The sequence below is a fragment of the Euleptes europaea genome, chromosome 2 (assembly GCF_029931775.1).
Source record: "Euleptes europaea isolate rEulEur1 chromosome 2, rEulEur1.hap1, whole genome shotgun sequence".
NCBI lineage: Eukaryota > Metazoa > Chordata > Lepidosauria > Squamata > Sphaerodactylidae > Euleptes > Euleptes europaea.
In genome coordinates, this window is record NC_079313.1 from 99,102,976 (window position 1) to 99,173,706 (window position 70,731).

At 43.7% G+C, this 70,731-nt stretch overlaps 4 protein-coding genes across 4 annotated transcripts; 2 read left to right on the plus strand and 2 right to left on the minus strand.

Moving 5' to 3' along the window:
• The first annotated feature begins 856 nt into the window (after nt 1–856).
• On the plus strand, nt 857–4,572 carry LOC130473324 (CMRF35-like molecule 5). The gene is made up of 3 exons (XM_056844847.1): nt 857–1,202; nt 3,497–3,671; nt 4,461–4,572. Exons 1-3 carry the CDS (start codon nt 857–859, stop codon nt 4,570–4,572), a joined length of 633 nt encoding a protein of 210 aa, XP_056700825.1.
• A 594-nt stretch (nt 4,573–5,166) lies between these two features.
• Nucleotides 5,167–22,322, minus strand: BCL2L15 (BCL2 like 15). The gene is made up of 4 exons (XM_056844848.1): nt 22,193–22,322; nt 11,587–11,717; nt 5,459–5,674; nt 5,167–5,184 (listed from the first exon to the last, which is right to left on the minus strand). Exons 1-4 carry the CDS (start codon nt 22,320–22,322, stop codon nt 5,167–5,169), a joined length of 495 nt encoding a protein of 164 aa, XP_056700826.1.
• A 2,427-nt stretch (nt 22,323–24,749) lies between these two features.
• AP4B1 (adaptor related protein complex 4 subunit beta 1) lies at nt 24,750–40,119 on the minus strand. The gene is made up of 10 exons (XM_056845345.1): nt 39,983–40,119; nt 38,674–38,898; nt 37,051–37,181; nt 36,184–36,331; nt 34,226–34,722; nt 33,138–33,221; nt 31,517–31,620; nt 29,025–29,232; nt 25,361–25,645; nt 24,750–25,177 (listed from the first exon to the last, which is right to left on the minus strand). The coding sequence occupies exons 1-10, from the start codon at nt 40,093–40,095 to the stop codon at nt 24,750–24,752; spliced, it is 2,223 nt and encodes a 740-aa protein (XP_056701323.1). The 5' UTR covers nt 40,096–40,119.
• Nucleotides 40,120–50,177: 10,058 nt separating this feature from the next.
• On the plus strand, nt 50,178–54,196 carry DCLRE1B (DNA cross-link repair 1B). Its single transcript, XM_056844849.1, has 4 exons — nt 50,178–50,383; nt 51,601–51,766; nt 52,372–52,554; nt 53,049–54,196. The coding sequence occupies exons 1-4, from the start codon at nt 50,195–50,197 to the stop codon at nt 54,194–54,196; spliced, it is 1,686 nt and encodes a 561-aa protein (XP_056700827.1). The 5' UTR covers nt 50,178–50,194.
• The last annotated feature ends 16,535 nt before the right edge of the window (nt 54,197–70,731 follow it).

Genomic DNA, 70,731 nt, shown 5'->3' on the forward strand with positions numbered 1-70,731 from the left:
GGGGGGGGAGAAAGTCACACTGTGCCGCTGGAAATCCTAGCGCCTACAGAAATGATAGCCTGGTTCTTACAAGTTATTATTTTTTTTCATACAAGATTTCTTTGCTGATAAGAGTTTTTAAATAAATTTGTGAGGATTCTAATTAAGCATCAAGGTTTGGAGAGTTTGGACAAAGCTCAGATTTAGTCAGTATGGATCATGGGTCTTAACCCCCAAATCTGGTTATAAAATTGGCTTACGAATTTTCTTCTCCAGCAGTCTTTTCCAGGCTTCCTGCCAAATTCTGATCTTTACTTTTTTTAGCTGTAACTTCCATTTTCCTACTTCCATTTCAAATATAGTATGCATGTTAATATGTAAGAATACCTATGACGGCGTTCTCTAAGGAGGCTATCTTTACCCCATTTATGGTGACATGTGGTAGCAAGTCCCTCCTCCACCTGAATTGCCAAACCTTACAGAACCAAACCCACTGAACAGCAAAACTGAACACAAACAGCTCAAAAAAATAAAAATGTAATGTGTTATTTCCCAAACGTTAAAAAAACCTGTTAAATGTCATAATTGTATTCTGAGTATAGAAAATTATACACATAGCATTACCAAATGTCTTTAAACCTGGCATCTGATAATAATCCTCCAGCTGTTAGAATTTCCTTACTGAACAAATTGGGGCAGCCTTCAGTTACTGAATAAAATCTGACATACGGTAGTACATAAATAGCAGTTCACGTTGAAAGGGGCATTTAATTTTTTGGGCTAACATGTAAACGGAACAGAAAGTGAAGGCTGATACTTAATATTTTAAAATGATACAAATAGCCACACATAAGAATGTATAGGTTTCTGATGTGTGATGGTTCTTCTTACAGATTGTTCTACATCATTTCTCCAGGCAGATAAAGAGAAGATAACCATGGAGGGGACAAGCATCGCAGTAACCTGTCTGTATGATGCAAAATACAGGTGGTACAAAAAATACTGGTGCCAGGGAAGTTCACGAACATATTGCGATATTTTAGGAGACACAGACAATGTAAAGGGAAATTATAAAGGAAGATTGTTACTCAGAGATAACAAAAGAGGAGTATTTACAGTGATCATGCAGCAGCTAGCAGAAGCTGATTCAGGAACATATTGGTGTGGAATAGATAGACCGTATGCTGATATAATGATTCAAGTGAAACTGGTGGTCAAGAAAGGTAAGGCATCTTATGAGAGTCATTGTCTTTATCAACATGAAATAAATGAAAAAGGATCTTGCTGTGGTCATCTCTGGTTACATACAATCTGAATTGTAATTACAACTGAACAGGTACCATAGTATAGCGGCAATACCAGTTTGAGATTATCTCTGGATCCATGAGGTGCTTGAACATGAGTAATTCCCAGGGGCTCTTAGCAAAGGTAATTCCTACTCTGTCTTTACAGTGGGTATTTGAAGCATGCATTAAGGACTATTCACAAAATGACACTACAGCCATCTCTGCACAGGTTATTTGTCCTGGGTTCAATGCTTTTGGGAAGTATTTTTGTTTGTTTCATTTCATTGGGTATATGTATTGATGGCAGCCCATAGAGTAATAGCAAAATGGTGGAAAACTGCAGAACTTTTGAGTGCTAAAGCATCTTGTTGCGATGCGGCGCTTGTGGGGGTAAACTCGGAAGTGATGTAATTGCATTGTGCGCAGCATGTGCAATCCTCGCTCAGACCCTGCCAATGGATTGGCAGGCAATTGCAAGCAACCTGGCAACCCTATCGCCACAAGACAGAGATCAGTTCCCCTGGAGAAAATGGCTGCTTTGGAGCATGGACTCTATGGCATTATACACTGCTTAGGTTGCTTCCCTCCCCAAATTTTGTCTTGTCAACGCTGCACCCCAAATCTCCAGGAATTCCCCAATCGGGAGCTGGCAACCCTAGGGAACTGATCGCTGTTGTTGGGAGATCTGATATGATTCCAGGAGATATCCAGGTCCCACCTAGAGGTTGGCAACACTAGAAAGAGAAAAGGAAGCAGGAGAAGGGGTGAGACTATGGGGACTTTCAGGAAAGGGAAAGAGGAAATTAGGGGGGGGAATGAGATGCCTCCAGAATGAAATAAGGTGACATGTCCTGAATGACTCGCTACACCAATAAAGATTTTGAATTGAATTGAATGAAGTAAGGTGCTTTGAGTCCCCATTGTGGAGAAAGGTGGGCTATATAGCTGAAGGTGGGTAGATGAAGGTGGTGGGTGGAAGGAGAGAAAAAAGCAGAGAAGGTTGAGAGCACGGGGGTTGTCAGGTGGAGGGAAAGAGGAAATAGTGTGGGGAAGCTGAGGCAGAGGAAAATGGGTGCCCTTTGCAAGTCCTTGCAGGTTCCCCACTGTGCAACTGGGCCTGCCCTGGCAACTGACACTGCACAACTGGGCCATAATTTTCTTGAGTAGAGGGTGCAAGGGATAGGATGGAGCAAAAAAAATGAAGATGGAGGGAAGATAAAGATAGGGTGGCTGGTGCATGGTTAGGAGAGGAGGCAGGACAGGGGGAGAAGCTATAAAGGCTTTCAAGGAAGGGAAAGAAAGAAATAGTGGGGGAGAGGGAAATTTTACCCTTAAGCCCTTGTGGGTTCCCACTTGTCTCTTTTAAGAGTCAAGGGCTCATGGCCTTTGGCTATTAGCCCATGGCCTTGCTGGACTAACCCAGCGGACACTAGCTCAGGCTGTTTTGCGTACCTTTTGTTTTTAGTTTGTTTAATTTAATCTCAATTGTTCCAGACCTCTGACCATCTTTATTGCCCTTCTCTGAACCTGTTCCAATTTGTCTCTATCATTTAAAAGTGTAGCACTTGGAACTGGAGTAGAGGTGAAACAATATTTCTCATGCCTTGGATTCTATTTTTTCCATTCATGAAGCTTAAAATAATATTAACCTTTTTTGCAGCCACTCACAAGGGTGGCTCGTTTTTGGTTTGCAATGGACTGCAATACTGAGATGCTTTCCCCCATCTAGCTAGGTATCCCCCATTCTATACCTGTGTATTTGATTAATTTTTGCATAAGGGACGAACTTTGCATTTGTCTCTGTTGAATTTTGTTCTGTTAGTTTCAGTCCAGCTTTCTGGCCTAACAAGGTCATTTTGAATGTTATCTTTTCTAATGTGTTATCTCCTCTATCAACCACAATTACCACATGGAACCTCCACATTCAGAGGCAATAACCCTCTGAATATCAGTGCTGGAGCAAACCACAGAAACTATGACTTTGATACTTGCTTGTAGGTCTTTTGGGGACATTCAGTTGGCCCCTATATGGACCATTAATCTTCATGGTTTAATGTTTTTAATGCAATCTTCATTGTTCTTAGTAATCTTCGTTGCTTGCAGTGCAAGTAATACAGATTAATTTCTGTAGCTCTTTTCAGTGTAAAATGTACTAAAATTACTCAATGCAATAATATGTTGATTGCTCAGGTCTGTAAATATAGCAAGTTATATTTAATTGTTGTCTGCAGATCCTGAAAGATGGGGCAGTGTAAGAACCACTTCTTCCTCCACCCCCTCCTCTACTTTTTCCACTACTACACCGTCTACAGTTGAGATGGCTACAGCTTTTCCAGGCAATTCCAAATTACATTTAAATGTATCATTCCCTTCCAACTCCTCTGGCCATCTTGGTGTCACAAAAGGGTACGTATTATCTATAGTAAAGGGTAAACACCAACTGCATCATCATATAAATGCAATCCAAATAATTTTGCTTTTAAATTTGCATTTTATTTATACTTTATAGTCTTGGGTATCCAGATCAGAAACAACATATAAAATGAGACACATGTATTGTTATCTTTTCATCTAATTTGAGGTTTACCCCAAACTTGAAAGACAGGCATAAATATGCCTGGCTAAAAGTCATACAGGTTGCTATAATACATCCCACTCTCCCAGCATCCTGGACTGCCCTCCCCATAGTAGCCATTTTGTGGTGGTACCCACTGCATATATAAAGCTCTGTCAAGTCACAGTCAACTTATGGCGACCCCTCATGGGGCTTTCAGTGAACACAGGTGGTCTGCCACGGTCTGCCTCTGTGTAGTGACCCTGGACTTGCTCGGTAGTCTCCCATCCAAGTACTAACTAGGGCCGACCCTGCTTAGCTTCTGAATTCAGGCCTGTCTAGGCCATCCAGGTCAGGGGTACCCATTACCATTGCTCAATATTCCATAAGTGTCCACAGCTTCAACAGATCTGGGTACTCCTTCTCTATTATGAAAGTTATGGTGATACATACACACATGTGCATCTTCTAAAAACAAAGTATGCTAGGTTTCTTCAGAACATTTGTTTTTCATATGCAGATTTTTTTTCAAAATTGAGTTGTTTCTTAAAGCTTGTATGAACTATTAACAGTTGAACAATGACCTTAGTTTGTAACATTTTCCTACAAAGCAATTTGTATGCATTTTATTCTTCCTTTAGTTTTAGAAATTGGAACTGTAGTCCATGGGGTATTCTGCGTTGGATGATCTTGCTTATTCTCTTAGCTGCTTTGATGGTTATTCATTGGAATAGGGTGCATTATAATTGGTGAGTTTCCTTAAGGAATAAGGTATTTCTTTAAATCCAGATACTTAGTCCTTTACAATGGTTATGAGAAAGTTGATTATTTCCATTTTTACAGATTGGGGAATTTCAATCTATTGATGCAAGGCAATCCATCTCTTGAATGGAACTGGTATTTGTGGTCCCTGTTTTCCAGATCTTCAGTTTCAGGGACATCACATTTCCCCAACATTAAATATATGCCTCTGTCAGGTTGTACCCAAACCTTGTGTCTTGCCAAAAGAAGCATTCTGCTTTGGAACCAACACATAGCAACTAGGAAAATGCAATGATAGTAATTCTCCAGTAAGCCAGGCAATTGGAATTGGGAGTATTTGGGTGAATGTGTTCAAATGAATGGCCTGTTGGGTTGTGACTGATGGCTAGAACCTAATTCTTCTTCCCACCCACCCCCACAGCCTCCCACCATTGCCTTTTGCTTAGTTCTCATTTTAATTCTTTACATATTTAACACGCCATTGCTGTGCAGCTCCACCGCACTCTTTTCAGCCCTAAGCAGCAAAATGTAGCAAAGCTTCTTTTATCGGAAGTAAGGAACTAGGAGCTTTAAAAAAATTCCTCTTCAGTTTTCAAGATTCTCCTAAAATTAAAACAAAAAAGCATGTCAGTAGGAAAATGCAAAATAAAAAACCAAATTACTCACCTCACAAACTTTTTGTGAGGACCAGACAGCACTGAGACAAGGTATGTAATACAGTAGAATTATAGAGACACAAAAACCAACACGGTGGGGCAGGGTGTAGGTACCAGGAAGTGCTGGAGTTTACCTATCATCAGGGACATACTGTGAGAGGTGATAATGGCAGTAAACTCCAGTCAACAAAAATGAAAAACAATACTGAACATTAACTCACCCAGCCACCGTGTTCTTCAATATAGCTTCTCACGTGGGCATTTCCGTTGATGAGCCCTATGAGTAAAGTTGCACTAGCCACAGAAGGAATTTTTTCTACAAGGCCCTTAAATAACCTCACAGAGACAGCCAGGAAAGCTCTTTCATACTCCAGACCAGGAACATGGCTACTCCATTCCTTGCTGATAGACTCCACCATTTCTCCAAATTTGACCACCTGTAAACACAGAGTAGAGTTTCTAAAATGTGTAGTCTACTAGACCGAAGCATATAGATGACAGCCATAGATAAGATACATAAACACATGAGTGCTTGCTGTGAAGCGAGCAGCTTTCATTCAGAAGAATAATGGGGCTTGCTGTGCAAGCCAGAGACTAAGACCACAAATGGGAGATTAGATTGGGCAGACCTTGGGCGCAGGGGCTGATACTCTCTGGCCATTATAACTTTTTTTTAAAATCAAAACAACAACAAAAGAGAATTTTTTTTAAAGTGGAGCTTGCGAGGGGGGCAGGACAGAGCTAGAGAGCTTGTCCTTGTACATCTGGCTTGAAAATTTTAAATGCCGGCTGGAAGCAGTCCAATCTTTAGAGCACAGAGACAAATGACACTTTTATGAATGCTGCATTTATATCTGGTGGGAAACTATTTCTGTGGTTGCACTGACTTCAGTTGTCCTTCTAATTCATAACTGCTACTCTGTGACCATCATAATTTCATACCATTTCACCTTTTCACTGTCCTTCTGTTAAGACAAGACCCATCCATGGCTATCTGTTGTGGGCTGCTCCCACACATGAGCCAAACATTTAATTTTCACTTGCTAAAACTTTTCCTCCTCACAACATATCTATATACTTGAACCTCCATGCATTTCCCACCAGAATAAAGGCAAGGGAGGGGAGAGGGGAGCTTACTGGGCTCTTCTCCATCCCGTTTAAATTGCACAAGGGAGAAAAGATAGCAGGTTGACAAATATATTACCAGTTACTAAAGAGAAGATTTTCATTTTGCAATGAAAGTAACCTTCATATCTAACTTATAATATGAGGAAACTGAAAAAGTGTTCTCGTCTTCCCAGGTACTGTGGGAGGGCATTAATACACATTAGCATGCAGGGGCGGGGGAGCATGCTCCCCGCAACGTTTCAACTTTACTTTCTATTTTGCCAATTGTGTGAAAACCGTGTTTCATTTTTAAGAGAGAGGAAGTAGGGAGAGCAAGGGAGGAATCAGCCGATTTCCTCACAAAGCAAGCACCCTAAATAACAATTCATTAAAGGTACCAGTTAAAACATACACACAATCCTATTTCCTATGAGAGCAAAACACGTTACATAGCTATGTCCTCCCTGTGCCAGATAGACGTCTCTGGGCCAGGGAGGTTCCACTGCAATTGCAAATCATGACTAAAAGCTACACATTTTCAATTTTAGAGTTAAAAAGAAAAAAAGAACAAGCTTCCATACTATCCTCTTGGGTGGCATTCATTCAAAACTGTGCTAAAAACTTAGCATTAACCTTTTCCATCATTAATCAGAACAAACCTTTATTTTCCCCCATATTTCTCTTGTACACACTCACTCACACACAATAAAAGAAGTGGAACAGACACAATGGGACCCCTTTGGGAAAGGCAAAAACTTGCCAGCCCTGGTCAAAGGAGCTTATGAAAAGGAGAGGGGTGGGTGCCTGAATACCGGGGTACAGAGCGCAGAGTTGTGTACAGCTAAGCCCTGTCCCTCAGTAGACTTATAAAATTAAAGTGGTTTACGGGAGGGGAAGGAGACTGCCCATCTTTATGCCACGGTGGATGGGCTTATTAATTTTAACAGGAAACTGCCTGCCTTGACACGAGGTTCTCCTGGTCAGCCCCAATATGAGGCTATCACAGAATAGTCTCCGTCAGAGGGAAGGCACGCTCATAAATCTAGGGAGAGGTAAAATGTGCGCGCTTATGAAACTAATTGGTTGGGCAGCATACATACACACTGTCACCACACATTCAAAATACAATAGTATAACAACAGTTCATACAATACAAAAAAAAACCCACCTCAACAGTCACAATTATATAATTCTAAAAACACTTATTCAAAATACTCCAATATCTGGTTTTGTCACATCTCAATTTACTATCTTCCACAATACAGGTTCCAGCCAGCTCGTAAAACCTCTAATTCTACCACAAAGTTTTCACCAAAAAAAAAAAAAAGACATCATACAATATACCCCAAACCCCAGACCTAGCTCGTAAGGTTATTGGAAAACACACTATTTGGCTCTTCCTAGCCCTAAAACGCACCATACAATAGACCAATCTCCCCAGAACCAGCTCGTAAGGGTATTGGGAAGCACACTACTCAAATACTCACTGTCTCAAATACTTACTAAATAATCAATGCTTCAGACAACAAAATTTTTCACATCAGTCTTAACTAGCACATTTACTAAAGCACTCTGTCTGTAAATCTATTTCGCTGCCACCTTCACCATCTAGTGGCACAAACAGCTACTTAACTTACACTAACTTAAACAAATTTTCAATCACTTTGATATTCATCCACTATATACCTTTAAGCACTATTTTCACAAATCCTAGCAATAAGTTTCCCTTGAAGCTAACCCTTTACTGAACTAAGCCTTACAATAAAACTGAACTTTACAATAAAATATTACAAGCTTTGAAATAAAACTAATCCTTACAATGCTCACAATAAAAAAGAAAAAGAAACATACTTACCTTAGTCCAGATGCAAGCAGAAAAGAATGCTAATGCACGGCCAGTCACGGCACCATTTTGGTTTAAGTATTAGCTATAAGTCAATTCCAGGACAACTGAAGTCAGTTGCCACGTTAAAACAACAACTGAAGTCAGTGCCACAGAAATAGTTTCCCACCAGATATAAATGCAGCATTCATAAAAGTGTCATTTGCCTCTGTGTTCTAAAGATTGGACTGCTTCCAGCCGGCATTTAAAATCCTCAAGCCGGACGTGCAAGGACAAGCTCTCTAGCTCTGCCCTGCCCCCCCCCCGCAAGCTCCACTTTTAAAAGATTTTTTTTTGCTTTAATTTAGAAACGTTATAATGGCCAGAGAGTAACAGCCCGTGCACTCAAGGTCTGCCCAATCTAATCTCCCATTTGTGGTCTTAGTCTCTGGCTTGCACAGCAAGCCCCATTATTCTTCTGAATTAAAGCTGCTCGCTTCACAGCAAGCACTCTGTGTCTGCACAGAGGTACCATTGCTTTCTGTCCTTTTTGGGCCCCTCCCCTTGCAGAAACCTTGTGGTTTGCTTAAATTTAGCAAATTCACACCAGGACCTCAATAACCAGGAAGCACAGGAGCCCTATTTCTTTCTGATTATTGGTTTTTAATTATTTCAACGTATTTTTGCCTTAATTTAAAGAACAGTTTTGAACCTTGATTTGCAAACATTAAAAGCCTTGTTGCTCTCCCAATCTGGAACCCACCCCCAGCTTCCAAAGTGCACTCCGCACATGCACTAAAAATATATGGGCCAATTTTTATGTTTGGCGTTTTGAATTTGGAAGTTTTTGCAGTTCTATTCTGAAATTAACAGTTTTATAGGGGGAATATCCACTTTTTTTTCTTTTGCTTGGTCCCTTTTTTTTCCTTTTAAAATACTTATAACAATTTATTTCATGTTGTCATTTTGGTCTTTTTTCATTTTTTTATTTTATTTTATGTTTGACATTTTTGAAACTTTTCAAAAGCCCCAACTCTTTAATAGAAGTGCTAATCAGCTGTTCCCCCCCCCCCCGCAGCTCCTTCATTTCCTTATATGCCTGCCACAAGGCGACACGGAATATGAAGGAGAGGGAAAGTAAATGCAACCTTCCAAGAATTCCGGTTGCTATTAGAAAACTAATCACCTTTGACAGCTGCCCTTTGGCAACACGAGAAGCCCTGGTTTTACAAATGGGGGTACATGATAGCCCAGGAGCCTCACTTCATGAGCCACCTGGGAATGGGGGGGGGGTTGTTGGGTTGGCTACGTTAAAGCTCCAAGAATGGAACGTGAAACCCAGGCATGCTCCACCTGTAAGCTACCACCATACATGGGTTTCAGGTATTGTCTGACAGTGGTTACTAACGAAATTAGTTAGCAATTAGTACTTAGTAAAATTAAAAATTAGTTAAGTAATAACTTAGAAATTAGTTATCTGCTAACACTGGATTGTCATGGGTGAACGCACTTCCCATGGCCATGATACATTCCTGTTTTTATTTTTTTATTATTTTTATACTCCTCCTCACTGCATCAGCCTGACAGAGGACCGTGACACGATTACTAAATATGTTTTGTCTTTTCCAATACTTTTGAGGGTCACCCACGGAGAGGTGCAGCACTTACAATCCGTACCGGCTGACGTGGCATAACATCCAGCCAGGGGACCTGGTGTGGACACTGACATTCCGCAGGCGCAACAAGTTCCAGCCAAAGTGGGAAGGGCCATCCTGGTAAACCAGCTACTGCTACCAAAGTCCAGGAAAGAGACCAGTGGATCCACGCTTCACACACAAAGAAGGTGGTGAACCCTGAGACGACAGCAGAACGTGCCAGCCAAGAGCCAGGCCAACCAGGAAATGACAACCCTATCCCGACTCTACCGCCTCTCTTTACGCTACAAGAGGCGGAGCTGCCTGCGACCACCAGCCCAGTGCCCCAGTGAGAACCATATTTTTCTACGACCACGCCACCAGCAGCCAGAGACACCTCATGATTGAAGCCTTTTTGTTTTAAACTTTGCTTTGAACTTTGTTTTAAACGTTTGCCCTCGTTTTGTTTTGAACTTTGAGTCGCTGATCTACTACAACGAACACTTGCTGACAATAAAATGTACAAAGTATTGCTTTCCCATCTAGATTAGTAAGAGAATTTTTTTGGATAGATAGTCAGGCGTATCCCACTGGACAGGACTCTGGGAGATATCCCTCACCAATCCACAGGACGCTTTAATAAAGAGAAAGGGAATCCCAACACCCCACGACAATCCAGAACTATTTAGGGAATTTTGTAAGTGCTTGTGTGTGCAGTGCTTTTCGGATTTGTATTATGAAGGACATGCACGTTGAATGATGATGGAAGGTATGTGGTTTTGTTTCTGTGTGGAAGTGTATGAGGTTGCCGGATTACAGGTTTGTTAAAATTATCAAACTATTGTGGTTTCCAGCCTCACTGCTGCTCTGAGTGTGTTCACCGAGTTATGGTCATCAGTCTTCTACTTTAAAGTGCAGTAGAGGACTGGTAAGAATCTAAAGTACATCAGGGTTTTTCTGTGCACCTCCTGGGTTTTCTCTGTCTTTCCTGCAATTATTCCCAAATTAGCTTTGCTGTGATGTTTTGGAAAAGATAGCAGCAAAGTCGGGGTGACACCTATGCAGACAGGAAAGTCTGGATCTTCCAGGTTCCAACTGCATCAGTGTCACTTTCCCTGCCATAATCTGCTGCAGAGGCCATCTCTCCTACTCCACCACAAAAGGGATTTAAAAAAAAAAAAACCAGCAATTGTTATGTTAGAATGCTATGGAAATACTAAGTCTGTCTATCAGGCTGCCTAGATTCCCAGCTTTAATTTTAAAAAAGACAGACACTAGCTTCTTTTGTTGCAGAGATATGCCTTATCCCTTATATCTCTGCAATAAAATGGGCTACAGACTAACGTTAGAAAAAGAAAGCTGGCAACTCAAAGAACAATACTCAACTTCAGCTGGAAAAAAAACCCCTTGAACTCCCCCCAACTGTGGTGGTGGCAGCAGCAACAGTGAGAATGGCAACTGTTAGGGGGCCCAGGGTAGAGAAAATTTAGGGAACTCTTCCATGTAGAAGCTAAATGCTAATTTGAGGAACACGTTTTATAGCCTTTGTTCTTCCTGAGAGGGCTGTTTTTATACTAACCTCTGAGCATCAGCAAAGAATAAAAAATGAAATCCTTCTTTTCCAGACCTGTCCATCTTATATATGGGGTGTTTTACTTGAGCTGAATTGTGTTTGTTTCAGCTGTTACTGGAAGATAGGCGTGGGTGATTGTTTTCCTTAGCTTATAAAACTTTACTCTGACAAATTGAAAACTGTTTAGATAAATAGGCTAGAAGAGTACATTACCTTTCCTTCCACCATCTCTGCAGCAAGCACATGAACATGCGGATTCAGGTCCCTGTTAATATGATCTCCTATGTGCTCCAGTCGGCTGGCAATAGTAACTGGGTCAAAAGTACTTGTAGCACCCCCTGCAGCTTAAAAGAAACAAGCATACAATCACAGCTACCATCTCTACCCCCAGTTCCAGCAGTATTATCTACATCCAGCATAGCCCAGATGGCATTAAATGAGGGGTCCCAATCTTGTTGAGCCTGTGGGCATTGTTGGAATTTTGAGAAAGTTGGGTATAACCACAAAATGACTGCTATGGGGCTGGGGCCAACCACAAAATGTCAGGATGTTCCACGTTTCAGTGGAGGCAACTGCTTAAAATTGCCAGAGATAGACAAGAAGCAAAAGTAGAAGGTGACAGAAATAGAATCAAAAGTCTAAGAGCAACGTTCCAGCGACTCGCACGTAGAGACAAAGAGACCGATTATAATAACCAGTGTAAAGAAATAGAAGAGAACAACAAAAAAGGAAGAACAAGAGATCTGTTCCACAAGATCCAAGAAAAAGAAATTTAAAGCACGGTTAGGCATGCTGAAAGATCAGCATGGAAATACATTAACTGAACAGGACAAAATAAAGAAAAGGTGGGAACAATACACTGAAGAACTATACAGAAGAGATGAACGGATAAAAGGTTCTTTCCAAGAAGAATCTTTTGAAGAAGAACCTACAGTTTTAGAAAGTGAAGTGAAAGCTGCATTGAGAGCAATCGGGAGAAACAAATCACCAGGAGCAGATGGGATATCAATAGAGCTATTCCAAGCCACAGAAATGGAGTCCATCAAAATCTTGACAATATGCCAACAGATGTCAGGCTGCTATCTCGGTTTCGTTATTGCCTCTGTCTCTGCGCTGTACTGTCTGGCCCTCAAGGTCGCATACCTAGGCCTGGGAACTCAGCTCCTGGGAAACTGTATTCAGCCTATGCTTGTAATCTCCCGCCTTTTCTGCCTTATATTATCTCCCAGCTAGTGAGTCTCTCATAGCTGTCATTTTATTCGTTTGCACTGTATGCCTATTTGACCAGTAAAAGCCATCTGTTTGGACTCTATATGACTTTGTGGTGATTTCTGGTTCTGTGGGCCAAGGGCTGACATTATGACATTATGACATAATGTCAGCCCTTGGCCCACAGAACCAGAAATCACCACAAAGTCATATAGAGTCCAAACAGATGGCTTTTACTGGTCAAATAGGCATACAGTGCAAACGAATAAAATGACAGCTATGAGAGACTCACTAGCTGGGAGATAATATAAGGCAGAAAAGGCGGGAGATTACAAGCATAGGCTGAATACAGTTTCCCAGGAGCTGAGTTCCCAGGCCTAGGTATGCGACCTTGAGGGCCAGACAGTACAACGCAGAGACAGAGGCAATAACGAAACCGAGATAGCAGCCTGACATTCTGCTCCCCTCAAGGCCCCCTCCCAGTTCGCAAGGGGGCTGGCTTATCCGGGTAAGCAATGTGAAAGGCGTTGACGAGGTCGGGGGCGGAGACATCCCGTGCGCGCACCCATTCGTCATAGGCAGGGGGGAAATGTTTCCAACGGACTAAATACTGCAGGTTGCCATGGTGAACACGGGAGTCAAGGATCTTGGAGACTTCGAAGTGTTCCTCCCCCCCCACCATGATGGGTTGCGCAGGAGGTGGATCCGGATGCCACTGTGGAGAAGCAACATGGGGTTTGAGGAGGCTAATGTGGAAAACAGGATGCACACGCCTCAAGGATTTGGGGAGAGCCAGTTCCACCGTGACAGGGTTTATGACCCGGGTGATGGGGAAAGGGCCAATGAATTTAGCACTGAGCTTATGGCACGGACGGGTGGAACGGAGATTTTTGGTGGAAAGGTAAACCAAAGCACCCACTTGCAGATCACCCCCGGGGGAGCGATGTTTGTCAGCTTGCGCTTTGTATTTACGCTTGGCCCGGTCGAGGTTGCTAACGAGCCAGGGCCAAGTGGTACGGAGGGCGTGTGCCCAGGAGGCAATGTCGGGGTTCCCCTCCCCCTCTACATCATCTGCAGGAGCAATAGGACTGAAATCTTGTCCATACACAGCAAAAAATGGGCTAAAACCTGTGGATTGATGCATGGCATTATTGTAGGCATATTCTGCTAAAGGTAACAGTTCCACCCAGTCATCCTGGTGGTAGTTAACATAACAGCGTAAATAACATTCAAGTACAGCATTGACACGTTCAGTTTGACCATCAGTTTGAGGATGGTATGCACTAGACAACCCTTGTTCCACTCCCACCAACTTGAGGAAAGCTTTCCAAAACTTAGAAACGAAACCACTTCCGCGGTCACAAATTATCTTACGCGGAAACGAATGTAAACGAAAGATATGCGTCACGAAGAGGCGGGCCAGTTTCTGAGCAGAGGGGATCCCTGCGCATGGAATCAAATGTATTTGTTTAGAAAACAAATCAGTAACAACCCACAACACAGTTTTACCCCCACTGAGAGGGAGATCAGTCATAAAGTCCATAGCAATCACTTCCCAAGGTTTGCTGGGCGTTTCAAGAGGTTGTAGCAGTCCCGGGGGTTTGCACTGCGATCGTTTCGCAGCGGCACAAACGGGACAGCTGCGGATGAAGGAGTCAATGTCGGAACGCATTCCCCCCCACCAGAACTGTCTGCGCAATAAGTGAAGGGTTTTCAGAAACCCAAAGTGCCCAGCTGTTTTGGCTCCATGAGCTAAATGTAAAACGTCCTTCCGGAGAGCTTTGGGTACATACAATTTCGAGTCCTTGTACCAGGACCCTCCCTGTTCCAAAACACCAGGAGGTAGGGTATGAGCGGAGCGTTCTAAAAGGCACTGGTCCCGAAGGACATTTAAAAAGGACTCGGAGATGGGGATTTTGGAGGGGGCCCCCCCGTCGGCCATGGAGATCTTAGAAACAGTTATGGGGCTAGTGCTTACGTGCGGCGGCGCGCAGACTGCAGGCGGCTGGGCGGCCGGAGGGGTAGGAAGGGCGGGAACGCCGGTCTGTTGCGGTGGCGGCTGGGCAGCCGGTTGGGCTGGCGGAGCTTGTAAGTTGGGTAAGGCGTGCTGATGCTGGGATCGAGTTTGCACAGCCAGCATAGGTAGGGCCCCACGTTGCATAGGGGTGAACAGAGAGTTGGTGGGTCTCTCGAGTTTTACCGGATATTGTGGTAAACGGGAGAGGGCATCCGCGAGAACGTTCTGCTTCCCAGGGACGTGCTTCAGGGTGAAACGGAACTGAGCAAAGAACTCCGCCCACCGTTGTTGTTTCGCCGATAGCTTATGAGACCCCGTGAGGGCAGCTAGATTTTTGTGATCGGTCCAAACCTCAAAGGGGACTTTAGACCCTTCCAAGAATTGCCGCCATAGAGTCAGTGCATGATGAACTGCTGAGGCCTCTTTCTCCCAGATGGGCCAGTTTAATTGAGCGTGCGCAAATTTTTTTGAAAAGTAAGCGCAAGGGTGAAGAAGACCATCCGGTCCTTGCTGGAGGAGAGCTCCTCCCATGGCTACATCGGAAGCATCGACTTGCACAATGAACATTTGATTTGGGTCTGGGTGCCGTAGCACCGGCTCCGAAGTGAAGAGGCGTTTGAGGGCCAGAAAAGCGGCTTGGCATTGCTCAGTCCATAGGATTTTTGCGGAGGGCAAGGCAGCCGAGCTTACTTTTCCCTTAGTTTTCAGTAGGTCCGTAATGGGTAGAGCCACCTGGGCGAAGTTAGGGATGAATCCCCGATAGAAGTTTGCAAATCCCAGAAATTGTTGTACTTGCTTACGGTTGGTGGGGGGAGTCCAATCGAGGACGGCTTGGACTTTGGCGGGGTCCATGCGAAGACCTTGGTGGGAGATGATGTATCCCAAAAACGTGAGCTTGCTTTGATGAAATTCGCACTTAGCTAGTTTTGCGAAAAGTTGATGGTCACGCAGGCGTTGCAGAACTTCCCGGACCAGAGCCACATGCTCGTTTATAGTTTTCGAATAAATGAGAATGTCATCTAAATAGACCACCACCCCACGATATAGAAGGTCATGTAGGATTTCATTGATGAGTTGCATGAAGACCCCCGGGGCCCCTTTTAATCCGAACGGCATCACAAGGAATTCATACATTCCGAAACAGCTAGAGAAGGCAGTGAGGTGCTCATCCCCTTCGCGGATACGGACTCGGTAGTAAGCTTCCACCAAGTCTAATTTAGAGAACACACGGCCTTCCTGTAATTGTCCCAAAATATCCGATATTAATGGGATAGGATAGGCGTTGGTCTGGGTAACCGCATTGAGCTTTCTGAAGTCAATGCACAGGCGAAGGTCGCCCTCTTTTTTCCGGACGAAAAACGCAGGGGCCGAGTTTGGGGCATTCGAAGGGCGAATGAACCCTCTGGCGAGGTTTTTGTCCAAAAAGTCCCGGAGGACAGTGCGCTCGGAAGCGCTCATAGGGTAAATCTTACTCTTGGTTAATGTGCAGTCCTTTACCACTTCAATCGCACAGTCTGAGGCCCGGTGGGGGGGGTACGGCATCACATTCCCTAAGGTCGAAGACATCTTCAAAGTCCCGGTATACAGCAGGTAGAACCGGTGGTGCTGGGGCAGTAGAGGTTAATGCTGGAACGGGCGGATATAGCAGAGCAAAGTTCTGCCGATGCTGGTCGCAGGTGGGACTAGCGAAGGAGATAGTGTTTGTTTCCCAATCAATATGTCCTTTAATCCAGTTAATTCCCAAGACCACTTCAAATCGGATAGGGGCTATAGTGAAGTCTATTTGTTCCCAGTGGGAACCAATTCCCATTGCCACCCCTATGGTGCGGTGATCAACTGGACCCCCCTGGAAATGGCTTCCGTCCATTTGGGCAAATTGGACGGGGGCGGGTAAAGCCTCAGAGTCGGCTCTGAGTGTAGCAAAAGTGGCTTCGCTTATGAGAGTGCGACAGCAACCGGAGTCAATTAGTGCTTTGACGGGGAGTTGTGGGCCACCGTTAAGGTGTTGTAAAACTGCATCCACGTAGACGGTGGAGTCCACTTCTTTGATTTTGGTAGGAGCATTCGGTTTGATAGGAAGATCCTGAGAGGTCTGTGGAGACGCTCCATTCACCACAGACCGGAGCCGTTTTTTGACAAGTCGAGGGGAGATTCCAGGTTTAAGGCTGGAGAAATCCAAGGATTTTCCTCATCCGAAGAGGGAAAGTTGTCCCCCAATGGGGCACTTGTAATCCGAGACCCGGCGGGGTCGTTGGTAGTAGGCAGGGAGGCTGGGTCCCCGGCATGGAGTGCAGAGGGTGTGGGTCTTCCCGGAGCTGCGCTGCGGGTGGCCGCGGTGCCTCTGCGTGGTGGACGACCTCGGGCGCGGGTTGTCGTGCTGGGACGAAATAATTCCTGGCGGCGCGGGCAAACGGCTGCAAAGTGGCCCATTTCTCCGCAAGTAAGACAGGCACCCCTCTGAAACCGGGCTTCACGTTCCTGGGGCGGACGTGGGGGATTTCGTGGGACGAGCAGTGGTGCCTTGGGTTGAGGCTTTTGGGTGCCTTTTTCCTTGTGCTTTTGACGGACGAGAGAAATAAAGCGTCGGCGGCTTTCCACTTCCTCGGCTAATAGGATCCAGTCTTCGAGGGTATCGGGATCGCCCCGCATGTAAGACCAGTTCAGAATGTCAGGATGCAAGGCTTCCCTGAAATGATGGATCAGGGTGGTCTCGGGCCAACCTACAATTTTACTTGCCAGTCGTTGAAATTCATCGGCAAATTCTCGAACTGTAGCAGAGCCTTGTTTTAATTGTAAGAGTTCCGTTTTGGCTCTTTCCCCCAGGAAGGGGTCCTCAAACCTCCTTCTCAGGGCAGTCATGAAGTTGTTGAGGGAACGAATAGCACGAGAGCGGGTGTCAAACTGGAGGACCATCCAGTCAGCCGCTTTACCTGTCAGAAGGGAAGCTACGTAACGCACCCGGCTATCTTCCGTGGGGAAAAGTTGTCCTTGTTCTCGCATATAACTGTCCACTTGATGCAAGAAACAAGGCAAAGTCTCGAGAGATCCGTCGTACGTAGTCCTCAATTTGAGTTGCTTCCAAGGGCCGGGCGCAGGTTGGCCCGGTTGCACGGGTGGTCCAGGCGGAGGAATAACAGGAGCTCCAGGAGGCAAGGGTGGAGCAGGCACATTAGCGGGTGGTTGGGGTGGCTGTACGGGTACCCCCTGACCCGGTATCGGAACGGGCTGTCTCTGAGCTATCAGGGTTTGTTGTAATTGCCTGTTCTCCTGAAGCATACGTTCCATTAGTTCCTGGAGTTGATCAACACGGTCGGAGAGCTCCCGATTCTGGGCTCGTAAGAGATGAACCTCCTCACTTGGGCCACCAGTAAGATGAGGTTTACTGGTCCGGAAGCTTGTGGCCCATTGAGAGCTATCCCCATATAGATCCTCGTCTTCAGACTCTCCTGAGTCTCGACGTCGGTCAGCCAAACGGCGTGCGCGTTGGGTCGCGCGCGACGGGACAAACGCCGGGGAAAAAGACAGACCTGATAGCCCTTGTACATTGTCCTTGGGGCGCGTGTCCACGTTCGCCCGATCCCTAATCCTTGCTGCAGCCGCCCTGGCTGCTTCCGCAGCTTCTCTCTCTCTTGCGACCTTAGCCGCTTCGGCGGCTTGCTGATCCGCAAGAACTTTGGCGTTCTCAAGTCTTAGGGCAGCCTCTGCCGTAATGCGCGGCAAAAGTTCTGTCTCCAGGAGTGAGAGTATGGGGTCGGGTTCCCCGCCCAGCAGAGGTTGTACTCGAACCGCCAGTGCGGGTGCCTCGGCTCCAAAAGTCGAGGTCAAAACTTGAGCCAAGGTGGCTACCGGGGTGTCCTTTGTACATTCCACAAGGAGAAGAGCGGTGCTAATAGCGACTCGCTTGGCCTCAGCCTGACAGCTGGCTGCATCCGGGATCAGGGAAAAACCCTCCGGCGGGGCTCCCGCCATGGTAGAAAGAGTTTCTCGAGAAATAAGATTATCCAAAAGTCCAGTTAATATTTGTAAATCCTCAGTTGCCAACCGGGCATCGTCCAGTAATTGATCCAAGTCTTGAAGATCTAAACGAGTATCAGTATCCTCCGACGTCAACATCCAGAGAGTTCCTTTACGAGATTGCCACTGTTCCTGTACCAGTCCCCTCAAGCGGCAAACCTCTCGGGTAGTCCGGAAAAGTTCAGCGATTAAGTCTTGTAACAGAGTAGGATCCTCAGAGAAGGGCTCCAGGGTAGTAGATCACCTGGAGAGCTGCACAGCTCCCATCCAAGTGGCAGGCGAACCCCCCTGGGCTCCAGCCTGGCTAGTAGAATGGTGAAGAGATAGCTGTCATAATGTCAGCCCTTGGCCCACAGAACCAGAAATCACCACAAAGTCATATAGAGTCCAAACAGATGGCTTTTACTGGTCAAATAGGCATACAGTGCAAACGAATAAAATGACAGCTATGAGAGACTCACTAGCTGGGAGATAATATAAGGCAGAAAAGGCGGGAGATTACAAGCATAGGCTGAATACAGTTTCCCAGGAGCTGAGTTCCCAGGCCTAGGTATGCGACCTTGAGGGCCAGACAGTACAGCGCAGAGACAGAGGCAATAACGAAACCGAGATAGCAGCCTGACAACAGATATGGAAAACAAAACAATGGCCCACAGACTGGAAACGATCCATTTACATTCCAATTCCCAAGAAAGGAGACATCAAAGATTCCAGCAACTATCGGACCATCGCATTAATTTCTCATGCAAGTAAAGTGATGCTCAAAATCTTACAGCAAAGGATGTTACCATATATTGGACGAGAAATGCCTGATGTTCAAGCTGGTTTCAGAAAAGCAAGAGGCACTAGAGATCATATTACAAATATACACTGGTTACTGGAGCATAATAGAGAATTTCAGAAGAAAATCAGCTTGTGTTTCATAGATTACAGCAAAGCTTTTGACTGTGTGGATCATGAAAAGCTATGGCTAGTTTTAAAGGAAATGGGTGTGCCGCTACATCTGATTGTTTTGATGCTCAACCTGTGCACCTGGACAAGAGGCCACAGTTAGAACAGAATATGGAGAAACAGAATGGTTTCCAATTGGCAAAGGTGTCAGACAAGGATGTATTTTATCTATCTCTTCAATCTATATGCAGAACATATAATTAGGAAAGCTGGGTTAGATTTAGATGAAGGTGGAGTGAAAATTGGAGGGAGGAACATTAATAATTTGAGATATGCTGATGACACTACATTATTGGCAGAAAATAGTGAAGATTTGAAACGACTACTGCTGAAAGTTAAAAGAGAAAGTGCCAAAGCAGGACTACAGCTGAACATCAAGAAAATGAAAGTAATGACTACAGGAGATTTACACAACTTTAAGGTTGACAATGAGGAAATTGAAATTGTTCAAGACTTTCTATTTCTTGGCTCCACCATCAACCAAAAGGGAGACTGCAGCCAAGAAATCAGGAGATTGGAGATAGGAAGGGCAGCCATGAAGGAGCTAGAAAAGATTTTGAAGTGTAAGAATGTGTCACTGGCCACCAAGACTAGATTAATTCATGCCATCGTATTCCCTATTACTATATATGGGTGTGAAAGCTGGACAGTGAAGAAAGCTGATAGCAAGAAAATAAGATTCCTTTGAAATGTGGTGTCGGAGGAGGGTGTTACGGATTCCGTGGACTGCCAAAAAAAAACAAATCAGTGGGTTATAGATCAAATTAAGCCTGAACTGACCCTAGAAGCTAAAATGACTAAACTGAGGCTATCGTATTTTGGTCACGTCATGAGTCGACAAGAGTCACTGGAGAAGACAGTCATGCTAGGAAAAGTTAAGGGCAGCAGGAAAAGAGGAAGACCCAACAAGAGATGGATTGACTCAAGAAAGGAAGCCACAGCCTTCAATTTGCAGGATCTGAGCAAGGCTGTCAAAGATATGACATTTTGGAGGACTTTCATTCATAGGGTGGCCATGAGTCGGAAGCGACATGATGGCACTTAACACACACACACAACTGCTTCCAAATGGGCATTTCCAAAAGGTAGCACCTTATAGGCTCTTCTGAATCACATCCAAGGTGGTAGAAGGAACCAAACTGGCTCTTTGCTTGGGGAAACACATACTGTTTGGTTTCAATATCCAAAGAAAGGAGAGGGCTTGCTCCCTTTGTGGCCACAGAGAGAGGTTGCTAAGCTTAGACACATAAGAAAAGCCAGCTAGAAATGAATGCCCATCCAAGAGAATCCAGTCTATTCGGTGGGTGAGGCCCCACCCAATTGGTACAGGGAAATGAGCAGAGCACAGTTATGGTAAAGAAAGGGGAAGTGGGGGGCAGGAGAAAATGCATTGCCCTCAGTCCCAAGTTCATCCCAATTCTCCAGTTTTTAGGAAATTCCTGTTCAAGCTGCAGTCATCTATCTTCATTAACCAGATCTTGGCTTGATTCTGGGCCAGAGATACAAGCTGACAGGAACATTTTTCATATATGCCACAACTCTCTCTTCTGACTTCAATCTCAACTGCTAAATTGGACTTAATATCAAACTTCTGTGGCAAAAGAGCAACCCCTCATTAATAGAGGCGGTTGCAACAGAAAAACCAGCACTAAACTACTAGCATCTATTATGGCTACAAGCATTGATTTGTCAACTAATATTTTAGTTGTTAATCAGTAGGCTGGAGTAAAGGCACAATTGTTTATTTCCCCCCCAAGTTGTTTTGCTTCTGATGTTAATAGGAACATAATTTTAAAAAAATTGAATTTTCTAGTCTCCCTATCAACATAATTTTCCAAACCCACCTCTCGAAGCTACCTAATATTTGTACACAAGGACTGTCAGACCTGGATCTTCCAAAGGGCTGCTTCTACAGCAACTCATTGTTCTGAAGTCTTCCATCAACGCCTTATCATCAATATAGCATGGCTTATAAGGAAAGTTCCTAATAAACTCTTGGTCTTTAACAAAGCAACTCTGAACTAATACCAATGTTCTTTACTTATAGATGTTGAAGCAGCTGTTCCTGACCCTACAGAAACCCCAACACATTTTTCTGCATGCTTCCATACATCGCAAGTACCGTATTTTTCGCTGCATAGGACGCACCTGACCATAAGACGCACCTAGTTTTTAGAGAACAAGAAAAAATCTTGTTTTCCTCCTCTAAAAACTTGTCTTCTGGAGTGAATGCCAGCTGGGTGCGTGCGCGTCAGGACGGCGAGAGCCGGCGTTCCCCGCCCCGACAGCCAGCTAGGAGGCGGGCGGGGCCACACAGAACCGGCTGGGCGAGTGTGCGTTGGGACGGCGCGAGCCAGCGCACGCACCCAGCTGGCTCTGTGCGGCCCTGCCCGCCTCCCAGCTGGCCGTCGGGGTTAGGTAACGGGGAACGCCGGCTTGCGCTGTCCCGACGCACCCCGCCCGCCTCCCAGCTGGTTGTCGGGGCGGGGAATGCCGGCTCACGCCATCCCGACGTGAACGCGCCCAGTTGGCATTCACTTTATAAGACGCACAGACATTTCCCCTCGCTTTTGAGGAGGAAAAAAGTGCGTCTTATGGAGCGGAAAATACAGTAATAATTGATCTTACCTTCTTCAGGCACATTTGCAGGCTGACTAATTAGAGGTAAACATATTGGTGGCTTTTCCTCTAAGAAATCGCTCAGCAAGGCTTTCACAATTTTTTCCGTCTGTTCCTCAAAGGTCATTGAGTTCTTCATGTTGCCGTTTCTCTGTATTCAACGTATAAGTAGCTGTCACTCTCTCAATAGTTCTGCAGACAAGATGGGTTGTATCTAACGAGTCTCCGGCAGCATCTCCCCTTCTTGCTCAGAATGCAACTAGGTTTTGTAGACCAGGCTAAATATATCTTGCAAGAGGAAGTTACTTCTCATTTGTGTTCCAGCCACACCCCCTCAATATCAGCAACAACAATAAAACACAATTAGTACCAGGAAGATTTGGTATGTGATGTCTGTTGGTACAGTGAGAAGGGGAAAAAATGTGCTTTTCCTTGTTGGAAAACTCACTTAGACCAAAGGTTCCTAGAAAGTACTTTGGTATCCAGCTGCCACCACACGTTACCTCCTGAGAAAATCTAGACTGACCTGCTGAGAAAGTAGTCTTCTAGCGCAGTACTAGAGCAACAACAAAATAACTTATAACTAACCTGGTAGCACCCATGCAGTCTACCACATAGGGAAGAGATTAAGAGAAATATCCTAGAGAAATAGATTGCATTAAGTGAAGCAAAAAGAAATGTCTTTATTGTAATAGATGGGGGGGGAGGGAAGGGTGTTGGATTCAAAAGTGGTTGGAAAAGGGCAAAACAAAATACAGGGAAAAGCACACAGCAACAATAACAGATATTCAAATGAAAAGCAGAACAGTTGCACTAATTCAACTTAAACATGTTATCTATGCTATAGCAGGTTCCTCAGAGCCTGTGCAGAGTTCCTTGTGGTAAGGAGAAGTCGAAGGAGTCCTTAACCCCGTGTTGGCGAACCTATGGCATGCGTGCCGACCGAGCCCTCTCTGTGGGCATGCGCGGACCCGTCGCGTCTGCCTAGGGCTGTGCCATGTTGCCCTAGTGAGGGCGCTGAGGGAGGTGCTCCTTCTCCCCAAGCCCATGCTCCCCAAGCCTGCGCTGGCACTCTCCCTCTCCTTGCACCCGTGGCAAGTCCCTCCCTCTCTCTCAGCTGAGCTGCGACTGCAGCTCAGCTGTTTGTCGGGCACCCCGCCCGTCTTCAGTTTGGACCGGGGAGGCTGTGGCTGAGCACCTTGCCACGCCCCCCCCTCAGCTGAGCTGTGGGGCAGCTCAGCTGTTTGTTGGGGCCCCGCCCGTCTTCAGTTTGTCTGGGGCCCCACCCATCTAAAAAAGCATTTAGAAAATTCTACAACATTTGCAGACAATCCTACAAGCCATCAGGAAATCTACAAGGAATTTTTGAGCATTGTAGCAGCTGCAAAGGTGAATTTTAGTAACAGATTTTTACAGTTCCGTAAGATGGAGACAACCCTGTGTTTTCTTACTTCTCCAGATAAAGCCAAATTTAAAGAACTTGATCTTTCCTGCCTACACTGGTTAGATTTAGAAAATCTGGAAATTGAGCTAATAGAATTTCAAGAAAGCTCTATCTGGAAAAATAAATTCTATGACCTGCTTAAAACACTTGAGAAGATAGAAGGGACGCCAAAGGACAGCACAGTTAGTTCTGAAAATGAAATCCTTAAAAGTGTGGAATTCTCTGCCAAATAATTTTAAGTCAATGAAAGAACTTGGGATTGCTTTCCTTACTTTGTTTGGATCATCATATGCTTGTGAGCAGCTGTTTTCGGCTTTGAATTATATCAAATCTGACACCAGAAACAGGCTAACAGATGACCTGAGTGCTGCATGTGTTGCTCTCAAGTTACAAAGTATGAGCCAAGGGTAGACAAATTATCAGCATGCACACAACAGCAAAAATCACATTAATTGTTCAAAAAATTTGACGATGTCCTCAAAGATATCACAAAAATGGTGAATTACATCATGGCTCGTGCTCTGAATTGTCAACAGTTTCAAGCACTTCTTGAGGAGGTTCAGGCACAGTATAATTGTTTACCTATGTACAATAATGACCGGTGGCTGAGCAGAGGACGAGTCCTGGAGAGATGCCAAATGCAAACTTTTACCTTTCAATAAAAAGTTGTTTGTATCATTGAAAGCTCTGTTATTGTGTTTTTCCTTTAACGCAAAATATGTGAATGTATGAGTTGTTTTTTCTAAAGTAAAACCTCACTATTCAGGTTAAATTGCCGTATTGGCACTTGGCGATAAATAAGTGGGTTTTGGGTTGCAGTTTGGGCACTCTGTCTCTAAAAGGTTCGCCATCACTGACCTAGACTCTTGATTCTCTCCAGCATGAGGAACTTTTCATCACTCCAGTCACAGTTTATTTTCCATTACAGTATCAGGCTTAGTTAATCCAGAGTTTTTATGCCCTTTCCAAGTACCCTAAATTCCTTCCTCCTTCCAGTAGATTACTGATTTTTCCCATACACTGTACGTTCTTGTGGCTCTGCATTATGGCTCTGTGGCTCTGCATTATGGCTCTGCATCAAAGGCTGTGCATGGTCATGATTGTATCAAAGACTGGAAAGAATCAAGCTGTCACTCCTGCCACTGTCCCCAACACAGTTCTCAAGATGGAGATGAAAGCCTGCAATGCTTCAGGTTTGTCTTCACTCTGCTTCACTAACACCTGCATCTCTGCATTCTCTGCCTCAAGCAGCAGCTCAGTCAGGAAGAGGCAGCCCGCATCATCCTGGGCACCAAGGTAGGCTTTCCAGACCTGGGAATTAGCCTTACTCATAGCAATAGTCTGGATATGGACAACCTGGAGTGCAGCCTGAATGGTGTCAGGTTGAACATTTTCTTGCCAGGGAGCGGTTTGCTGGCAACCCACAGCCAAGTTCAGCCACACTCTCTCGAACTGCTCGGCAGTCAAACAAGTGCTGGGGATCAGAGTAAGGCCACTTGAGCTGGTGGCAACGGGAGGAACGTCCTCTTTCTTTTCTGTAACTAGAGGCTCTGAAAAGAGGAAACAAGCCGTAATAGGCAATACAAATCACTGTCTGTTTAGCACAGAAAGCGGTGGGATTAATGCAGGAGACTCATATCCATAAAGCAGCATTTTAATGCAAAATCCTGATTTTCATTAAGAAAAACTGTATATAGGCAAGGGGGAGGTTAAACAGCCAAATGAAGTGTTACCTGCTCCCATCGCTGAAGAGGCTTCACAGACAGAGTCTGTATGGCGAAGCTCAACAACCTGTTTAGCAATCATGGCTGCCCACTGCTCTTTGCCGCATATGGGCACCAAAGTGTTAAAATCCGAGGCCCAAGCATTCACAGAGCATTCAGCCCGATCTTCCAAAAGCCGCAGGGAGTGATCGGATGTGGGGCTGCACAGAACCCTCTTTGTCTCTTCTGTACCAGCTTGCAAAAGACGATAGTAGAACAACGCACGGTCCCGTACGGTCATGTCTGCCTCTTCCTCTGGAAGTAAGAAAGATGGATTTGCTCACAACAATGAGCACAACAGTACTTACTCAGCTCAAATCTTAGCAATCCTGTGCAAAAGAACCAGGTATGCCTTAGCTCTCTTAGAGATATGGCACCTACCAGCAGAAGCAAATCATAAAGCTATTCAAGGTATTTCAGTTTGGCCTTGAAGTCTCTGGATTCGTTTAAGCTGAAGCAATTCTCAGTCCATCTGAAACTTCTTTGAGTATAAAACCCCCCAGATGAGATATATAACCCATTTAAAACAGGCACCTTAAAAGAGATGTACCTTTCCTTTCCAAAAAGATCAATGGCCGATTATTTTTTCAACTTAACCCACCCCTCCCAGCGCAGAGCCTTTATGTTAGCCAGATTAAACATATTCCCATCAGCTATCATTTCTGGCAGATACAGGGGAATCCCCTGGAACAAAAGAATTTGAAGCTGTCAGATGACAGAACCAGAATCAGTTGAGCATATCCTTTTGTACTGTCCCTTGTATCATAAACAAAGTCTAGAATCAATCAATCCTCACATTACACCCTTAAAAAACTTAACACATGATGGCATCAAATTTTTATTAGAGGACAAGATACCTGCTGTCACCGAACATGTGCAGGAATCTTAGGCTATAATAAATGCAATACAATTGGGTGAAACATCAAAGTGTAATCAGTGCATATAAAAGTGGAGAAGGACAAAGATACAGCTATATACAAAATTATTTCAATATTCCACAAAGGTATGTATAAATATATTTCAAAAGTCCACAAAGGTACACTGATCCAAGATGACTCTAATAGCTGGTCACAAGAACTCAGCAATTGTGTAGAAGGTTGTTACAAAAAGGAAGACGATTGTTTCATTCTTCATCAGTTCCATTCCTATGTCAAAAATTATTACATTAAAATATTGCAGCTATGCATAATGGATCAATAAATATCAATATCAAAAATGTCCACATACTTACAATTCATGAAGTTCAATAAGCACAAAACAAATCCAAGAAATTCATTCCTTCCCCTTCGGGATAGATTTTACAACTATATCCATTAGCAATTGGAATAGTCCATGACTTAAAATCTATAAAGGATATAGCTGGAGTGAACAGAATTACACAAGTAATCGTTCCACAAGGGATAAAAAAAATTGAATGATCAGCCGCTGGTTGCAAGAGCTTAAATCAGTTGCAGGTGGCGCATGTACTATGTAGTTTCTTAAAGGAGCAGTATCAAATAAAGCAAGAAAGATCATTTTCAACGTTTAATCCTTGGGGTTCTAGAGAATGAAATAAATTGATAAAATAAGCCTCCTTCTGCCTTAAAAGTCGTTCGTTGTTTCTTTTGTCAAAAAGTTTGTCTTTGAGTCGCCAGACTACAAAAAAGCGAAGTTCATTTTCATTATGGCGAGCTCTGAGGAAGTGATCTACAATGGGCGCAGAGCAGATCCCTGCCCTGATTCTGGATTTGTGTTCTAAAATCCTGGTTTTTATGGGTCGAATACTGGAACCAACATAAATCAATTGGCAAAGGCAGAGTAAACAATAAACACAGAATTTAGTGTTACAATTAGAAAAGCTGTTAAGTTTGAAAGTAAAATTGCTGTCTGTACTTTTAAACTCTTGGACTTCCAAGGCCAAGTTACATGCGAGACATTTATTACAGCGAAAATGGCCCTTAATATTAGTTTTCTCATTGTAATCACAAATTAGGTCGGCATGAACCAATTTATCTCGAATGGACATGGTTCTGCTGTAGCCAATTTTGGGGATCTGTTGGCACCTGGGTATATTGGAAAGAAGGTGCCAGTGTTTGCGAATGATTGCAGTGATATGGCTGGAGAGATGATTGAAACGGAAAGCAAAGGTGAGTGGTTTGTTTGTAACATGTTGTTTTTGATCGTTACAATAAAGAATTTCTTCCGTTTTTCATATTAGCTCTGATTCTAGCTTGTTGTACTGTACGGGTTGGATAACCACGGTCCCTTAAAGATGACGTCCGTGCCTGAGCTGCTATGGAATAGTCCTTGTCTGTAGTATTATTTCTTTTTAATCTAATGAATTGACTATATGGCAGGTTGTCTCAAAGATGTTTCGGATGATATGAATTATAGTGTAACAAAGCACTATGGTCAGAAGGTTTTTTATACGATTTGACTCTCAGTTTGTTAAAGGAGTCACAATACACTGTGGTATCTAAAAAAGACAGTTGGAAAGGATCACAGGATCCTGTGAATCGCATAGGGGTTCGTGTGTTTAACCATTCAATGAACCCATCCATATTAAAGTCAAAGGTTACAATATAAATCATGTTGTCGATGTAACGTCTGTACCCGAGTATCTGGTCAGAGTATGGATTGTTGTGATAAATATATGATCTTTCAAATTCAGCCATATAAATATTGGCTATGGTCGGTGCGACAGCAGAACCCATCGCAATACCGTATTTCTGCAAGTAAATGTTACCTTCAAACCTAAAAAAATTATTGAAGAAAATCAAGTCAATGAGTTGTAAAAGAAAATTGGTGGGGGGATTTTGATCCAGTCTGGAATTGAGTAGAGACTGAATAATGTTGAAAGTTTCTTTTAATGGCACATTGGTGTAAAGGGACGTAACGTCTATTGAACTTCATGAATTGTAAGTATGTGGACATTTTTGATATTGATATTTATTGATCCATTATGCACAGCTGCAATATTTTAATGTAATAATTTTTGACATAGGAATGGAACTGATGAAGAATGAAACGAACATCTTCCTTTTTGTAACAACCTTCTACACAATTGCTGAGTTCTTGTGACCAGCTATTAGAGTCATCTTGGATCAGTGTACCTTTGTGGACTTTTGAAATATATTTATACATACCTTTGTGGAATATTGAAATACTTTTGTATATAGCTGTATCTTTGTTTGTCCTTCTCCACTTTTATATGCACTGATTACACTTTGATGTTTCACCCAATTGTATTGTATTTATTATAGCCTAAGATTCCTGCACTACTTTTCTTTACCTTGATATTAGTGCAGAGGTGTTGTTTTTGGCTTGGTCACCGAACATGTGGCAGAGTTTCTGATGATTGTCAGCAAAAATAAAAATAAGAGGGTAAAGAATAAACAAACAGTTTAAAACCAACCAAGGTAATTTGTAGGCACTGGGCAACATCAACTGGAAGGGTGCCGGTGTTTGCTGCAATTCATATCTGCTGGCTGGATGAATGTATTGTTATGGTTTTTAGATTGAAGTATTTCAACTCGATGGCTGAGTTTTGGTCAGTTGTTGTTTGTGAATCCTTGTGGGTGCCTGTATTTATGCTCCCTTGTTGCTATTTTATTATGCCAATAAAGGTGTCTGAATCTGAATCTGATGTACCTACCAATGCAGTAATATAGCAATCGACCCAGCATATCCTGACACTCAGCTGGACGTGCCAAGAAGAGCCGCACCAAAGCAGTCAGCAGTTCAACCTTCACGACTGAGGATGCCTCTGATTTCACATTCTCCACAAAATCTTCTAACACGTATGGAGCATTGGGAACTCTCTCCCCATGTATCCCCAGTAGCCAGATTAGAGCTTGCTTACCCTGAAGAATTAAAGCAGAGCACATCACATTCAAGGCTGATTTATGCCAATCACAGAACTTTACCTCTCTGGCAAAGCTACCATGCTGAGAATGAAGGCTGAACAGAATGTGTAAAGTACAGAACATGGTATGGCAGGTATTGATACTAGTGGCTTCCATGCCAGGATGGGGTTTTGTGGTTTCCCCATTGCTGATGCAACTGCAAATTAAAGCACAGCAGCAACAGGACTTCCACATGGTAGGTTCCCCCCGTTTCCCTGCCCCACTCCCCTAAAAGTGGCTACCCCCTGTACCACCAAGTTTTGGAATTAAAAAATATATATATTATTATATCAATATACCTTTGTAACTGAGGTGCAGGCGCTCTAAATTCCCAGCTTTTTTTAAAAAAAATTAATCTCTATCCCCCTCCTTGCAAAAATATGCCTTTCCCCTTAAATCTCTGCAAGGGAAGAAGCTAGAGACTTACACACACACACACAAAAGCTGAGAATTCAGAGAACCTGCTATACCTATTGTTACAATGGTATATTGATATGGTAGTCTAGTACTGATTTTTTAACAATAAAAAGGCCCCCAAGTAGTGGGGGAGGAAATCGCATGGATAGAGACAGGGAAAATGGCTGCCACGTGGGCTAGAAAATCTGAGTTTTCCCAACCACACAGCAGCCATCCAGGTTTTATCATGCTCGTTCCCAAAACTTCAGAGCGAAGAATGTTTGAGAAAGATCAGAGAAAAGCTGGAGAAACCCCCAGAAGTGCACAAATGCATCACAATGCTATGGGGAAGTGGGCGGGGGGGGGGGGAACATTTCCCAAAGCACTGAACTTTGGGGCAGATGACCAGTGCAGAAATGGCCACTTCCTCAACATGTGTACGTCACAATTCAGTTCTTTCTGCAGCAATTCAACATGGAGAGCCTCAAACTGCTTCTACATCTTCATCCAAACAAGACAGAGGCACTGTTGACTGGGAAACAGCCGATCTATGACTAGAGGTGGCACTCCCACTAAAGACCTGCAGTTTGGGTGTGCTTCTGGACCCAGAACTGTTTTCATAGTTGACAGTGATGACCAAGAATGGTTTTCATCAGCTATGGTCTGTCTGTCAACTGCATCCTTTCTTTAACATGTAAGACTTGGCCACAGTCACACAGTCCAGATTTGCTTATATGAGGCTGTCTTTGAAAAACGTTCAGAAACCTACATTTATTCAAAAACATGGCTGCCAGCTTGTGCTTAGGAGCAGGCCATTTGGAATGTATTACTCCATATTAAGTGCCACCATCTTTTAATTTCATAGTGGAGTACATGACCACTTAATATTGTAAGACTACCCACACACCCAGGGTTGCAGACATGTCTCTTTCCTTGGGGATCTATTAAGTTTGGAAATATTTTAAATAAATACAATGTTAAAACGTACTGCTGTTTTAAGTCATATTGTTATTATTTCATCTGATTCATAAGGGATCACTGAAGTAGTAGTCATGGCTGCCCTTAGCAACAAAACTGTTTAGTTTCTTTTCCACTTTGAAACATGTTAATATTACTATAGAAAGACCTGAAGTAATCAACAGAGTAGTTCTCTAGTTGGAAAAACATTATTTACTGCTGGTGTAAATCTGGGGATAGAAGCATTCCCGAGAAGAGGCAGATACAGCCACACTCCAGCTTTCATCTCAGCAGAGCTGTGCTACTGAAATACCTCTGATTTTTCCAAATGGTTCTCCTATATGCAATTAGATGGCGTAACAAAAAATTTGGTGTGGTATTCACCCACATCTTCCCAACAGAGCCCTAATAGGCTACCCAGAAATGAACTCAAACACCCTGGAGGACAGCTTCATGAAGTTACAAAATGTATTCTTAAATAATTCTGGTTTTATGGGACCATAGCGGTTTGTTTCCATACAGAACTCTATATTCCCATTTGTACCTCTGGTGTCTGATGAAGGAACTAACTGAGCCATCCAATCAACCCGAGCTCCCCAATTAAAAAGGTAAAGGTCCCCTGTGCAAGCACCAGGTCATTCCTGACCCATGGGGTGACGTCACATCCCGACGTTTACTAGGCAGACTTTGTTTGCAGGGGGGTTTGCCAGTGCCTTCCCCAGTCATCTTCCCTTTACCCCCAGCAAGCTGGGTACTCATTTTACTGACCTCGGGAGGATGGAAGGCTGAGTCAACCTTGAGCCGGCTACCTGAAACCAACTTCCGTCGGGATCAAACTCAGGTCGTGAGCTCCCCAATTACCACCCCTCCAAACCCAACACTCTCTTACCTCACTGTCCTGGATAGCCTCTTCACAACCATGCAAAGCCTGAGACACATTCTCTGTACACTGTGGACACAACCACACCAGGTCCCGGAACACTTGCACCACTGCTACAATGAAACACAACACTCAGTGTGACAAACACAGATGCTGAGCTAGCGAGGAATAGATATGCTTCATTCAGATAGTTTGGGATACTTGCTTGAAGCAAAAGAGTGCGGGTTTCCCAAACCACCTGCTGGAATTGCTTATAATATATATGCATGCAAGTGGGGGCTGAAATCTAATTTATTCAGCATCTGTAAACCCACAAAATTTTGAACATGAAGAACAATTACATGAAAAATGCACAAACTAAAGAATGACTGAAATAGTCTTATATAGAAAGACAATACACTGTGAAAGATTCACAATTCATGATCAGTTAGTATGCAATGGCAATGATGTATTATATACAATACTTTTTTATAAACTGTTGTTTACCGCGACAAAGATGTAATGTATACAATAGGAATCCGGATGTTTTCCTGTTTCGGCAGCCTCCTTCAGCATGAGCCAATTAACGATATATTGCATGACACTGTAATAAATTATATAAACCCAATGAGTTATGGCACAGCTGGATGGAATAAAATCTTCTTTATTTTATATTTATGTACTGTGGAACATCTCCATTTCTCTAATTGCAACACTAAAATGGTGACCTATGTTATCAAATGTCCCTGTAAATTATTATATGTGGGTCTGAGTTTGCATACTATTAGGACTCCATTAATTGAACAACGGTCCCACGTACGCAATAAAAATATGGAAGCACAGCTTGAGGCCCATTTTGTGGAAAGGGGGCATACATATGATGATTTACTTTTTTGTCATTTACAAATATGTATCACATGCTTTTAATCGTGCTGATACGTAGAAGTCTTTACAATATCAGGAGACAGCATGGATATATAGATGAAATACATGTCACCCAGCAGGCTTCATGTGGAATAGTGGGGAAACAAACCCGGTTCTCCAGATTAGAGTCTGCCACTCATGTGGAGGAATGGGGAATACAAATTTGTGGTGTTGCACTGTAATGCTATAATTAGCACATGTTACACATGTTACACTGTATAACATTAGTGGTTTTAGGAATATCTCTTTAAATTGTATGTGCAGTAATATCTCACACATTTTTAGGTGTTCCTGCCTGCATTTAAAAATTAAAAAAACTGAAGTCTGGTAGAGCTCCCGTTTTACAATAGACAAGTTATAAGTGTTGGCTTGGGGAGACGAGCTTTTATTCTACCCAACTATGCTGTCACTCACTGGGTTTATATAATTTATTAGTGTAATGCAATGAATTGTTAATTGGCTCAAGCTGAAGAAGGCTGCCAAAACAGGAAAACATCTGGATCCCTGTCCTATCTATTGTATACATGATGCTTTTGTCACTGTAAACAGTTTATAAAAAATATTGTACATATTACACCATTGTCGTTGCATACTAATTGACCACAAATTGTGAATTTTTTTTACACTTTATTGTCTTTCTGTATTTGTCTTGTACACTGTGATTTCTTGGATCATCTAAGGTGAAACTTTGGCTCACTGTTTAAATAAGAATGGTTAGGATAGTTACCTGAAGTTATATGCTCCTGTTTCAGCTCAAGGAGCTCTGTTAGTATCCTGATACATTGCTCTGTGTATGTCCTAGCAATGTTGCCTGGAAAAAGCGACAAGATGACTCAAATTTTAGTTTGACACACAAAATGTATACTTACCGTATATACCCGTGTATAAGCCGAGGTGCCTAATTTCTCCCCCAAAATGGGGAAAAATTAGGCACCGGCGTATAAGCCGAGGGTCGGCTTATAACCCCCCCCCCCCCCCGCAGGCTTACCTGACCGGGCTCCTGGCGGCGGGAAGTGGCAGATCCGGCGGGGGCGGTCTTCCTGCAGCTGCAGGAGGCCCCCCCAGGCCGCTCCTGGCGGCGGGAAGTGGCGCGAGCCCGGCGGCGCGGCCTCCCTGCGGCCACAGGGGGCCTCTAGAGGCCGCTCCCAGCCGGGAAAAGGCTCCCGGCCAGGAAAAGGGCTTTTTCAGCCCTTTTTTTGGGCTGAAAAACTCGGCTGATACGTGAGTATATACGGTAAGTACCATAACAATCACATTCTCCCCAATGACGTGATGGAAAGTGCCATCAAGTCACATCCGACTTATGGTGACCCCACAGGGTTTTCAAGGCAAAAGACAAAGAGGTAGCTTGCCATTTCCTGCCTCTGTGGAGCCACCTGGGATGTCCTTGGTGATCTGCCCTCTAAATACTAACCAGGGCCAACCCAGCTTAGCTTCCAAGATCTATGAGATGGGGCTAACCTAGACCAACCAGGGTGGTCAAGAACTGTATATGGTGGCTTCAATGGAAGTGCTAACACTACTAGAAAAGGTTAATAAACCATTCTGGACACAAAAATTCTGAGGTATGATCAAACTTCATGCTTTAAGACTAAAACCAATTGGTACTGTTGAGGAGACTCACCCACCCACACCTTCTAGGAGGGAGTCCTATTCTCTTTCTGTCCCTGAGAAACAAAGAATCAGTCCTCAGAATCCTTGGGGGGGGGGCACTGCTGTCACCCTGCTTTAGAGAAAAAATTACATTTTCCACGCAGGCATACGTTTGTTTGCATAGAGAAGGATCTTTCACACCAATACTGCTGGTTCATTTACCTATAGCAAAAATTGCTCCTTGTGCAAGCTCTGCTGACACATCAGTGCAGTAGCCTCTCAACTCCTCCAGTATTTGCTGCATGTTTTCATCATTCACCAGTTTGCACAGCACCTCCATCTTCTGGCATTTGATGTAATGTGGTTCTGAGTATGAGCAGAAGAACTTCTTGTAATGGCTGCTGAAATGGTCAGGAAGGCTTTCTAAGATCTGACGCACGTGGCACAGGGCAGTGAAACAGAGTTCCCTACTCTCAGAGGTGCAAGCAGCCAGGAGTGGACCCTTAATTCTCACCAGCACATCTGTTTGCACATGTGGAAAATCTCTGGCCAACACTAAGAAGAGTTTTGTGGCGGCCATCACCACACTAGGGCTGCTGCTCTTGAGATACCCATCCAGTAAATTCAAGATGTCAAAGAGTTCTTCTTCACAGCGGGGTGTGTAGCGCAACAGAAAAGTCAACACCTCACTCTGGCCCCACTGATCTAGGTCAGGCATCCTGCCAAAAAGAGGAAACCAAAATCACTGCAGTGGCTACAACCGCCACATGTTTTACTTAAAATAAACTCACAAGGCCTCAGTACAGCGTCTCTGAGCTGAAGGCCAATCATTGCATTAGACCCAATCATTGCATCAGACCCAAACACATACAACAAGAACTGAATAGAGACATGCAGTGCGATCCAAATGAAAAGTTACACCCTTCTAAGCCAATCAAATGGATTTAGAAGGGTGTAACTCTGTTTAGGACTGGCCAATCAACCAGTGTCTGAAAGAAAGCTAATTCTTCACGGCATTGGTATTACCCCTGCAGCCACAGCAGGCCAGATGTTTCTTAAGTCCTGAAATCAAGGTTTTTTTTCTGAACTAGACATATATTAATTCTAACAAGGTCTTCTTGAACATAGGAGTGATATGTGAAAATTCTCTTGTATTTAAACTTTTATTCAAGAAGTGATCTCTGGCATCTAGGAATCACAAGAAGCATAGCCTGAGCTGGGATAGGAAGCATAAGACACATTCTGCTAGACTACTTTAAATATCATTTAATCAATTTTTAATTGTCCCAGGAGACCTTGAAATATCTTGACAAATATCCACAACAATAATATATGTACCAAACTCTGCCTCATTACTGCAGAAAGAATGAGATTTGATTAATTTGGAAGGAGCAAAACCGTGTAACTGAAAAATGAAAATGCTTATCTACATGCCTTCAAATTTGTAGATGAAATGGGAGAGGCTGAAAACCTCTGCTCAGTAGATTTGTATTATATATTTAAGGGTAGGAAACTCTGCAAAGGGCAGTATCCAAACTAAACTAAATCTCTGACTGCTATCCTCTGAAGCATCCTAGCAACAATAAGCAAAACTACTCCAAAGATGCCCAACAATTGCATGAGCATCACATAGTTAATGGCAACACCTAGTAGATTCAAAAGCATGCCTTTTCCCCATCTGATCTCCAAATATGCATTTTTATTTGGACTGGAACTTGTTCAGCATTAGCCATGGGCACTTGACTCTGCAAGCTGTATTTATAATAAATACTTGTTATATCCAGCCTTTCTCCCCACTGAGGGCCCAAAGTGGATTACATCGTTCTCCGCTATTTTATCCTCAAAACAACCTTGTAAGGCAGGTTGACAGTGTGTGGCTGGTCCCAGGTAACCAGCAAACTTCCATGGTATCTGTTTTATTTACCTTAAAAATATACTTGCTGTCTTTTGATCCCCAAAGTGGCTTATAACAAATAACCTGTTCTGATCAGCGCACAACCACAGTAATACTACAAAACTTCCCAAAAACAGAGGGTCCAAAATAGAATGAGAGTTGATTAATTATCAGCGAGGATACCAATATCAAGAGTTTAATTAGCTGAGCAGTTGGTTTCTGCAAACCCACAAAATGAACACAAAGGATGATTCCAATTCAAATTTTTGTCTTACGGAGAACATACCTGTTAAGAAGATGGTGTGCTATGGGTTTGTTGATAACAACTCCGCCCTCACATGCCAAGATCTCCTCGAGTGCCCTCAGACAATTCACTACCACAATAGGATCTTGATCACGAAGCAAACTATACAGCTCATTAACTAGGGCACCATCTATAAAAAGCATGGGAGTTAATGGCTGCCTGAATTTCAACTCAATAAACATTTGCCCAGGAAAGGTACTCCTGCAGGTAGCAATCAAATTATATTTGTATGTGAGAGTATGTGGATGTAGAAAAAATCATCAACACCATTCAATCACAATAACATGTGGGCTGACTGCAAAGTATAACTGTGGAATGACTGGGAGGAGAGGTAGAGAAGATTTTTCGCTTGGTAGACCAGATCCAGGAAAGTCTTTTTACTAAAAGACTGCCCCTTTTCAAGAGACTTCAACAGAACAACCAGCTCTGAAAAACTATGCCACAGCATCTAAGTGAAATGCAAATAACTTCCTTTTCTATACTTACTGTAACAATAGGAAGTGTGGAAGAGCCCCATGGCACTGAGTGGTAAACTGCAGTACTGCAGTCAAAGCTCTGCTCATGACCCGAGTTCCATCCCGACAGAAGTCGGTTTCAGGTAGCCGGCTCAAGGTTGGCCCATCCTTCCAAAGATGATAAAATGAGTATCCAGCTTGCTGGCAGTAAAGTGTAGACGACTGGGGAGGGCAATGGCAAACCACCCCATAAACATAGTCTGCCTAGTAAACATTGCGATGTGATGTCACCCCATAGGTCAGTAATGACCTCGTGCTTGCACAGGGAACTACCTTTACTTAGGAACAGTGTGTTTGGAAAATGACTAGAAAGGTCAAAAAAATGCTTATTTACCCACTTCACTGTCCCCGTGGAGCTTCTGCATCTTTGCACATCCAAGGACAGCTACTCTCCTTACATAGGAGGCTGTGTCTCGCAGACCATTCAGGATTGGCTGTTGGAGATACTCCTGTATGCCAGGCATCCTAGGAATATTGTAGGCTGTCATGTTTGGAGTCCTTCTAAATTCCCCTTCATATGTTCTGTGCAGCCCCTCAGCCTGCCACATAGTACACTGACCAACCCAGACCTCCTTAACTCCACTACTTTGAATGAAACTCCCAGCATGCAAACAGGGAATCACCTTCCAATTCATGCAAACTTCACTGAAAAGCAGGGGTGGGGAACATCAGGCCCAGGGGCCGTTTAAGGTGTGCTATGTTTAAGGCCCACAAAATCATTTGGTCTGGCCCTTTGTGGGTCCTGGCAGATCTCTAGCTCAGAAGGATCTAAGACTGGTGATCCTCCCGCTCCAGCGGACAGAAATAGCCTCCATTCAAGGCAGATCTGAAATTGTTTTGCCGAGAAAAGGAATCTTTTTTCCCCCTTGCAGAAGAGTTGTTAGCTATGGAGCTGCTAGGACTGCCCAAGAAACTGTGTTAACCCTTTCCCACCTGGGCCATGGAGAAATGTATTCCCTCTGTACTACAAGAGGGCTGGGGGCGGAAGTGGCAACAATGGAGGGGTTAAAGGGGGCAGGGCCAGAATGTGTGTGTGTGTGTGGGGGGGGGTTCTTAGCCAGTGTGTCCTCATTTCATCCCTGCAGGCAGAGGTAGCAGGAGCCGGCTGTAGAATCTGGCCCCGACCGTGAGGAGCAGGAGCAACTCCGGCATGCGGCTGGACGGCTATGCCCAGCTGGTTCAACAGACCATTCTGTGCCACCAGGTGGGCGAGTGCGCCACCGGTTGGATGCCTGCCTGCTTGCCACGTGGGGGGGTCATCTGGGGCAGCTGCCTGCTTGGGGCATGGTCGGCTAATTTTTAAGTTAATAATTTTGTATGGCCCGTGAATGATGTTATAAATATCCAAATGGCCCTTGCGGCGGAAAAAAGGTTCCCCACCCCTGCTGTAAAGTATCGTCAAGCCATTTTTTAAAAAAAAGGGGTATCCCAAACACTTCTCTAATCTTCACTCTGTTCCTTCCCCCATGCTTTCTTTACAGTGCTTTAAACATTTACACTTGTGGTGGCCCTTGTCACCTTATAGGGTGGTGCTAGATTATTGGCAGTACAGTTCCATGTGTCTGGTTTTAGCTGCAAAGACAACTTACACTGTTATAGTTTAAGTGATACTCAATTCAAGGAACACAGGGCAACTAGGTCTTGAAGTGAAACTAGAAACTCAGAATCATTGCTATGCAGAGAACAGTACAAAGCATGCACGTGCTTTACGTTGATTCTGAGTTGGGTCTAGGACCCTGAACCAGCATAAAGGGACAGCTTCCACTCTTGTACTGTTCTTAACTGCTGACACTTGAATCCAGTTCTATGAACTGCCATGCCAGTGCAGTAACTCATGGATCAGGTCATCAGGTGTTAACCAATAAAATCTGTACGGGGCTAATGAAACAAGATCTTTGCTCACAGGGATCCATAAAAAGCAGAACCACTTTATTCCCAAATCAAACCGTCACCTTACCTGAGACTGCACATGCTGCGTAGGGCCAGGCCTCTAACCATGGGGTTGGGGTCTGAACAGTCTTTGCACAGAGTGTTGACAGCTAAAAGAGCTAGATCTGGCTTCAGCGGAGCATATGTACACATGTACAAGTATACTAGCTTCTTTTGAACAATATCAGTTGTAGCACTAGCTTTAACCATTTCCATAAAGACACTGGATACGTCTACGCCTTGTGTCATATGCCTGCAAACAAGATGTAACTTATTTAAAAGATGCATTACAAATTAAATTTACTTTAAAATCATTAAAAAGCCTAAAAGGAAGCATTGCCTGCATTAGGATAAAAATTACGTTATTCTTGTTCACACTAGAAGGGGGTGACAAATTCACTATCTATCCACAACATTCAAGAAGAGAAGGTTCACCTGCATTTCGCCTCAGTGCAACAAGTCTATTTATAATCCATACTCTAGTATCTGCATTAATCTAAATTCTATTTTAAGGAATAAGTTACACATGCTGCCTCGCCTCTTGCCCTTTTAAATTATACAAAAGGAAGCATATATACCAACATAATCTATATCTATATCTCAAAGCTCAGCTTTTTGCAGTTTTCTTTCTTCAAGCATGGGCTACAACTTTTTCAGTGTGAATAAGGGAACCAACACAGGGAACCAAAACCACGAGAAGACTGACAGGAAGCTACACATTGTATTGTTTCTACTCTCTGAGTTAAGGTTTCTGAAGATGACCCAGGAAATCACAGACAGCACTTCTGAATTTTCCATTTTTTAGAAGTCATATTTTTACGAGAACTAAGAAACTGCTTTCCATAAAGGCCAACCCCTTGCATGATCCAATACTTGTGTTGAACTTTTAGATCCCTAGCGTCTGAGGAGATATGGCGGATTATAAATCCTCTAAACAAATAAAATTTATTCCAGCAAAAGTTTACATGAGTCAAATCTTGCTTCATCAGGTAAGAATTTTCCTACTTCAAATTATCCCCTCAGTTATGGCAGTTCCATAACAGGGTATTTCTTTTATTTGACCCTTTCTCCAAGAAGCTTCCCAATCTCACCTTCACAACAACCTGATGATACCGGTTGTGAGTATAAGACTGGCCGAAGATCAACCCAAAGCCTTCATGGTTAACTAAGGATTTAAAACTAAGTATCTCTAACCACTACAAAACACTGCCTCTCTACAAGAAAATCAGCACATACGTCACTCATTGATCAAGAACCTCTAGCACTTCATAAGCCCAATTACAACCCTCCAAAAATGATGACACTGTACTGAGGAATAAGTAGTCCAGGCCATGCACCTGATCACTCGCTGGATAACATTCCTGTAGCGCAGTGGGTCGGCTTGGATGTGAGGGTTACACAACACTTTCTTCAGTTCCTTCACTGTATCCTCTGAGCCTAGGTATGGCATCCTGCAGACACCAGACTGGGTCTGAACACTGTAGGTAGCAACAATGGAAGAATACATTAGTATTCACAGGGAGTGAAAGGGATTATACTAGCACTGGGTTTCTTCAGAACAGATTCAAAGACGAGGGGCCACAAAAACTGTGGAAAGAAATATGTAGCTTCAGACCCCATCCAGAATCCTGCAAGTTCTTAGAGGCTTAAGTGGGTCTCTTCCACCTCCACCCCTTATCAGACACTCAACGGGAGTGCCTTCGGGAAGACAATGCCAATGTTTAATCTTTATCCAGCCTTTGGGGAAAAGCATATGTCTTTTGAAACATACAAAGTTATATTTTTCTGCATAACTGGAGACAGGGAATTCTAGAGGTATGAAAGTTATCAGTATTACCTCACAAGTATGAAAGTTATCAGTATTACCTCACAACCCTACTGATAGGCTGGTGGCCTGCAAAGAAAAAGAGAAAACAATTTGCAGACTTCCCCCTTACACACACCACCATCACCACAATCCTCCCCTCCAGATTCTATAAATTCCCAAGGGAATTAAGCAGGCTCCTCCCCATCAGTCACTCCCTATATTCATACCTCATGAAGTACACTCAGACCTCAACAGGCCATTTTATAGAGTCTTTCCCTGTTGGCTAATTTGCAGTGTCACCTTTTTCAGCATACCTTAGGTGTCGCAGCACGTAGGCAGAAAACCCCTATTTTGCTGCTTTAATAACTGGCATAAGCCACCCACTTCACTACTGAACATGATCAAAATACACCCAGGATTGAAACTTCTAAGGGTTTTACAGGTTCGGGCTTAATCTTGGAATATCATCCAACAGAAAAATGATTAATGCACCATTAAACTTCTACTACTCACCCAAAGCCTAGGACCAAAACAGCAGCTTCGCCCATACACATGAACACATGAAGCTGCCTAATACTGAATCAGACCATCAAAGTCCATCAAAGTCAGTACTGTCTACTCAGACCGGCAGCGGCTCTCCAGGGACCGAGGCAGGGAGCTTTCACATCACCTACCTGCCTAGTCCCTTGAACTGGAGATGCCGGGGGTTGAACCTGGGGCCTTCTTGCATGCCAAGCAGATGCTCTATCATTGAGCCACGGCCCCTCCCCATAATTAGGCCTCCCTGTACCCTGCCCAATCCCTGCCATGTAGAGCCCCAATGCCAGGAAAGGCAGGAGCGTGCAGTGAGGGGGGGAAAAAACCCCTAGCTTCAGACCCCTTTAAAAGCTTAAGGACAGGAAATACGGCGATTAGCTACAGACCCCCATAACAAGCAACCTTAGCTAGAAAAACCCCGTAAGCCTCCGGAAAAGTGGGGAAAGGCCATTGGCACAGAAACCCCTAAGCGGGAGAGTGGGGGGGGGGGGCGTTATCAAAACCTTGCTTCTCTTCCACACACTCACACACACCCCTGCGAGACCTTCGCTCGTTCCACCCACGCATCTGACCCCAACCGGAAGTGTTCCGGTTCAACTTCCGGCGCCTTTGGTCGAATCCTCCGCTCGCGGGGTAAGAGTGGTAGAAATGTTATCGGAACGGGCGTCAAAACGCAGGCGCCGTCCGCGAGGCTAGAAAACATGTCACTTCGGTATACGTGGTTCTCGAACCACCCGCCCCTCCATAGCATCGCATTTCTCCGCCCCCCCCCCTCCCTCCGGTGCTTTTTGAGGGCCCCACCACATGAATGGCAACCGCAGTTGGCAAGCACGATGTATTCTAGCCTCCCCAAAAGTAGAAGACGGGCCATAGAGTCAAAAACACAAAAAGAACGGAAGAGGCTTTTGTTATTTAAAGCAAAAAAAAAAAATCCAGTGGCACCTTAAGGGTTAACATTGATTTCGATATGAGCTGTCGAAGGCCACAACTCACTTCGTCAGATTGGCATGCATCGTGTTAAAAAAGGTAAAGGTCCCCTGTGCAAGCACCGGGTCATTCCTGACCCATGGGGTGATGTCACATCCCGACGTTTCCAAGGCAGACTTTGTTTGCGGGGTGGTTTGCCAGTGCCTCCCCCAGTCGTCTTCCCTTTACCCCCAGCAAGCTGGGTACTCATTTCACCGACCTCGGAAGGATGGAAAGCTGAGTCAACCTTGAGCCGAGCTTTATGACTGCAGTACTGCAGCTCACCACTCTGCGCCACGGGGCTCTTTATGCCTCGTGTCGTGTGCCTTTAAAAACTGAGCTCTGGAAACCTCCGCTCATGTCAAATGCTGCGGCTTGTTCGTTTATTTTCTGGGTTAGCCACCACAACTGGCACTTTACGCCCCAGAACTCACATACCTTCAGGACTGTTTTCATTAACAATCTCTTTTATTTTTGTCTGCCCGATAAAGAATATTATTGAATACGGAATGAGATACTGTCAATGCATTTCCCTGGGCTGAATAAAGACCTTGCATTCATGGCTCATTACCAATGCTGATTTCTCCACACCCATCTCTCCCCTGGACATCGCAGACTCTTCTGCCTGCCACACCTAATCCCATCACGCCTGCTATTCACATTTACATACTGTTAACATTTACATACTAACGCTTGTCTGGATTCACTCTCCTCTACTTAAAGACAGATGGATTCAAATTCTAGCTGTATCTGAAGAAGTGAGCTGTGGCTCACGAAAGCTCCTACCCTGCCAGAAAATATTTTTGTTAGTCAGGTGCTACTGGACTCTTGCCCTTTTCTACTACTGTTTTGAGAACTGAGCCACAGCTCACTTCTTCAAAAAGCTCCTACCCTGCCAGAAAATATTTTTGTTAGTCTTGAAGGTGCTACTGGACTCTTGCCCTTTTCTACTACTGTTTTCAGTGGGTCGCCGTGTTAGTCTGTCTGCAGTAGTAGAAAGAGCAAGAGTACAGTAGCACCTTAAAGACTAACAAAAATATTTTCTGGCAGGGTAGGAGTGGCTCACGAAAGCTCCTACGCTGCCAGAAAATATTTTTGTTAGTCTTGAAAGTGCTCCTGGACTCTTGCTCTTTTCTACTACTACTGTTTTGAACGTTGTCAGTCTGGTGTGACTTGAAAAGATACTGACAGGAGCAGCAAACATGTTTCTCACTCGCACTGATGAGCACTCCCTCTCCGACACAGTCAAACCAGAAACTCAGAACGAATCTGAAACCACTGCGACGAAAAAGAATCTTGCGTACTGCAAACACGCTTAGTCCGCACAACGAGGACTGTTATCGGAACCGGAAATGAGAACCTGCATGCCCCGCCCCCTTTCGTTTAGCCCAAGCCCAGCGAATGTCGAGCCGGCTTCCGCTAGTCCGTCTCAAGTGGTGCACGCCCCCCCCCATCGCTGGAAGAATAGCGCATGCGCAAGTAACAGTTTTGTGCGCGAGTGAACTTTTCTTCCTGTCCTTTGGCGGGAAGCGCGCTTTAATTTATAGTCCCCTAGTAGTGCGCGAGATTTGCACCGGAGGGAGGGAGGGAGGCTCGAGGGGCTGGCCACTGGACAGCCGCGACTCCTGCTCTCCCTTAGGCTCGAGCATTGGCGTCCCCCTTCACAGCGTTTCCCCACCTTCACAAACCAAGCACCCGTTTGTTTCGTTTGCTGCCCCTGTGACCCTGCTGTGAACCGCGGTAAGCGACTCTGTTCCTCGCCGCCTCCTGGTTTGGGGAGAGCAGAGGGGATCGAGCCGGCCCCTCTGCAAACCTTTTGGGACCGGACTCTGGCTGCAAAGCGGGGTGCTCTGCTGGCCTCCCGACTGCTCCCGGCACCGTGCCGCCCGAGGCGATGCATCTTGGCTCGGAAGGAGCACCCGTTTCGGTGATGTGACTTGACTGCAATCTGTAAGTCCTCTTATAACGTAAGTCCTCTTGACTGCAATCTGTAAGTCCTCTTATAATCGGTTCTGTTTACTTCAGAGTAAGCTTGCACCCGGCACCCTCCTCGATATGAAGGGTTGTCACATAGAGGAGGGTGCCGAGTTGTTTTCTGTTGCCCCAGAGGGCCGGACCAGAACCAACAGGTTGAAATTAAATCAAAAGAGTTTCCGTCCAGGCATTAGGAAGAATTTTCTAACAGTTAGAGCGGTTCCTCGGTGGAACAGGCTTCCTCAGAAGATGGTAAGCGCTCCTTTCCTGGAGGTTTTTAAGAAGAGGCTAGATGGCCATGTTACAGGCTTTGACATATTAGAGCACATGAACATGGAATTAGTGTGTACATATGCAGAATTATTCAATATGAAACCTTATTCTTCATAAAGGACATTTAAAATGAGCATGCCTGGCTAAGACCACTTTTAGAAAACTCCTCTACTGCTTAAAAACCTTGAAAGATTTTGCAGGACAGCGATTCAGCTCAAACCCACCCCTTTCTGACTATATATTACTCTTCCTACACACTTGACACTGAGAGACACTGTCCTTCAGTGTTACCACTCTGAAGATGCCGGCCACAGCTGCTGGCGAAAAGTCAGGAAAGAAAATACCAAGACCACGGTCACACAGCCCGGATAACCTACAAGAACCGATGAACTCTGACCGTGAAAGCCTTCGGCAATATCTTGAAAGATAAGCTTTTGGAATTTAACTGAATTTTCCGGAATCCAGCAAAGCTTGTAAAACTCAGTATGCCATGAACAATGACTGTTAATGACATAGTATTGTATAATATTGTGTTTTAAGGTTTAAATATGAAAGTATTACTATAGAATAGATTCATTTTTACCGTATTCTTTAAGAGATGTATTTGCTGGTAATATTGGGTGTCATGAAGGTATATTAAAGCTAAAAAGTGACTGTGTAAGACATAGGCAAATGGCCAGTTAGAGGAGGAAAGCCCGTATATGGTAATCTGTCGGAACACGAAGAGGAATCTGACGGAATACAAGGAGGAAATCATTATAAAGTAGCCTATGGAAACAAAAGGAGGAACTTCCAAGTCGGCAGAAATACAGAGAAAATGTCCATATATGGTCTAAAACTAGCCCTGGAATACGATGACAGTATTTAATGGTGAAATTACGGCTTGAAACAGTATAAATAGGGCAGAGAAAGGGCTAGAACTTCAGACCTCTCTCAGAGGGTCTCAGAAGAAGGTGTTGGTATTGGTGTGTATGGCTCTACAAATATATTATTCTAGATATTGTGAATTAGATACTTTGAACTAAATCAGACTTCTTTAACATATATTTTAAGTGTTGGATTTTAAAACTGAATAGTATGTAGAACTTGCTTGCTTTACTGTATACATTGTTACTATACTTTGTTAGTATACATTGTTACTGAATGTTAAGACTTTGTAATACTTGCATATACACATATATATGCATAATTACATTTGAGTACATCAATAAAAAGACTTACTTTTTAAAGTGGGTAAAGTAGTTGAATCCTGCTTAGTAGGTGACTATCTGAATAAGATAACATACCACTTCTCAGGAAGGGGTCATTTCTAAGAGTATAGTCACACGAAAGGCACTGACAGCAATCTGTCAGCAGTGCTGATTCTATGAACTTAGGCATCTTGGCTATCTTCTGGGCATGGAGTATGGGTCACTGGGGTGTGTGGGGGAAGGTTGTTGTGAATTTCCTGCATTGTGCAGGGGGTTGGACTAGATGATCCTGGTGGTCCCTTCCAACTCTATGATTCTATGCATAAAACCACGGTGTCTGGCCGCAGTGTTAAGTACACGAGGTATACAAAGAGGTTTTGTGCAAGGAGTCGAATCTAATTTTGTATAAGATCCTTGCCGGTCCTTCCAATCTGCTGTTCTCTGCCTGCTTCTTCCAGTCACTTCAGTTGATTCTTGCATCAGTCAGGACCTCCTCAGAGCCGTTCTGCCCATTCTCTACAGATCTACTGGTAATTCTCAGCCCTAATTGTTTGAAATGAGCTCGGTTTGGTTGGATGACGTTTTCGGAAGAAGAATTGGTTTTTATATGCCGATTTTCTCTACCTTTTTAGGAGAATCAAACTGGCTTGCAATCTCCTTCCATTCTCCTCCCCACAATAGACACTTTGTGAGGTAGCTGGGGCTGAGAGAGTTCTGAGAGAACTGTGAGTAGCCCAAGGTCACCCAGCTGGCTTCATGTGGAGGAGTGGGGAATCTAACCAGGTTCTCCAGATTATAGAGTCCACCACTCTTAACCACTACACTATGCTGGCAGAACTGTACATTTGAAAATTTAAGAATGGTCTATGAATCCTAATTAACCCTCTGACTCTGTTTATTTGCCCCCTTATTGTAAGATTTCCAACAGTCCTTTAGTTTGGCTATAACAGAATCCCTTAACTTAAACCGTTTTTTTTTACACAGGATGGTCATGTGTAGTTTCACCCTTGCTGCTGTGGCTGTCTGCAACAAGGCATGGACAGGGCAGGTTTCCCCATATTTTCCCTGACCCAGTTGCATGGGAGCGGCCTCCTCTGCGCCACCAGGGTTTTTCCAATTGTCTTTTTAAAAAATTGGTACCTGAATATTGTTATATTAGTGTTATAACAGGAGTTGAAACAGGTTCTCTAAATTTGTAGCTTTTGCTAAAAAAATGAGTCTTTAATTCTCTTTGTTGTAATGATATAACTTTATCTCCACAACAAGAGTAGCTAGAGACTTAATTTCTTTAAAACAATGAAAGCGGTTATTCAAAGTTAACAATTCAGTGTATTGATGTAACAATATTCAGCTGATGTTTTTTAAAAGCCCCACACTGGTGGGGGAGGAAATAGCTTCTGTGGATAAAAATGGTTTCTGTTTGGAGGGAACCAGGAAAATGCCCTTTCTCACAACAGCCATTCAGGTTTTGCTGAGATGTTTCCCAAAAATTCAGAGCAAAGGAGGATTGGAAGAGATAGGAAAAAGCTGGAGGAAACCTCTGGAGGTGCATGAATGCACCCATGATGCCATTGGGAGATGGCAAAAAACCTCCCTGATAGTATAAAGCCCAGACAAATATCCTGTGTGGAACTGTCTACTGTTTAACACTGCAGTCATTTTACATAAAATAAAACCCACCATGTGAAAATTTGCAGTGGTGCACAATATCACACAACTAAGTAGATACTTTAACTCTTGCCAGATAATGTTCATTGAAGTTAGTTGGATCCTTCCTGAGTTCCATGTTGTCCAAGCTTTAAACATTCCCATTAATCAAGGAGAAATGGCTGCAGTTTAAGTGACCGAAAAGATCTCTGGTAAATCATTCTAGCAGCCCCTGCCTCCGATCCATATGCCACATTCTCCTTGGTCTGTTTGTTTAGAAAATGTATGTGCTGGCTTTCCAGACACCAGCTGAGAATCAGAACCATATAGTTGGAAGGGGCAATACAGGTTATCTAGTTCAATGGAGGATCAGCCTGAAGCAGGGGTGTCAAACTCAATTGTTACAAGGGCCGGATATGATATAAGTGTCACTTGGCTGGGCCATGCCTTGCCAGCCCAGATTGAGAGGGGGGGGGAGGGAGTGGCTGCCTTGGCTGGCTCGCGGGCTGGATAAGAACTCTCAAGGGGCCAGATCCAGCCCACGGGCAACTCTGACAACTGTTCATCAAGCCACTACTTGCAGACTGCCAGTGAGGGGGAGCTCACCACCTCCTTAGGCAGTCGATTCCACTGCTGAACTAGTCATACTGTTAAAAAAAATCGTAATATCCAACCAGTACCTCTCCGCCTGTAATTTACACCCATTATTCCATGTCGTATCCTCTTCTGCCAACAGGAACAGCTCCCTACCCTCCTCTGAGTGACAGCCTTTCAAATACTTAAAGAGAGCAATCATATTTCCTCTCAACCTTCTCTTTTCCAGACTGAACATTCTCATGTCCCTCAGCCTTTCCTCATAAGGCTTGGTCTCCAGCCCCATAATAATCCATGTCGCTCTCCTCTGCACCCGCTCCATTATGTCTGCATCCTTTTTGAAGTGAGGCCTCCAGAACTGCACACAGTGCTCCAGGTGCGGCCTCACCAATGCAGTGAACAGTGGGTCTATGACATCTTGTAATTTGGATGTTATGCCTCTGTTGATACACCCCAAGACCACATTAGCCTTTTTTGCCGCTTTATCACACCGACTGCTCATATTTAGCTTACAGTCCATCCGTACCCCAAGGTTTTGATCACATACACTGCTACCCAGAAATGTATCGCCTATCTACTATGTGGGGTGATCATTTTTGTTACCCAATGTGGTGTAGTGGTTAAGAGTGGTGGACTCTAATATGGAGAATCTGGGTTTGATTCCCCACTCCTCCACATGAGCGGCTGACTAATCTGGTGAACCAGGTTGGATTTCCTACTCCTAAACATGAAGCCAGCTGGGTGACCTTGGGCTAGTCACAGTTCTCTTTGAGCTCTCTCAGCCTCACCTACCTCACAAGGTCTCTGTTGTGGGGAGAGGAAGGGAAGGAGATTGTAAGCCGGATGCCATGCCTATCACCATATCTAGATGAGCCTGTTCTTTTCTTCAGGGGAAAAACTGAGGCAAAAGAGGCATTGAGTCTCTGCTTTCTCTCTGTCTTCTGTCAGAGTTTTTCCATTTTCACCCAATAGTGGGCCTATTGCCTCTTTGACCTTGCATTTGCTCCTCACATATATGAGGAAGCTTTTCTTATTGTAGTGAGCCTTCCTGACCAGTGAGGGAAAAAAGAGTCTAGTGGCAATTTAAAGACATGTAATTTTATTCCAACATAAACTTGGGTGGGTTATGTGAAGAAAGGGAAGTTACCATTATTTTGTAATTTGGGTTTGTTGTACTTAATTTGTGAAATAGTTGGCTTTGGGGCAAAAACAGTGTCCCATACTGATCTGTCAAAATATGTGACAGAGTGCCAGATCAAACTTATGTCAACAAGAGGAGCCTCCCTAGGGAGTAGAGCAAGCAGAAAGAAGGGCAAGTCAAAGCACTAGGGAGAAATTGGCTGCACAAGAAGGTAAGGAGCTGACCTGTGAAAGGAACCAGGTTGAATGAAAAGAAATTGCTTTCTTCTAGATCCTACCAGAAGATGGATCTGTCTAGTCAGGTTTGGGTGGATCTGTTTTCTGTTAATATCTTACTTGAAATACTCTTATAGTCTTTTGTGTAAACTGTTTAAAAATTCTTTTGTGTGTATTATTGATGCTTTAAAAAATCTTCAGTAATAGCTTGACTTTGTTTCATAAATGCACAGTCCCTGAAGCTTTGTTTTCAAGCCGCAGCTAAAAGCCACCATGCTGTATATGGTAATTATGAGTTAATTGGTTCCTGTAAGAAAGCCGTAAGGCTACAAAGAAAAGGCTGTTGGGTGAGGGCAGCTGAAAGGAAAAAAGACTTCTGTCTGTTGGTAGTAGTGAAGTTAGAGGGGCAAAGTTGGAAGGGGACTGAGAAGCTGTTTTGCCTTCCCTCCCTCTAATGGTTGTAGGCTCACCTGTCATGGTTCATGACTGAGTAGAACCCACTTCTTCACATGGCTATTATAACAAGTGACAATGTGTGTGTGTGTTACTCCCATTGTGGACAGTGCATTCTGACTTGTAGAGAACATTCAAAGATCTCAGGTAAGGGAGAAGAGTGCTACTCCTACAGCTAAATTATATTGCATAAACGACTAGTGTGGCTGGGATCCTACTGCACAGGATATACAACATTAACTAACAACTAATCCTTTCGTTACTGAGAGAGTAGGGCAGTGTCTCCAATGTTCAAACTGTTCTCAGAAATCTACAATAGAATCTGAATTGCTCCAAATTTTATTAGCTATCTTAGTGAAGAATCGGTAGTTCTGTAACAACCCAGTCCTTGACATGTTTACGCAAGTCTTAATTTTATGGGATTTACTTCCAGGTAAATGGAGTTGGATTACATTAACATTAAACTCAGTGGGATTTACTTCCAAGACAGTGCTTGAGCTGTAAGAGTGTGAAAATGCACTACTGCCACAATCTCAGTCCCTTTAATTGGGAATAATTAATACATTCCTGTGCATATGGGTGTCAAAATGCTCTATTGTCTTGGACCAGTTTGTACCCTTGATGGCAGACCATCCCATTCTGAACATCAAATATCTCAGTCTATGTCTTGTTAAGTTATTTCTCCAAAACCTCCTTTTTGGTGACATTACAACTTTCTGTTGGTTTTACAGGTGTCTGAAAGAGTTGGATTGATGAACGGGGCTCTGATTGCAGGCACGCCCATTGCGGTGGATTTCTGGAATATAAGAAAGGCCAGCCAAGCTCGCTTATTCTTCCTTTCTCACATGCATAGTGACCATACAGTGGGGCTTTCTAGCACCTGGAACCAACCCATCTATTGTTCTCCTATTACTGGTCATATCTTGCATTTGAAATTGAAGGTAGATCTAGATCTGTCCAGTTTTCTACCATTTTTCTTAAGGCAGTGTTTTTTCAAACTGGAGACTCTCAAACTTCACAATCTGTAAATCATTTGTAATGACAAAAAGGTTTATCCCCTCACACATCTAATTAAAATGAAAATGGAGTCATCTCAGTTTTCTCAGGCCCGCCACCACCTTGTAGGCCCCTAGTTTCCTGATCACTAGCCAGAAAATCTGCCAGGATCTAATACCTGCAGTTTAGACCTACTTGGCTGAGTAGTACTAATTAAGTATAGAGCTAATACAGTTATCATAGTGGCTTCAGAAATAAAATAGGTATTTTTTTCATTTTTCAATGCAAAAGATACCACGCGAGAGACCACTCTGTCTATAGACAATATGGATTTTCAACTGAATGCTGGAAGTTTGTTAACTAACAACTAAGCGGTGGAGTCTGATCTGTAGAACCGGGTTTGATTTTCCCACTCCTCCACATGAGTGGCAGAGGCTAATCTGGTGAACTGGATTTGTTTTCCTGCTCCTACACACAAAGCCTTGGGCTGGTCCCACTCTCAGCCCCACCTACCTCACAGAGTATCTGTTGTGGGGAGGGGAAGGGAAGGTGATTGTAAGCCGGTTTGATTCTCCCTTAAATGGCAGAGAAAGTCGGCATATAAAAACCAACTCTTTTTCTTCTTTTATGTGACGCTGGTATTGCTTTTCTATTTCTGTGAGCATCTGTGAAAGTTTTTCCAGGCCTGTTTTCACCTCTGTTTACCAAGCATCTGGCTGGAAGCTATTAATCAATAAGGATTTGTTTTTGTCGTTCCAAGAGCAAAATCCCTTCCAATCAAGGTGGGGGAGATTGATTAGAATGTGGGTGAGGGCCTTTTGAATTTTAGCCTTATAGAATTTGTTAGCCTCTGAGACCTGACCTTGTAGGCCAGGGACAGGCAACATTTGCTTTTAAAATGCCACTGGTGTGGTTCTTACTGAAATATTTAGCAGGCACTAGAGGAAGGAGGCCTGCATGGGGCACATACAGCTTGCTACACACTTTGAAAGGGGGCTTTGTGACATACTGTGGGTGCCACAGTGAGGGAGGAGGGGAAGGCTTGTTGGTCTTTTAAAAATTTTCATGTCAAAATGGGGGCTTTTGGGTTTTTAAAGTTTGAGAACTACTGCCTTAAGGAAAGCCTACAGTTGACTGTAACATGCATTCATCTTGATTCCAGGTTGCTGAGCGCTGGATCTGCCCCCTTGAAGTGGGAGAGAGCCATGTTGTGCCCATGGATGAGATCGGCAAAGAAACTATGACTGTGACCTTGATAGATGCTAATCATTGTCCTGGTTCTGTCATGTTCCTCTTTGAAGGCTACTTTGGTGTCATCCTCTACACTGGTACGAATTCTTTGCTTATGAGAGATGGGCATTTCATATTTTGAACTCTTAACATTTTCCTCCATTGCCCAACTTTACTGCCTCTTAATTTTTCTCCCAATACTAAAAGTGTAGTTCTGGGAGACTCAGGTTTGAATCCTGACTCTGTCTTGGAAACCTGCTGGGTGACATTAGGCCAGGCACACATTCTCACCTAACTTACCTCCCAAAGCTATTGTGAGGATAAACTGGAGGAGATTACAACAATGCAAGCTGCTTTTGGTCCTCATTGGGGAGAGAGGTGAGGTATACATGAAGTAAATAGCTTTCCATTTCTGCAAAATTGCACAGTGCTCACTGTGACAGGCTATTAGTAGCAATAATAGTACATTGGTTGGGGTTTTGTCTTGGATTTGAGAGAACAAATTTAAATCTCCCTTCATCTCCAACACTCACGTGTTGGTCCTGGGTAAGTAACCTTCTTTTACACACGCTAACTCCCCGAAGGTGTTGCAAGGATAAATGAAGACATTTAAACTGAAATCATATGGGCTTCTAAGTGGCAGTTTCCCTTGACAGACGGGTAGCTGTGTTAGTCTGACAGCCTGTGATATCTTTCTTAACAGGTGATTTTCGTTACAGTCCCAACATGCAGCAGGAGCCAGCTCTGAAGAACTCAAAACTGATCAACGTCCTCTATCTGGACACTACCAACTGCCACCCCAAGCTTATCTTGCCATCCCAGCAGAAGGCCACTGAGAAAATCAAAGAGCTGATCAGGGCCCACCCCTGTCACCTGGTTAAAATTGGTGAGCAGTCCTAACAGATTGGGACGAAATTTCAAAATGGTGGTTGAGGCAAGCTGCTGGCCTCTTCGAACAGAGTAGGTAGCGGACCAGTTTATTGTGACGATCCAAACAAGCAGAGCATAAAGGTGAAACCGATTTAATGTTTGAGGACCAAAAGTATGTCTTTTTCAGTTTATAGGAATGCTTTTCCAGTGTCATTTGTGAAAAAAAATCTCATCTAATTTATAACTGCAGAATATGGAAAATCAGAGTCTGGATAGGTATTCAGAATGACAAGTTTACATCTATTTTAAAGTGTGAACTATCTTTCCAAAAGAAGATGTGGTGTTTCAGTTCCTTGAAGTCTTGGTTTCAGAAGTAGTTAAGTGTACCTATATCTAAAGCCTGGGAGTAATGTATTACAACATTTCTCTGAAGTGATCTACGCAGGTTGAATTAACAGGATCATTTCCTATAGCCTTTGAAACATTGAAATTATTACTTATCCTTTCCAGGTACCTACACTTTGGGAAAGGAGTCCCTCTTAGTACAAATAGCCCAAGAATTTGGCACTTGGATTGTGGTGAGTCCTAGGAAGATGGAATTGATGAAGCTTTTGAGGCTAGAGAATGTGTTCACAACTGAGGAAGAGGCTGGTTGGATTCATGTTGTGGATTTTTCAGAAATCTGCCAAGCAAATATGATCAGCTGGAACCAACGGCATCCAACCATAGCTATCCTCCCAACCAGTCGACCAGTGAAGATCAATCACCCTGATGCCCACATTGTTCCTTACTCAGACCACTCGTCTTTCCAAGAGTTGCTGGAGTTTGTGGCTTGGCTGAAGCCCTGCTCCATAATTCCAATAGTGAAGACTGCTGAATGTCAGAAATATTTCAAGCAGTACTTGAGATCTGAAAATCAATTGCTTGAGGAGTCCAAACTGCCTGAATCGGTGAAAAGATTCATGCAGCTGCCAAGCAAGAAGCAGGAAAGGCCTTCAAAGATAATAAAACTGGTTTCCTGTTGCCATGTTCCAAGGGGGGTTTTGTTTGAAGATAGCCTGGATGCAGAGGCTTCCCAGGAAAGCTGCCCAGAGCCACTGAAGAAATCTTTGCCTTATTCTCAAGGAAAGTGTTCTGGGTACTCGCCGTGTAGAGGGAAGCAGAAAATAATGATGGAAAAACCTCAAAACCTTGAGGACCAGAGTGGGCATTCTCCAGTGCTGCCTGATGTGACATCCACCAAACATCAGTTAAAGGACAATATTGCTGATCATTTCCAAAAACATCAGACATCAAAGCACACTATGCCCAGTTTGGAAGTGGTTGTCAGGACTCCTTGTTCCAGCTCAGGTAGTGACATTAATCTTTGCCAGGTGGGCTTGGAAGACTGTGTCCCCTCAGCAACATTGCACCCGTTTCAGAATGACATTGATTATACACGTGGCTCCCAAAAGGACATGGCAATCCAGCCTGCCAGCGCTCCAGGGGGTCTTCTTCAGAAGTATGACTTTTCTCCGTTGAGCAGCTCAAAGCGTTGGTCCCTCCAAACCTTTGACCAGCAAGTGGAAAACTACATAAAAAAAGGGAAAGCCCAAATGCACAAAGCAGAACAAACTTGCAGCCAGGCTGAGAACTCAGAGTGGAACCAAAACTGCTAGCAAATAGTTTTTGTGATAAAGTTTTCTGTGTTTTTTGTGACGTTCGTGTGCCAGAGAGGCCTAGATAAAGTAACACAACATGACGCTTTTCATTTATTGAGATGGAGCCATTTCCCCATCATTGACTTGGTTTATGAAACACAATAAAGTATTGCCTGTAATCTCAGGGCTGTGATTTGGTCACTGCCTATAGCTGTATTACTGACCTAGGTTTCTCTCCCCACCATCTTGTCCTTGAACTGACACTCAGCTGCTCTCAACATTCCCTTCCTTCTGGATCAGCTTTAGTCATCATCAGATTGTTTTTGTATGGGTTTTTCTCCCTTTGGTTAATTTAATCTGGTGTATTTTAAAGTGTTCACTGTATTTTATTATTTTTTAATTGAGAGTCACTTAGGGAGTCTCTGTGAGACAGAAAGGTGACTAGCAATACAATCTTAAGCACACACATGTGTGAAATGCCGTCAAGTTGCTTCTGACTCAGGGCAACCCTATGAATTAACGTCCTCCAAGACTTTCTTTCTTTAACAGCCTTTCTCAGGTCTTGCAAATTGAGGGCTTCCTTTATAGAGTCAATCCATCTCTTGTTGGGTCTTCCTCTTCCTGCTGCCTTCAACTTTTCTTAGCATGATTAAGCACACATACTCAGAAGGAAATTCTGTTTATTTCAATGGTGTGTTTAGGAGTGCAAATTTAACATTGTAAAATAGTTCTGTCTTGTATACAGTTTGGGGAAGTTGGATATTACCTTGTTAAAGAGATTTGACTACTCCTAGCAGACATAAAATCAGCATTGAACTTGTATACTGCATGTTTGAGACTGTGCTGTGGACTCTTGGGTTTTTTCCAAACAATGATTAAAAAAATCTGGGACTTTTCCTTCTAGAGCTATTCTTATTTTATCTCCAGTCCAGGGGTAGTAGCACATTCTACACATATGGAGGTCCTATAGGCTTTATCAACACAAAAGTAAATATTGGAGGGAGAAGGAAAGAGGTCTTCCAGGGCTGAAGTGGAGAGCATGTCCTTGTATCGTTAATTAAAAAAAGAAAAGAAAATGGCAGGGCATTACAAGGGTTTTTTATTTTTAATTTTCCAAAGGGCAACATGAGCGCTCCCATAAGGCATAGGAAGAAAGGGTTCAGCTTCTAAAGAAGTAATAAATAAAACTAAACAACAGTGAAACGGTGCAGACCATGAGCTTGAGTTGTGTTGCTAGACACTAGTGATGTCACAGTCATTGTCCAGTAAGTATCTATGACATTTGAGCAGTTGTGTTTCGTGTACTGATTGCAAAGGGCAACAGTGCACTGGCTGGAGTAAAAACTGCATTTTTTTTCTAGAGTACATACTAGGAAACTGATATTTCTACAATAGAAGCAGTACCTTCAAAGAAAGTGTCTGATCCAACACAAGTGAGTAACAATTGCTTATGTATGGTGTTTTAAAAATCATTTTGGCCTTTGGCAGTAGTGATGTTGCTGCATTTTGATGGTAGACATAATTCCTAATCGTGCTGTAAATGAGCTGATTGAGACGTTCATTGGTCTCATTGGTTCTTACAAATGTGCTTTACTTGGATTCACTGTCCAGTAGAAGGTGCTGTTTCTCACACCCCTGATAGTAGTGCTGTTAATGGTGAAACAGAAAACAGAACAAAGCGTGTGTGTGGTTCAATGTCACACCATACTGATATTTTTGAAACTGATAGGCAGTATTGCTGTTCAGCTGATGTTGCATCAGCCTGCATTGAAGAAATCCCATTAAAGTCCTCCAGGCTTTGAGATTTTGCCATTATTATATTCTGCTTCTCCTTGCACAATGAGTACTAAGCACACCTACTTTAGAGCAAGGTAGCGATTACTTCAGGGTCTTCACTGCATCTTGGCCTTCAAACAGAACAACTCCCACATAAACTGGTTCAAGGGACTTGTGCTTTAAGGCTGTGACCCTTTCAATGGAAGTAAGTCTCTTTGAACAACAAGTAAAACATCTGTAGGAGCCATTTGTAGGGCTAAAAAAGATCACAAAAATGGTACATTTTCTCTAGGCACGGGCTGTCTTCCATGTCCTTGACACAGCATGGAAGATCAGAAGGTATAAAAACCATGGCTTGGTTCCTGTACTTTCTTTCTCCGTGTACCTTTCTTTATCCACTGCAGAGGTGAGCCTCTGCTGCAGAGGATGATTTTCTCACACTAGATACTTTTCACCTCCTTGAAAAACACTGGTCTTGCATAAATGGAAAGTGCCTAGCACCAGAGGAAGCACGCTGCAGTGGAATTCCATCTCTGCAATGAACGAAGACGAGCACAAGCAGGTAGATGGCATAGGCTCCCAGCCATTGTCTTGTTTGTCTGGTCTTAGGAGAAGGGGGGTATGGGGGATGTTGCTGAAGAACAATAAATTAATCTTGGACTTTGGACTGAATCATGCTGTGATAACTTAATACAGTTTTGTACTCTGGAACTGAACTGCTGTAGCAATGCTCAGCCATAATGTACTCTTAGGGAGTTCAGCCAAATGGAGAGAAGCCAGGATTGTTCAAAAGTAAATGGAAGGGTTTCCCAAGAAAGAGTCATGATAGTACTGAATTTTGATTGAAGAAGACCACAAAATATAGTGTTTTATTATAAAATTGTGCAGGAATATTCAATAAAAGAGCAGTGAATAGTGAAGATAGAAACAATAAAGCTATAAGTCCAAACTAAGCACATTTATAAGCATTGGTTCAAGATCCAGGCGTTACCCATAAGATTGAGTCTAATAGGGTTTCAAAGTCCAAGACAAGGTTTCTGGTCAGTATGACCCATACAAAATCAAAAAGTGTCCCAAAGTCAAATGTAATCCTGACACGGCTCAGAATGAAAGATCTGTATATGCTCAATGACCCACGCTGGCCTGATTCTAGTCAACCAGTCAAATGTACAGCAAATGATGCAACTTTACCAATGAAATATGTTGCTAACCAGGTGATCTAACCAATCAGATGAGTTTGCCAATTAGACCAAAGTTATAAATAAGAAAATATAAAATAAAATGTACCTTCCTGGGTTCTTGTGGCCTTGAAACTACTAGGCCTACTGGTGTGACCCGCGCATGGGTTTTCCCATCTCCCTTATCTGAGCCTTTGAAGCTACAAGCAGATTGACCTAAGTTTTCAGAAAAAGAAATTAGGCCTCAGCCTGAACTATGTTTGAATTGAACAAGAAATTGATTAAAGGAACCAGTTTCTTGACATAGTTTCCACCCCATATCCCAGAACAGTAAGACACTACCATCATTTGCAAAATCACATGTGCTCTGTAAGAAGAATAAGGTCCTAAAGTTTCTGGAAGATAGCAATGCTTGTGACTGCTTGTTTCCTAGCACATGTGGTTCTTTCCAACTACACCACACCTGGGTACGTGCTATCTGTTATGTAATCAGCAATGGTATTGAAGTAATCACTGCTTTTTTGAGTGATGGCAGCTCTGAAATGAAAGATTTCAATGAAATGAAAGCCAGTCTGGGTGGGCCCATCTAATTATACTACGTGGCATTTGTAAAAAGCCTTTTCTGGGGGCTGTATGTATGTTATGTAGGAGCTTTTACATCCAGTGCTGCTATGGTTCCTTGTCAAGTTCTAGGGGAGGTTGCCCATCCCCAGCTCAGGGTGGACTTACTACAGCAGGGTAGCTGCTGCAAAATCTCACCTCTCTTGTTGCTAATTTCACAGTAAAGCAAATGAGGAAGCTTTCTGTGCTGAATACAAAACCACAAGCAGGAAATGAGGGGGGGTGAAATACTGTACAAGGTAGGTGGGACTGTAAATGCACCCTATAAAAGGTTCTTGTGAATATGTCACATGGAAAGGAAAAAGCCTAGCAGCACCTTAAAGTCTAACAAAATTTCTGGCAGGATATGAGCCACAGCTCATTTCTTCAGTTACAGCTAGAATGTGGAGTCCATCTATCCTTAAGTAGAGAAGAGTGAATTAGACACATAATGCCAATGTAAATGTGAAAAGCAAGTAAATGACATTAGCAGACAATTGGATTAGGCCTTACTGCCTAAAGAAGGATTGTAAAGCACTGTTCAGTAACCACTGGGGTGGTCCAAAGATTGTTTTGGGGTGTAGCTGAGCCCTAGTGTCTCTATGTGCATTTGTCCACCCCACTTGGGAGCAGCTGGCAAAAGAACCAGACTTTGGACCAGGACCCAGCATGTGCCCTCTCAGAGGGCACAGTCCTCTGAATGGGGGGGTTGATATGTGGTGGTCCAACCTTTATTTTGGGGTGCAGAAGGCACACAACTGTTCTAGTTCCTTATTCAACACGTCGCAATTCAGGCTTCTTGTGGGCCGCCGCAAATAGAAACCGGTGATGCCCAAACCAGTGTTTGGATCGGGCACCACTGTATATCTTCTTGCAGGGGACAATCTCTGGAGTGTGGGGATGTGTAATTTGGGGTGGTCCAAAGATTGTTTTGGGGTGCAGCTGAGCCCCAGTGTCTGGGCATTGGTCCTGGGGCACCCCATATGAGAGCAGCTGGCACAAGAAGTAGACTTTGGACCAGGACCCAGAATGCACCTCCTCAGAATGTGGGGGTGTATGATATGTCATGGTCCAAACTGTATTTTTGGGTGCAGAGGGCATACAACTGTTCCAGTTCCTTATTCAAATCTACTTTGCAAGCCAGGTTTCTAAGGGAGTGACCCAAAAAGAAGCCAGTGGTGCCAGAACCGGTGTTTGGACAGGCACCACTGTATGTCTTCTTGCAGGGGACAGTCTCTGGAGTATGGGGATGTATAATGTGGGGTGGTCGAAAAATTGTTTTGGGGTGTAGCTGAGCCCCAGTGTCTGTATGTGCATTTGTCCTGGGGACACCCCACTTGGGAGCAGCTGGCATTACAAAAATAAAGCGGGGTGGGGGGGGAGATTAATAATCCCTCCTGCACCCTGGCTCATACCCCCAGTCCTGAATAGAGTTTTCTCCAGTCCTCTTTTCTCATTCTTCCTCCAGAGGAAATCTCTCCCTGTGTTTCTGCATGAGTCACTGCTCTGGGCTGGCTGTTTCCAGTCAAAGGTACACTCACCTGCAGGTTATTTAGAAATGCAGAAGGTAGAATCCTCTGAGGGTGGACAATTCTTACTCAACTTTTCTAGCATATGGAGGAAGTGTGCCTTCAACTTTTTGTTTCTGGTTCCGTCCAAGAGAGAATTTAGAGACAGATAATGGTAGGCAGAAATGTTTTTTAAAGTTTAATGGACATAGTACTAAAATCTCTGAAGGCGCCACAAATTGACTAGTAGCACAATCTTCAAGCCTTTTATTTTGAAGCGTCCCACTGATTTCCTCCACTTAAAAGTGTGTTTTGGACCGTTGATGCCTTTAGTTATAATTCCATCTAAAGCAATTTAGGCTTTCTTCTGGCTCTTGAAACTGGTAAATTTAGGATTCATAGGGTGATGGCCATGGTGTTGTAAGATGGCTGTACAGGCACAGATCCCTGCCTTTGGAACTCACGATAAAACAAGAAACAAAGGGCGATGATACCGCCTGCTATGCCAAGAGCAGGCAGCTACATCGCTCAGCCTAAAGCAGTTTCATGCTGTCAGCAACACGAAGGCCAAAAAACACATGAGCATTTCAATTATTGCTCAGAAAGCTTCCCTCAATTATTGCTCAGAAAGCTTACATAATGGGTATTGCCGCCATTCACAATTTAAGCCTTTCACACTTTAAATATCACCAGACAGCCCTCCACCTAGTATGAGAGAAGGCACTCCCTCACACACCTGCCCTGGCTGTTGCTGCCCTCTCCTTGCCTGGGAAGATGCATAGTGGTCACTGAACTTGGCCCTGGGTGTGGGCAGGCAAGCAAGGTAGCCGCAGAGAAGAAGGCTTAGGCTGAAGTCTCACTGGTGCTGTCACTACATAGACACCCACAATCACGCCTTCTTAATTAAAATACTACCATGCGTTGATAGGCCTTTTATTTATTTAGAACATTTTTATGCTGCCTCTCCAGGAACCTGCCCGAGGCAATTTACAAAACAATAAAAACAAAACATTAAAATCCAGCACTAAAGAAAGCTCCAGCCCAGCAGCAAAAAAAAAAAAAAAAAAAAAGGATAATAAAAACACAGACAGCTTAAAATAACAGTTTCCAGGCTAAAATAGTTTTTAAAAAACCAACTTCTTAATTAAAAGCCTGGGTGAACAGAAACATTTTGGCCTGGTGCCCAAAAGAACGCAATGTAGGAGCCAGGCGAGCCTCAAGGGAAAAGGCATTCCGCAAGCAAGGTACTTCACTTCTGTATACGGGGCACAGGGCTTGTGAAGCAGATCATATCTGGGGGGCAGTTCTTCAAGTACCCTGGCTGAAACCCAGTACTTTAAAGGTAAGAACCAGCACTCTGAATTGTGCCTGGAAATAAATGGGCAGCCAGTACAGATCTTTCAGTACTAGGGCAATATGACCCCTGTATCCTGCTCCTGAAAATAGTCTGCCTGTTCCATTTTGGACAAGCTGAAGTTGCTGGACTGTTTTCAAAGGCAGCATCATATAAAGTGCATTACAGTAATCTAACCTGGATGTAATCAGAGCATGAATCACTGTGGCCAGATCATACTTTTCAAAGAGTGGCCAAAGCTGGCATATCAATTGATGCTGATAAAAGGCACTACATCCCACAGAGGAGATCTGGGCCCCCAACTGTAGAAGCTGCAAATGTATTCCTTCAGGAAGAGTGCAATCTCCTCCAGGACAGGGTGACTCCTCAGTCCTCAAGCCCCTTTGTGACTGAGCAGTCTTGTTTGGATTGAGCTTCAGTTTATTGGCCATCATCCATCTCATTATTTCCAGGCACCTGTTCAGGACTTTCTCAGACCCACCTGACTCAGAGGTTAAGGAGAAGTAGAGCTGTGTGTATAGTGGTTAAGGTGTCAGACTAGGACCTGGGAAACCCAGGTTCAAATCCCTACCCCCTCCATGAAAGTTTGCTGGGTGATTTTGTGCCAGTTACACATTCTCAGCCTCACTGACCCTGGCTAGTATTTGGATGGGAGAACTCCAAGGAATACCAGGGTTGTGACATGGAGGCAGGCAATGGCAAACCACCTCTGAACCTCTCTAGCCTTGAAAACCCTACGGGGTCACCATAAGTCAGATGTGACTTGATGGGGGGGGGGGGAGCTTGGTATCATCTGCATATTGTGGCACCTTACTCAAATTCCTTGATGATATCTCCCAGCGGTTCCCTCTTATCCACCATGTTAAACAGCATGGGGGATAAGAACGAACTCTACAGGACCCCATAGCATAAATGCCATGAGGCCAAGCAGCACTCCCCCAGCACCACCATTTGAAATCAGCCAATCAAGAAAGAATGGAACCACCAAGGCATGATATGTCCCACAACCAACTCAATCAGCCTCACCAGAATAATTCCATGGTTGAACGCCGCAAAAAGAGCCAGGAGAATCAACAGGGATGTACTCCCCCTATCACTAAACCAGTGAAGATAGTTCATCAGGCCAACCAAGATAGTTCAACCATGTCCATCCCAACCCTAGCCCTGAATCCAGATTGAACTAGCTATCCATCTCCTTCAAGACCACCTTAAGCTGCATGACCACCACCTACTGAAGAACCTTGTCCAAAAATTGAATGTTAGTCACCAGCTGGTAATTGTTCAGGTCAGTGGGGTCCAGAGATGCCTTTTTAGGATGGGTTGTACAAGCACCTCTTTCAAGGCAGTTGGAACTACACCCTCCTGCAGAGAGGAGTTTATTAACTCCTGGACCTGTTCAACCAATCCAGCCCAGCTTGATACTAACAGACATGAAGGACAATGATAGAGTCTAGATATGATGGCCCACATACTTCTGAGCAGTGTGTCCACTTCATCAGGCCTCACCAACTGAAGTTATCCATACAGCTAGGACCATACTACGCTCCAATGGCATCCTGAAATAGAACTATACCAACTGTGAAATCTAAGTCATGGAGGACGCGGATGATTTTATGGGGAAATGTGTGACAGCAATTTTCTGTTTTCCAGGTTTACATTTTCAGGGGCCTGGGATTACAGCCCCTTCACAACCTGAAAAAGCTCCACTGGGTAGCATTTTGTAGACACAATGGTGGTGGAGAAGTGAGCTCACTTTGTACCATCACCACCACAGAGTAAGCACAATAATGTGCTCTCATCTGAGTTAGTCACATTAACTTTAAGGTTTTTTCCCTCTGCTTGTGCTTTGTATGCCCAACCACTTCATTGCTCCAAGCTCCTCCATAAACTAAGGAGTATTTTGAGCTCTGCAGGGGGGCAGGATATGTTCCAGAGTGATCATCTCCACAGCCCAGGTCATCTCCATATTCCATTGACTGATCAGGGCTGCATCAGGAGCACAAACCTTGCTGACCAGAAAACCCCGAAGGAATGTCAGGAAACCACCTGGATCCATCAACCTCCTGGGGCAGACACCCCCCCTTGCAGAGGTTCTCAGTGCTTGTGAATCTAAATCACGCCAGATAATGGTTAGTCCACGACAAGTACAGTCTGGAAAATTCCCCCATTATCAAGACATGTATTTTGTCCTCAGAGAAAACCAGATCAAGTATATGTTCCTCTATGTGCTTTCCCCCCTTTTTTGCTGTCAGGTCACAGCCGACTTATGGCAACCAAACTCTTGCCTTGAAAATCCAAAGGACCAGTATTTATACCACAAAATGGGTCCTGGGGTAATATGAGGTAAGTTGGCAGGAAAGTCAGAGAAAAAGAATAGATTGCTTTTCTGGGGCCTGGACAAAAAGATAGGAGAGGCTTGATGAGTTGTCAAGATCCAGAGAATGCTGGGATGGGTGCAGATAGGGTAATTAATGGTCTGCTTGGAGCACTTTAGGGTGAGGAAATGGAGATTAGCTAAACCCATTGTCCAGCTAGGCATACCCTGGGGGCCAGGGGGAAAGTACAGCTGCCAACCGCCTTCCTGCCCAAGTTTGACACACAAGATGGATCCTTCTGTTAGAGGCATCCATTTTTTGCGGAGCAGTGTCTTGCTCTTATGCCAGTCTTTGATCCCCGTGCTTCCATGGCACCTCTTAGCAGGAAGAGGGGTCCAACTGCTTACACAATGGCATGAATTGGTTTAAAAATACATATGCACTTAAAATTCTGTCTTTTACACAGGCCCCACAAAAGCAGGAGAAAAGGCTAACAAACACGGCAGTGCATAGTTTGATCCAGAACTCATTCTGGTGAATATCACAATGGTAGGTGGATGAGGGGTTCACATGCAGTCTTAAAAGCTCAGGATGTCTTTGTGTCATCTAATTCCACCTGGGAGTGTGGAACAAACTTTTCAGTCTAAGTTCCTTCCTCTTTAGAATGGGAATAGTAAACTAAGGATTACAAAGGATCAGCAAAGCAAGTATCTGGTCTAGAATTTCAAATTTAGCAATATAAAATACTTTGGTTTCTTTAAATGTGTTTGTGTCATTCTTTCTTTTAAAATGCTACCAGTATGTTAGCCAAAATGTGCTTTGATTGGGGAATTAGTGCGCCTATGGCAATTACAATATTTATATAGCGGGATTGCAAATAATGTATACCGGAGCCGGAATCTGTGACCTTAGAATAATGACAGAGGCAAGGAATTCCAATTAAGAAAGTTATGTAATTCAAGCATTCAGTGTGGCAATACAAACATACAAAGAGTCTAGGAGCAAAAGGTGGTAGGAAGAGACTTGCCAAGGTGGCAGGCTTACGATGATGGGAAAAACTTCACCTGTCTTGGAGTGGAGTTGTCCTGAGTTCCGTAGGCTAAGAGGAATAAAAAGGGGGCAGGGGGGGGTCCCCTTCGTGTTTGAGCATAGCTTCCCACTCTGACAGAGTGACAGTAGTGATTTGTGCAATACTGAAAGGGTCAAGACTTGCTTGAAGATGGGATTGTCAAGAAGTTGAGGTCCCTCAATTTCTTGGATTGTATTATCTCTTTTGGGTTCAGACCTAGAAGCCTATGAATTCTGTGTTGTTGGGATTTTAGACCAGCAAAATAAGTTTCCTTTTGAAAACTGCTTCTGTGGAGGGAGTAAGGTAAGCCCCAGCTGGTGCTTGTTAAAGCCTTCTCTCCCCTTTCTGGAATGCAATGCCATGCATTGCCATAGTAACAAATTGGTCAGCCATCATGACAATGTCCAGGTGCAGGTAGTTCTGTAAGCTTCCTGACCTGAACATCTCTTAGTGAGTCAGCATTTCTGACCAAGTGATTAATTACCAGCTAATTGCTTTCGTTTTCTCAATTGGCTTCTATGAGCTCATCCTTTTGAGAAAACGGATATAAGGACAAACCAGCCCCAAGCAAACTATGCACGCTTTGGGGTACAGCAGGAGAGCTGTGCTGGTGGCATCACAACCCATTTGATTTTGGCCCTTGAGGGGGAATCTCTGGTCAAGCTGACCTGCTTGGAGAAAACTTTGGACAACCTTTTGAAACTTTTGAATGCTGGAAGCATCTTTGGAACTTGGTAACTATAAATCTGATGCAAGAAACCTTTGCCAATCCTTTTGAACCAAAAAGGCTTTTGAATGTACTAGTTAGCTATGCTAAATAGTTTATTATTTTCTTGCTTGAAACTTCATGAACCTTTTCTTTCCTGTAAACCAGCCTGAATCTTATAATAAATTGTTAGCCTTTAAATGGATTGTCTTTTGATTTTGGGATTCCAAGCCTAAATTCTAAGTGCCTTTTTTGTGTGTAAAAACCACCTACCAAAAGAACCTAAGATATTTTGGGAGTGTAATCTTTCCCTGGCAGGCCTCTACCTTGCAGGGCAAGTGTTGCACTTAACTTTTGAAGCTTGGCAGGGGTTACTCTGGACACCGTGCCTGGAGGCTTAACTTTTGGTCCAGAGTTTAATGTTTTGTCTTTTTGGGAAACTTTTGACCAAACCAAAGCAGCCTCCAACTGGTGGAGACTGGTTGGGGAGCTCTTTCACAGGGATTATTACTCAAACACAAAGGCGCTCTTAGCTATCTCCGGGGCTCGTTATTTTGCATTGCCAGAGGAATGACTCATCATTGGTATCAGGATGTCTTCTGATGGGCTATTAATCATGCTGATGAAGGAGGCGAGAGGGGGGGGAAAGGACTGTGTGCGTACCTGGACATGTCTCACAAAATGACAGCCTTCTTGAGGCTGGATCAGGAGGAGAAAAATGGATTTCCTCTGGTTCTCTCCGAGAGGCTTCTCTGCCCGTGGTTCCTCCTTATCAGTTTTTCACTGGCAGGCGCGGGAGCCTTCCCCATTGCATTTGGGGCTTGGCACGTGTCTGAAACAGTGGTGGCACGCATCTGTTTGGGTTGTCATGACCAGTCCAGGAGATTTGCAACCCGTTTCCTTACAAGTAATCTGGCTGTGTTAGACAACACTAGTTCCAGCAAATCAGTACACATTTCTTTGTTTAACTTTTTCACAAAGAGCCAGCTGGTACCAAGCCACATAACACAGTGCTTACAGGTTGGAAAGTTGGAGTACCCAAGGCAAAGGCTGAAAACCGGTGTGTTGAGCTAAAGAAAGGATTATCCTAGACAACTTTGTTCTGCTTTCGTTTCTAAGAAAACACAACATGTTAGGACACCCACATTTCTTCCTCTATTCTATAAAGACAAAAGAAAATGATTACCTTTCTCTGAAGAGCACAAGATTTTTCAGCACTGCAACCAAGCCTGGTAAATTACAAGGCCTTTCAGATCCACCTACTTTAGGGAGTAACCATGGGAAGAGCTGGCTCAGACATGTTTAGAATCTTCCTGGCTCCTTGCTGTATTTCCCTACTTGTCTGCCACATTTAGAAGTGTTATTTAATTGGCATGGCTTTCCACAAGTGGAGCTTACTGCAGGGCTGGAGACATGAAATGTGGCTGGGTGCTGTAGACCTCACTTGGTATTAATCAGCATTGTTGGAGCCCAGGAACAAGGTCAGCCCCACCCACCCATCAAACTGCCTATGCTACACTCTTCAGAGACGTTCTGTATGGGAATCTTACCACCGACAGCTCAGTCCTTATGAGTCAGAACAAAAGATACTCCTCCCCCAAAATGGTGTTGTATAACATAGGCATAGTTCAATAGTTGTTGTTTACTCTGGCAGGTGCCATTAAAAGCTGTGGGACAGGTGGACTTCACATTTTCTCTCCTAAACACTTGTGCAAGCTGTACCTTATTCATTTCTGCTTGCCTCACAAGAGCCCCGTTAGCAGCTACTGATGTTCATCTTCATCCCATGAAAAGTTTTGACTACTCTTCCTCGCCCCCAGCCCTGGAAACAACACTGCTGCTAAAAGCACCGGAGCCTGCTAGGTCATTTCCCCCCTCTCCTCATCACATGACAACCCTACAAATACGGGGGTCCGAAGTTTTAAAAGTCCTAGACTGGTTTGAATGTTGGCAGTTCATTATTATACAAGAACAGCAAAGTGCTCAATTATATTGCCTGCTTACCTTTATCAACTAATAAAGAGAATCTCTGAGATCATAGTTGAAAGTTTTGTTTTCAGTGTATCCCTTATTTGGTGATTGTAAATTGGAGATAGGCAAAGGATTAACAGCCTCCCCCTGGGGCTGTTCTCAGGAGCTGGAATAACTCAGAAGCATTTTCTCAGCAATCTCCACCCTGCTTCTCTTAATTTGCACTGGAAGCAGTTTTACTTGCAGGATGAAAAAAATACACAGTGCTAATTTTGTAGGTTGATACCACACAACCCCTCTTTTAAAAGTTTCTAGCCCTGTTCGTAGTCATCATTAGAGCAATCGTTGCACATCGCCCTACAACAGCAAGTGAAGTTCTTTCGACACTTGTATGGAGATGTTGTTTGTGACTGCTTCATTGCTGGCTGTTGCCGTCAAGCAGCTTCATGTTTTCCTGCTGCTGACATAAACATTGTGCAACAGGAAGACCTATGCTCCCCCACCTAATAGCAAAGGAAACTGATCTGAACTGTTTACAAAATTTCCTACGCATTTTATTCTGAGTGTGAGCTCACATTCAGCTAAGGGTTTTGACCTCTTTTGGGGGGATGGCAATCCAAAGCAGTAGCTCTCATTTTCACTGAACAAATAGTCTTCAATTTGGTGAAAAGTCACTATTGTAGATAACCTCTTGTTGCAGAGAATTGTTTGATTCAACAAATATTTTTAAAAGCTTGCAAGTATTTTAAACACTTCAGCCCCAGGCAGTGATGTTCCTTAGCCAGCAAGTTTGCATATGTTCCAAAACATGAAAACTGAAAAGATGTAATGAATACCTATCTTCAGTTTATTATAAATTTCTGTTGATTACAAAATGTAAACAGTCGTACCCTTCCTCCCCCTAAGGGGTGCCATGATGGCAAGGGGAGCAAAAACTGGCTTAAGAACAAGACACTGCTCCCCACAAAATGGATGCCTCTCAGGGAGTTTTGGGATCCATCTTGTGTATAAAATTTGGGCAGGAAGGCAGTTGGCAGCTGTACTTATCATTTCCTCACCCTAAAGTGCTCCAAGCAGACCATTAATTACCCTATCTGCACCTATCCCAGCAATCAATCAGTATTCAGGAGAACAGCCTGGGCATTTTCTTGGATCTTCTCCTTTCCAATCTTTTTTGTTCAGAGCCCGGAAAAGCAATCAATTCTTTGTCTCTGGCTTTCCTGCCATCTTAACTCATACCATCTCAGGAACCATTTTGGGATATAAATATTGGTCCTTTGGTCATTCATAGTATGTGTATGTTCTGTACCAATGCATGCATCCCCACTTGCGTGTGCGCCTTTCTCTCTCTCTTTTTTTTTTACTCCCAGAAACACTGGTTGTTTTCACTCTTCAGTTCTGCTTTCCCTGGATGTCCTTTCAAGACTGGTAAATATCGCCCATCCCTGCATTCCTAGCCAACTTCCACCCTTTTCTCTTGATTAGCTCTTGTATGCCTTGTGTGTGTATGTTCCTTGAGTGAGATATACCGGTATTCCTTGTTTTACTACTTTATTCTGTAATAAAATAACTTTTCTCTATCGCCTGCTCATTGGAGAGTTTTCCCCAGGACAATGCTGGTATACACAGGTTATTGATTCCAGTCAACCCCTCTTGCTCTGCCTCTGCAGCTAATCCCCCCTACTAAAGTTCCTCACTGTGTTTTTAAAATACTCCAGAGGAACACACTTCTAAACAAATGAGTTTAGTTCAAGCTATTGCATGCAGGGTACATAATTAAAGATAATTTTGCATCATTCCTTGGTATATGTGATCTCCATATCATCCTCACTCAAAAAGCAGCAGTCAAAATTACATATATTTACAGAAGAGTGGAACATTTTATGACAATACTTTCTCCAGTGTTAAGTCTGATTCTTTATTCTTATTAGATCAGATACCAAATTCAGGTTGGTCCACAATGAAGTCTGTCATCAGTTGTAACTAGTGAGATTATGTTTACCTAATTCATGTAAGCATATCTAATGATGGAGAGCCATATGTGGGCACTGCCCAGAAAGTCCATGGCTATGTGAACATCTGACAAAGATGATAAGAAGTGTATTTTTCCTTTCATGCACAGACTCTGTTAATAACAAGGTCATATGCATGACAGCATGTAGTTTTCCAGTTGTTTGTACTGGCATACAATGGGAGGGGGGTTAACTGGAGGAAAAAGAGGACTACTTTTTATTGTATTTATATGTTGGAAAGATGAGGTGGGTGCACACTGTTCTTTGTCAGGAGAATTAGGAGTGTCACACTAACATAGGGAACAGCAGGAAAAGCAGGTTTCTTTTGACTGATTTTCCTAAAGGAAAAGCCTGTATCAAAAAGCTTGTTGTTTTTTTTTTAAAAAAACCTCTCCTTGAAATTAATGGAAAAACAGGTATCTAGTGGCTTAAATAGGCTTTTGACCAGGCTCTTAACAAGAGCTGCCTTGCTCGTAACTTCTCTCTTTCAAGAGTTCAGAAAAGCAAAGAATTTTTGTTCAGAAAAAAACATTTGCCTATTTTAGAATTATTTTGGTTCTTGTAGGTTATCCGGGCTGTGTAACCGTGGTCTTGGAATTTTCTTTCCTGACGTTTCGCCAGCAACTGTGGCAGGCATCTTCAGAGTAGTAACACTGAAGGACAGTGTCTCTCAGTGTCAAGGGTGTAGGAAGAGTAATATATAGTCAGAAAGGGGTTGGGTTTGAGCTGAGTATTGTCCTGCAAAAGTAATGTGCTAATCATTGTCCTGTAAGTATCAAGATAATGTGGTAATGAGGGTATGGTATGTTAATATGGAACCATTGTATCCTGAAGTGATCTGTTAATGTGTGTAATCCAAAGCTAATCTGCATGGCTATTGTTGAATGTTGTCTTTGTTAGTCTGGAGCAGGGGTCTCAAAACTGCGGCTCCAGAGCCGCATGCGGCTCTTTGGCCCATTGAGTGCGGCTCTCCGAACTTGGTTCGGAGCCCCTGCTCTTGCACCCGCTCGCGCCGGCAGCCAGGCTGCGGAGCCGGCGCACCTGAGAGAGCTGGCGAGCGGGCGTGCTCTGTCTCCCCCCCCCACCGTGGAGAATGGCCGGGTCCCCCTTTCCCTTGCCTTCAATGGTTGGGAGGCTAAAGCCTCCCCTCCCTTCTAGCCGCGCGATTGCTGGGCAGGCGGCTCAGCGGTTCCTGCCCCCCCCACCTATCAGCTGTTGGGCGGTGCGGGCTCCCTTTGGTAGACCTGGCCTCCGGCTGAGTCCTATTGGGAGGCCATGTCTACCCACTGGCTTTCTTGGCGGTAGACCTGGACTCTGAGGAGGGGAAAAAGTCCCCCTTCAGAGGCCAGTTCTACCAATTGGCTTCTATGGGCCTCCGGAGGCCAGGTCTACTGCCAAGAAAGCCAATGGGTAGACCTGGCCTCCCAATGGGACTCAGCCGGAGGCCAGGTCTACCAATAGGCTTTTATGGCGGTAGACCAGGCCTCCAGACGAGGACTCCGGACGGGGAGGGGAAAATGGCAGGGACTTACAATTTAATTTTTATCAATAAATAAGATCACTATTAAATATATCAAGTTTTATTCATTGTACCTATAGTTTAATTAAGACTTAAAACTTTAAAGTTTATTAAGTTAATAAACAGTGTACCTACCTATATAGTTTAAGTTTAAGAAATTTGGCTCTCAAAAGAAATCTCAATCGTTGTACTGTTGATATTTGGCTCTTTTGACTAATGAGTTTGCCAACCCCTGGTCTGGAGGTTTTCAGAACAGGAAGCCAAGCCTTATTCATTCTTAAACTCTCCTCTTTTCTGTTAAAGTTGTGCTGATGTTTATGAATTTGAATGGCTTCTCTGTGCAATCTGACAAAATAGTTGGTAGAATTGTCCAGTCTTTCAGTGTCTTGGAATAAGACCCTGTGTCCTGTTTGTGTCAGTCCATGTTCAGCCACTGCTGATTTCTCAGGTTGGCCAAGTCTGCAGTATCTTTCATGTTCTTTTATCCTTGTTTGTATGCTGCGTTTTGTGGTCCCGATGTAAACTTCTCCGCAGCTGCAAGGTAT

Excerpts from the sequence above, each read along its gene's own strand:
- LOC130473324 (XM_056844847.1), top strand. The coding sequence starts at position 857 with ATGGTTCTTCTTACAGATTGTTCTACATCATTTCTCCAGGCAGATAAA. Across the intron at positions 1,203-3,496 it reads GAAACTGGTGGTCAAGAAAG|ATCCTGAAAGATGGGGCAGT; the intron begins GTAAGGCATCTT and ends TGTTGTCTGCAG. Across the intron at positions 3,672-4,460 it reads CATCTTGGTGTCACAAAAGG|TTTTAGAAATTGGAACTGTA; the intron begins GTACGTATTATC and ends TTCTTCCTTTAG.
- BCL2L15 (XM_056844848.1), bottom strand. The coding sequence starts at position 22,322 with ATGAAGAACTCAATGACCTTTGAGGAACAGACGGAAAAAATTGTGAAA. Across the intron at positions 11,718-22,192 it reads TGCAAATGTGCCTGAAGAAG|CTGCAGGGGGTGCTACAAGT; the intron begins GTAAGATCAATT and ends GTTTCTTTTAAG. Across the intron at positions 5,675-11,586 it reads CAGAGATGGTGGAAGGAAAG|GTGGTCAAATTTGGAGAAAT; the intron begins GTAATGTACTCT and ends CTGTGTTTACAG.
- AP4B1 (XM_056845345.1), bottom strand. The coding sequence starts at position 40,095 with ATGCCATACCTAGGCTCAGAGGATACAGTGAAGGAACTGAAGAAAGTG. Across the intron at positions 34,723-36,183 it reads GCACACCATCTTCTTAACAG|GATGCCTGACCTAGATCAGT; the intron begins GTATGTTCTCCG and ends TCTTTTTGGCAG. Across the intron at positions 31,621-33,137 it reads ACAGGAGCATATAACTTCAG|CAGTGGTGCAAGTGTTCCGG; the intron begins GTAACTATCCTA and ends GTTTCATTGTAG.
- DCLRE1B (XM_056844849.1), top strand. The coding sequence starts at position 50,195 with ATGAACGGGGCTCTGATTGCAGGCACGCCCATTGCGGTGGATTTCTGG. Across the intron at positions 50,384-51,600 it reads TCTTGCATTTGAAATTGAAG|GTTGCTGAGCGCTGGATCTG; the intron begins GTAGATCTAGAT and ends TCTTGATTCCAG. Across the intron at positions 52,555-53,048 it reads CTGTCACCTGGTTAAAATTG|GTACCTACACTTTGGGAAAG; the intron begins GTGAGCAGTCCT and ends TATCCTTTCCAG.